At 40.9% G+C, this 72,089-nt stretch overlaps 1 protein-coding gene across 1 annotated transcript; it reads left to right on the forward strand.

Moving 5' to 3' along the window:
• The first annotated feature begins 11,653 nt into the window (after nucleotides 1-11,653).
• Nucleotides 11,654-49,058, forward strand: DERL1 (derlin 1). The gene is made up of 8 exons (XM_007520805.3): nucleotides 11,654-12,037; nucleotides 27,912-28,023; nucleotides 32,738-32,802; nucleotides 34,374-34,400; nucleotides 35,702-35,797; nucleotides 38,507-38,559; nucleotides 42,464-42,574; nucleotides 46,799-49,058. Exons 1-8 carry the CDS (start codon nucleotides 11,885-11,887, stop codon nucleotides 46,935-46,937), a joined length of 756 nt encoding a protein of 251 aa, XP_007520867.1. The 5' UTR covers nucleotides 11,654-11,884; the 3' UTR covers nucleotides 46,938-49,058.
• The last annotated feature ends 23,031 nt before the right edge of the window (nucleotides 49,059-72,089 follow it).

A 72,089-nucleotide genomic window follows, 5' to 3' on the forward strand; every position in this document is an offset into this window, starting at 1 on the left:
ACAAAAAAGGGAGAAGACCCAAATAAATCGGATAGTAAATGAAAGAGGAGATATCACAACAGACACTGCAGAAATTCAACATATCATGCGAGGCTTCTATGAAAAACTATATGCCACCAAGCTAGAGAACTGGGAAGAAATGGACGATTTCCTAGATACCTACCAACTTCCAAAACTAAGTAAAGAGGAAGTGAATAACATGAACAGGCCCATCACAGCTAATGATATTGAAACAGTTATCAAAAATCTCCCCAAAAATAAAAGTCCTGGACCAGATGGTTTTACAAATGAATTCTACAAAACCTTCAAAGAAGAACTAATACCTCTACTTTTAAAAGTTTTCCAGAAGATTGAAGACACTGGAATACTCCCTGGCAGCTTCTATGAAGCCAACATCACCCTGATACCAAAAGCAGACAGGGACACAACCAAAAAAGAAAACTACAGACCAATATCTCTGATGAACATAGATGCAAAAATATTGAACAAAATTCTATCCAACTGGATACAGCAGTATATCAAAAAGATTGTTCATCATGACCAAGTGGGGTTTATCCCAGGCATGCAACTTTGGTTTAATATACGTAAATCAATCAATGTGACCCATCACATCAACAAAAGCAAGACCAAAAACCACATGGTCATATCAATAGATGCAGAGAAAGCCTTTGACAAAATACAACGTCTCTTTATGATCAAAATACTACAAAAAATGGGAATAGATGGAAAATTTCTGAAGATAGTGGAGTCTATATATAGCAAACCTACAGCCAACATCATACTCAATGGTGAAAAACTGGAAGCATTTCCACTCAGATCAGGTACTACACATGGCTGCCCACTGTCACCATTACTATTCAACATAGTGTTGGAAGTTCTTGCCATAGCAATCAGGCAGGAGCAAGGAATTCAAGGGATACAGATTGGAAGAGAAGAAGTCAAACTCTCCTTATTTGCAGATGACATGATAGTATACATGGAAAAACCTAAGGAATCCAGCAAGAAGCTTTTGGAAATCATCAGGCAATACAGTCAGGTGTCAGGCTACAAAATTAACATTCAAAAGTCAGTGGCATTCCTCTATGCAAACACTAAGTTAGGAGAAATTGAAATCCAAAAATCAATTCCTTTTACTATAGCAACAAAAACAATAAAATATCTAGGAGTAAACCTAACCAAAGAAGTGAAAGACTTGTATACTGAAAATTGTGAGTCACTACTCAAAGAAATTGAAAAAGACACAAAGAAGTGGAAAGATATTCCATGTTCATGGGTTGGAAGAATTAACATCATCAAAAGGAATATATTACCCAGAGCCATCTAAAAATTTAATGCTATCCCCATCAAGATCCCAAGCACATTTTTTAGGAGAATAGAACAAATGCTACAAATGTTTATCTGGAACCAGAAAAGACCTAGAATTGCCAAAACAATCTTGAGACAAAAGAACAGAACCGGAGGCATCACACTCCCAGATCTCAAACTGTATTATAGGGCCATTGTCATCAAAACTGCTTGGTACTGGAACATGAATAGACACACTGAACAGTGGAATAGAATTGAGAGCCCAGAAATTAGGCCGCACACCTATGGACATCTAATCTTTGACAAAGGGGCCCAGACTATTACATGGGGAAAGCAGAGTCTCTTCAACAAATGGTGTTGGAAACAATGGGTTGAAACATGCAGAAGAATGAGACTGAATCACTCTATTTCACCAAACACAAAAGTAAATTCCAAGTGGATCAAGGACTTGGATGTTAGACCACGATCAGATACTTAGAGAGGAAAATATTGGCAGAACTCTTTTCTGCATAAATTTTAAAGACATTTTCAATGAAACGAATCCAATTACAAAGAAGACTAAGGCAAGTGTAAACCTATGGGACTATATCAAATTAAAAAGCTTCTTCACAGCAAAAGAAACCACTACCCAAACCAAGAGACCCCTCACAGAATGGGAGAAGATCTTTACATGTCATACATCAGATAAGAGTTTAATAACCAACATATATAAAGAGCTTGCCAGACTCAACAACAAGACAACAAATAACCCCATCCAAAAATGGGGGGAGGACTTGGACAGAATATTCACCACAGAAGAGATCCAAAAGGCCGAGAAACACATGAAAAAATGCTCCAAGTCTCTGATTGTCAGAGAAATGCAAATCAAGACAACAATGAGATATCACTTCATTCCTGTGAGAATGTCATACATCAGAAAAGGTAACAGCAGCAAATGCTGGAGAGGGTGTGGTGTCAAACGAACCCTCCTACACTGCTGGTGGGAATGTCAATTGGTCCATCCTCTGTGGAGAACAGCCTGGAGAACTCTCAGAAGGCTAGAAATGGACCTACCCTATGACCCTGCAATTCCCCTCCTGGGGATATATCCTAAGGAACCCAACACATTCATCCAAAAAGATCTGTGTACACATATGTTCTTGGAAGCACAATTTGTAATAGCCAAAACCTGGACGCAACCCAGGTGTCCAACAACAGATGAGTGGCTGAGCAAGTTGTGGTATATATACACAATGGAATACTACTCAGCTGTAAAAAATGGTGACTTCACCGTTTTCAGCCGATCTTGGATGGACCTTGAAAAAATCATGTTGAATGAAATAAGTCAGAAACAGAAGGATGAATATGGGATGATTTCACTCTCAGGCAGAAGTTGAAAAACACGATCAGAAAAGAAAACACAAGTAGAACCTGAAATGGAATTGGCATATTGCACCCAAGTAAAAGACTCTGGGGTGGGTGGGTGCAGAGAATAGAGGTCCATGAAGGATGATAAATGACATAGTGGGGGTTGTATTGTTAAATGGGAAGCTGTGGAATGTTATGCATTTACAAACTATTATATTTACTGTTGAATGTAAAACATTAATTCCCCAATAAAGAAATAAATTAAAAAAATAAATAAAAAATAAAAAAAAAAGGAATGATTTACATGTGGTCCAGGAGACAGCACCGTAGATAAAGTATGGGACTCTCAAGCCTGAGGTCCTGAGTTCAATCCCTGGTAGCACGTGTACTTGAGTGATGTCTGGTTCTTTCTCCCTCTTCTCCTATCTTTCTCATTAATAATAATAAAAAAGAATGAATTACATATTTGCTGTCGGGCTGAGCTTCACTGACAGGAGACAGACGACCAGGGACTCATGGTTGAGCTGTACACAGTATCTCTTTATTCATGCCGGACGCAAGGAATCTATACCAAGCTAAGCTAAACTAACAACTAACTAAAACGAACAATGTTGTCTTTATATATACTTCCCAAGTAGGGTGTGAACAGGATGTGACGAAGAGAGGGTGGAGAGAAAAGTGACTGGTGAAAATCAGGGTGTGACAAGGATAGGGGGTGGAGCAGGTGAGAATTCTTCCACTAAACCACCAATGCCCTGGAGGGAAGGTGGTTTTTTATGTAAATGTAAAAGTGATTTATGTAAATAGACGGCAGTGGTTATGTATATAGAATGCAGTGTTAAGCAGGGGGGATTTAAACCAAATGAAACAGAAGGGGTTTTTAAAAGCAGAATTAAATCTTGAGAAAAAAGAACAGAACCAGAGGCATCACACTGCCAGATCTCAAACTGTATTATAGGGCCATTGTCATCAAAACTGCTTGGTACTGGAACATGAACAGACACACTGACCAGTGGAATAGAATTGAGAGCCCAGAAATGAGGCCCCACACGTATGGACATCTAATCTTTGACAAAGGGGCCCAGACTATTATATGGGGGAAGCAGAGTCTCTTCAACAAATGGTGTTGGAAACAATGGGTTGAAACATGCAGAAGAATGAAACTGAATCACTGTATTTCACCAAATACAAAAGTAAATTCCAAGTGGATCAAGGTCCTGGATGTTAGACCAGAAACTATCAGATACTTAGAGGAAAATATTGGAAGAACTTTTTTCCGCATAAATTTTAAAGACATTTTCAATGAAATGAATCCAATTACAAGGAAGACTAAGGCAAGTATAAACCTATGGGACTATATCAAATTAAAAAGCTTCTTCACAGCAAAAGAAAACACTACCCAAATCAAGAGACCCCTCACAGAATGGGAGAAGATCTTTACATGCCATACATCAGATAAGAGTTTAATAACCAACATATATAAAGAGCTTGCCAGACTCAACAACAAGACAACAAATAACCCCATCCAAAAATGGGGGGAGGACTTGGACAGAATATTCACCACAGAAGAGATCCAAAAGGCCGAGAAACACATGAAAAAATGCTCCAAGTCTCTGATTGTCAGAGAAATGCAAATCAAGACAACAATCAAGAAATGCAAATCAAGACAACACTTCACTCCTGTGAGAATGTCACACATCAGAAAAGGTAACAGCAGCAAATGCTGGAGAGGGTGTGGGGTCAAAGGAACCCTCCTGCACTGCTGTTGGGAATGTCAATTGGTCCAACCTCTGTGGAGAACAGTCTGGAGAACTCTCAGAAGGCTAGAAATGGACCTACCCTATGACCCTGCAATTCCCCTCCTGGGGATATATCCTAAGGAACCCAACACAACCATCCAAAAAGATCTGTGTACACATATGGTCTTGGCTGCACAATTTGTAATAGCCAAAACCTGGAAGCAACCCAGGTGTCCAACAACAGATGAGTGGCTGAGCAAGTTGTGGTATATATACACAATGGAATACTACTCAGCTGTAAAAAATGGTGACTTCACCGTTTTCAGCCGATCTTGGATGGACCTTGAGAAAATCATGTTGAGTGAAATAAGTCAGAAACAGAAGGATGAATACGGGATGATCTCACTCTCAGGCCGAAGTTGAAAAACAAGATTAGAAAAGAAAACACAAGTCGAACCTGAAATGGAATTGGAGTATTACACCAAAGTAAAAGACTCTGGGGTGGGTGGGGAGAATACAAGTCCAAAAAAAAAAAAAAAAGAAATGCATTAAAAAAAAAAAAAAGCAGAATTAGAAGATACCAACAATTTGCAATATGCTTTGAATTTCTCCAAGAAAGATGCTACTTATGTGGCAAGCATCTCACTAGGATGGTGTTCCTATGTGACTGTTGTGACAGAATGAGATTGAGTCATCAGCTCCCTAGCTGTCACAATCACTCAACAGCTCTGAGCCAAGTTCAGCAATAGGAAATTTGTGCTCTTAACTGTTGGTCTCCATCCAGTTTATTTATTTATTTATTTATTTATTTATTTATTTATTTAATTAGAGCACTGCTAGCCTTTGGCTTATAGTGGTGCAGGGGACTGAACCTAGGACTTTTGAACCTTAGGCAAGAGAATCTCTTTGCATGACCACTATGCTATTTACCCCCACCCCTCCATCTAGTTTTTGAATTCCTTCCTTTCTTCCTTTCTTCTTTTAAAAATATTTTTATTTACTATATTTTAATGAGAAAAAGTAGACACAGAGGGAAAGATACCCAGAGAAAAAGAGACCAGAACACTGTTCAGTTCTGGCTTATGGTGCTGCTAGAGATTGACCTTCGGACCTCCGAACCTTAGGCTTGAAAGGCTTTTGCAGAACTATTATGCTGTCTCTCTCCCCAGCCCATCTTTTTCTTTCTTTCTTTTTTATTTTTGTTGTCCTTTTTTTTTTTTTAATTGTTGTAGTTATTATTGTTGTTGTCGTCGTTGTTAGGTCAAAGAGGAATGGAGAGAGGAGGGGAAGACAGAGATGGGGAGAGAAAGACACCTGCAGACCTGCTTCACCCCTTGTGAAGCGATTCCCCTGCAGCTGGGGAGTCAGGGGCTCGAAAAGGGATCCTTACATGGGTCCTGGTGCTTCGTGCCAAGTGTGCTTAACCCATTGTGCTACTGCCTGACTCCCCTTTTTATTTCTTTAAAGATTTATTCAGAGGCCATGTGGTGGTGTACCTGATAAAAGGCACACATTATCGTGAACAAGGACCCAGGTTTAAGCCCCTGGTTCCCACCTATGGTGTGTGTGTAGCTTTAAGGGCAGTCAAATGTGCTGGGGTTGGTCTCTTTCTCTCTCTCTCTCTCTCTCTCTCTCTCTCTCCCTCACTCCCTCTCCCTCGTTTTCCCCTCCTCTCCCTTTCTCCTTCCCACCCTACCCAACCTGTTTCCCTCTCAATTTCTCTTTCTCTACCTAAAGTAAATAAATTACAAAAAGAAAAGATAAAAAAAACCTTAAAAAGCGGTTATTCATTGAGACACACACACACACACACACACACACACACACACATCAGAGTATCATTCCACTGGCGTATATGCATTCCCAGGGAAAGAACTGGGGGCCTTATATTCACAAGCTTTGCACCTTACATACCATGTCATTTCCCTTTCCTTTTAAAGAAGTAATAGTAAATGCAGTCCAATTATATTAGGACAGACCTGGCAAACGCTAGAAGAAGAAGAAGGACAGACCTAGGGTCATATTTTTAAATTTTCAATCTTCCTGAAGTTTTCCCATTAAACATACCCCTTTCTAAACAAGTATTTCTTTAAAAAATTTTAAATAGTGATTTACAAGAAAGATTGTCAGATAATAAGGGTATATATATGCATACCATACTCCTTCCCACCAAAGTTCTGTGCCTCCTCCCGCTTAGTTCTCCAAAAGTCTTAAAGACAGCTTGGCTACATCCCCCTGCTTCCCCCATTCCAAGTTCACTTTTTGTTGTTTTAACTGCCACTAGGGTTGTCACTGATGCTCAGTTCCTACATGATGAATTCACTGCTTCTAGTGACCATTCCTTTCCTTCCATTCTCTCCCTTCATCCCTCCCCCTCTCCTTTCCTTTCCTCTTTCCTTCTTAACTTTTCATTTGATAGAACAGAGAGAAATTGAGAGGGGAGGGGAAGCTAGAAAAGGAGAAAGAAAGCTTTGCCAGTTGTGAAGCAGTGTTGCAGGTGTCTGTCTCTCTCTCTATCACCACCTTCCCTTTCGATTTCTTGTTGTCTCTATCCAATAAATAAATAAAGATAATAAAATCAAAAAAGAAAAGGAGAAAGACACTTGTAGCACTGCTTCACATTTCAGGAAGCTTACTCCTCCCTATTTCTCATATGGGTGGGGTGGCCAGGGACTTGAATTTAGGTCCTTGAGCACGATAATGTGTGTGCTCTACTGAGTGTACCACCACCTGGTTACTACATGCATATATGTGTGTGTGTGTGTGTGTGTGTGTGTGTTAACAGAGCACTGCACAGCTCTTGTTTATGGTGGTGTGGGGGATTGAACCTGGGACTTTGGAGCCTCAGGCATGAGAGTCTTTTTGCATAACCATTGTCCTATCTCCCCCACCCACTACATGCATATTTTTATTTAAAAATTAAAAAAAATATTTTATTTATTTATTCCCTTTTGTTGCCCTTGTTGTTTTATTGTTGTAGTTATTATTGTTGTTGTCATCGTTGTTGGATAGGACAGAGAGAAATGGAGAGAGGAGGGGAAGACAGAGAGGAGGAGAGAAAGATAGACACCTGCAGACCTGCTTCACCGCCTGTGAAGCGACTCCCCTGCAGGTGGGGAGCCGGGGTTCGAACCGGGATCCTTATGCCGGTCCTTGTACTTTGCTCCACCTGCGCTTAACCCACTGCGCTACAGCCCGACTCCCACATGCATATTTTTAAATGATGGCTTGTATTGACGGCAGCATACAGGGATTTCCTTATCACCCGAGTGACCAGATTCTGGAGCAAGCTATAGGAGGATTGGGAAAATCGTCTGTTTAAGATGGCTAGGTATAAACCACCTTTGTATTTTATGTTCAGAATAGTATATCACAATATGTAGTCATTTTAGAAAGAGAAATAGGAAAATTCTGAAATATGAAATCTGGAGGGGATGGACCAAATTTCCACTGGTGACTCTTATTTCCATTCTCATATAAAATGATTGCACTATCATTAGGCAGGAGACTTTGAGAGCAGATATAGACACTTTTACTAATCAACTTAACTAAAGTAATAAATACACTTTTGTAAAATATTTTAAAATAAGCAAAAATAGTAAGAAACTTACTTCTGTTTCAAATGATAAACATGAATTTACTGTATTAAAATCTTCATGATACTATGGAATCATATCATCCTCTGATTCATTTACAGGTAAAAATACTGAGGCAGAAAGTTCATGTCATTTTTATATTTGTTAATAAGAGGGTAGCCAAGATTTAAACTTTAGTGTTCCTAAAATCTAAAGTTGAATTGCATGCTCTGTATTATAGAGCATAGCCAGAAATACTTCCAAAGAAGCATATTACTTTTGCTTTTGTCTTTTTTCTTGCTTATCTGTACGTAATGATTTCATCAGATAAAATTCCTTTCTTTCTTTTTTTAAATCAATTATTTACTATTAGGTAGAGCCTGCCAGAAATTGAGAGGGAAGGGGGAGATAGAGAGGGAGAGAGACAGACACCTGTAGCCCTGCTTTACCACTTGTGAAGCTTTCCCCCTGCAGGTGGGGACCAGGGACTCAAACCCAGGTCCTTGAGCAATGCAACATATGCGTTCAACCAGGTGTGTGCCACTGCTTGCCCCTGATAACACTTTTTAATATTCAATATAGGCTATATAACTGTTTCCTTTGGTTGTACCTTGGCTACAGTGGGTAGTGGATACAAGAAAATGATGTATTTGTGTGTGGATAAAGAGAAGAAGCTCTAGATGTTATCTTTTATTCAGGCAACATTGTAATTTTAATTTTACATGAAAGCTATCTTCTTGTAAGGTTATATTTATATTTATATCAGCTTTATATGAGTGAGGAATTTCTTCATATACTGCTAGGTTTGTTATTAACTGGTCTTCACATGTTATAAGTTCTTATTATATTTTGGAATATTGGGAGTCAGGTGGTAGCGCAGCCGGTTAAGTACATGTTGCGCAAAGTGCAAGACTTGGCGTAAGGATCTAGGTTCGAGCCCCGGCTCCCCACCTGCAGGGGAGTTGCTTCACAGGCAGTGAAGCAGGTCTGTAGATGTCTTTCTCTCTCCCTCTCTGTCTTCTCCTTCTCTCTCCAATTCTCCCTGTCCTATCCAACAATGACAAAATCAATAACAACTACAACAATAAGCAAGGGCAACAAAAGGGAATAAATAAATGAAAAAATTTTAAGAAGTCAAAAACCTTTATATTTTGGAATATTCAGTGTCTTTTTAGTCTATGAAAACTAGTTTTACTGGGCCAGCAATACAATTCACTTGGATTGTGCACTTACTTTGCCATGCACATGGCTTAGGTTCAAGCAGGCCTTCACCATACTAGAGGAAGTCTCAGTACTGTATTTTTTCTTCTCTCCTTTTGTGTCTATCTAAAAAAAAAGTCAGCTCAGAGTAGTGAGTCCACAAAACAAACACTACTTCTATTATTTAATAGCTTGTGGTGATGAGAGGTCTACTCTAAAATAATAGATTGCTAAAACTTCCTGGTTGGGGGAGTCGGGCTGTAGTGCAGCGGGTTAAGCACAGGTGGCCCAAAGCACAAGGACCAGCATAAGGATCCTGGTTCGAACCCGGCTCCCCACCTGCAGGGGAGTCGCTTCACAGGTGGTGAAGCAGGTCTGCAGGTGTCTATCTTTCTCTCCTCCTGTCTTCCCCTCCTCTCTCCATTTCTCTCTGTCCTATCCAACAACGACAACAACAATAATAACTACAACAATAAAACAACAAGGGCAACAAAAGGGAATAAATAAATAAAATAAATATTAAAAAAAAGAAAAACAAAACAAAACAAAAAAAACTTCCTGGTTGAAATTATATCCATGTGACTTGACCTTCCCATTTTTGCTTTAGCTTTGATGTTTACAGAGAAAAAGGACCTTATTTGCTGCTGCTGTTTCTTTTTTTCATGAGTCTTTAAATTTTTTAATAATAATAATATTATTATTTTTTAAATATTTATTTATTCATTCCCTTTTGTTGCCTTTGTTGTAGTTATTATTGTTGTTGTTACTGATGTCGTTGTTGTTGGATAGGACAGAGAGAAATGGAGAGAGGGGGAGAGAAAGATAAGACACCTGTGTGGAGCCTGGGGCTTGAACCGAGATCATTACGCTGATCCTGGCGCTTTGGGCCAAGTGCACTTAACCTGCTGAGCCACCGCCGGACTTCCTGATTTTTTTTTTTAAAGATTTAAAAAATATTTATTTATTCCCTTTTGTTACCCTTGCTTTTTTTTTTTTTATTGTTGTAGGTATTATTGTTGTTGTTATTGATACCGTCATTGTTGGATAGGACAGACAGAAATGGAGAGGAGGGTAAGACAGAGAGGGGGAGAGAAAGAGAGACATCTGCAGACTTGCTTCACCACCTGTGAAGAGACTCCCCTGCAGGTGGGGAGCTGGAGGCTCCAAACAGGATCCTTATGTCGTCCTTGTGCTTTGCGCCACCTGCGCTTAAGCTGCTGCGCTACCGCCCGATTCCCTAAAAATCTTTTTTATTAGATAGAGACAGCCAGAAATTGAGGTGGGGAGGAAGATAGGGAGAAAGACAGAGACACCTGCAGCCTTGCTTCATCACTGGTGAAGCTTTCCCTTGTAGGTGGGGACTGGAGCCTTGAACCTAGGTCCTTGTGTATTGTAACATGTGTGATCAACCAGGTATGCCATCACCCGCCCACCCCCTTGGTTCTAGGTTTGATGTTAACCCTTTGATTTTTATCACAATACTGCATTCATTTTAATTTTCCTAAAACTCCACCTTTTTAAAAATTGTGTTCAAATGGTGTAGCTTTCTGTGAAGCACAACCTCCTCTGTTGCAAGTAATAAACCTGTGAGCCCACAAGTTTGTTCCTAGTCTTCTTTATCCCACAGTGCAACCAGCCTTAAAACTGTTAGGTCTTTGATGTGTTGATATCACAATAGATGTGAAAACAGGAGGAAACGCTGACTCCATTGAAAAAAAAATTAAAATAGATTAAAAATATTTAATTTTTTAAAATTAAAATTAAATTTAAATATTAAAATTAAAAATATTTAAATTAAAATTTTTATTAAAAATAAAATAGATTAAAAAATTAAGATAGATTCGCACGTACTTGTAAATTAGATCCTATTCAGTAAACTAAATTGATAGCCATGGTCGCTTTTGCTTTATTTTCTCCAACATTTCAAACTAGTTGGGAGTGACTGCATTCTCTGCGTAGAAAATTCCTCAGCGGGCTCAGCTCAAATGGCATCTCCAGGCAAGGTTCATTCTAAGTGGCCACTCTACTCCATTGTCCCATTTTATCTTTTGTAGTTTTTTTTTTTTAATCAGTATCTGAAATTCTTCAATTATGTGTTTATTACCTGCCTATCCTCACTAGAACAGAATACCTAGGAAAGAAGGTAGCAGGGCAGTTCTGTTAGCCGAAGCATCTCGGTGTTTAGAATCCAAACTGGCACTTACTAAGCCCTCAACAAACATTTGTGGAATGAATGAACAAACGGAGAACTATTTTTCCCTTTTAAACACAATCAGGTGTGTGTAACCAGATGGCATCTCAGCGGAGAACTAGGTAGAGGGTGTTCAATCTCGCCATTGGCTACAGACGTTGTTGTTGCCCCTGGCAACCACTATTTCCTACCAGTCATGTCATCGCTCCACCTGATCCCGCCCCCTCATCGCCCAGCCCCCAGGGTCAGGACTCTCCAAGCTGAAGTATAAACGGAACTTGCCCTTTAAGTGGCGGGACTTCTGGTCAACGTCTTGCTGAGCCACCGGAAGAGGAAGTTTCGCCGTCGAACGCTCCCTCGCTGGTCCGAATTCGGTGGCGCCACGTCCGCGGGTCTCCGCCTTCTGCATCGCACCTTGGGACGGTTTCCGCCTCTGTACTTTCCACTTGCGGAGCCGGTGGTGCCGTGAGGGGTCGGGGGCAGGGAGTCGGACAGCTTTGCGCATCCTGGCCACCTAAGAGGCGAAGATGTCGGACATTGGGGACTGGTTTAGAAGCATCCCGGCTATCACGCGCTATTGGTTCGCCGCCACCGTTGCAGTACCTTTGGTCGGCAAACTTGGTCTCATCAGTCCGGCCTACTTCTTCCTCTGGCCCGAAGCCTTTCTCTATCGCTTCCAGGTACTGACCGGCAAGAGAGGGAATGGAGACTACAGGCCCCAGGCGGTCTTGCGGCGGCCTCGCGTAGACCTAAGGGTTGCCCTCGCGCAGTGTCTGCTGGGATTTGTAGTGCCATGACTAGCTATTTGGTTGGGCGGGATCCTGTGTTCTCAGGCTGGGTGGAAGCCAAGGGTTTTGGAGCCTGGGAGTAGATAGTTGTAAAGTGACATGCTTTTGGCCAGGTGGAAAGGGACTGGTTTTACCCTTGTGCTAAGTTTGTACACCCGCTCACTGTACTCAGCACGAGGCAGTGGGCAGATTAGAAAGATTTCCAGTCTACTGGGCGGACACCGGTGATTCGTGGTAGACTAGGTGGAACAGGTGCCCTCTGATACCCACGTGGGTGGAATGTGGATGTCAACTTACCCAACCTCCAGTTGAGTTCTTATGGAGATGTTTGAGGTCAGAGGTGCAAAGAGTGAGTTTATTTATTTGCATTGCTCTCAGGCCCTGCGGGAGTTGAATGTGTGAAGAATGAGGAAAGAGTAAATTGCTCCAGAAATGTTATTTTCTTTTTTTAAAAAATATATTTTTTATTTATTAATGAGGAAGATCGGAGGAGAGAGAGAAAGAACCAGACATCACTTTGGTACATGTGCTGCTGGGGGTCAAACTCAGGACCTCATTCTTGCGAGTCCTATCCACTGCGCCACCTCCCAGAGCACGAAATGCTATTTTCGTAAGAAATGAAGGGAACTTCTTCAGATCGGAGCGTATTAGCTTTTAGGAAGTTACTGTCGTTCATAGGATTTTGTGGTTTAAAACTTTAATCATCAGTGACGGGTTAGATACTAAGATGTGACATAAACATACTATTTGGTCTGTGAATAAACCTTTGTCTTTTTTTTTTTTTTAACTGGCTTATTACACTCCTTTACTGATTTCTCAGTTGTAGAGCTTCTCTGTACTCAACGTTGGTGGTGATTTATTTTAGCTTTATGACTTTATGTACTTTCTAGAAACTGAAGACTCAGATTTTTATATTTTCGGTGGTGATTTCCAAACATGTACATTCAGTCGTCTATTTGAAATTGCTACTTGTAGACATCTCAAATGTAATGTTTCCAAAATAAAATAAACTTAAATACTTTTCCCCCTTTGCCTAGGTGTAAATAATGACCTATTGTGGAATCTCAGTTAGTGGTGTAGTCATCCTTGACTCACATTTCATATTCTGTCAGCAAATTCTGTTTGTTGTATTTGAGAGATCCAGAATACTTATTTTATTTTATCTTTTTAAATCAGAGCACTGCACAGCTCTTGCTTTTCTGGTGGGGTGGGGTGGAGGAGAAATTGATCTGGGACTTTGGAGCCTCAGGCACAAGTCTCTTTGCATAACCATTAAACTATCTCCCCTACTTCAATACAATCCTTTTTCATTCACCATTGCAGCCTAGTCCTTTAAGTCTTTCTTCTGGGAAGCTAGAGTAATCCTTTTAACATGTAAGTCAAGTTTTGCCAGTTCGTTGTCTTTTTTTTTTTTTTTTTTAATTTTTTAATTATCTTTTATTTATTGGATAGAGACAGCCAGAAATTGAGAGGAAGGGGGAGATAGAGAAGAGAGACAGACACTTGCAGTACTACTTTACCACTTGTGAAGCTTCTCCTCTGCAGGTGGGGACTGGGGGCTGAACCTGGGTCCTTGAGCACTGTAATATGTGTGCTCAACTAGGTGTGCCACCACCCAGTCTTTTCAACTCCATGAGTAAAGTGAGGCTGCTGAGTGGTCTGCAAGGCTCCTTGCTTTCTTACTGACCTCATCTATTGCTCTCCACCTTGTGAATTAGGCTCCATGGAGGAATCTTGCTGTTACCAGTTAACCCGATTTCTGTTTAAGGTCTTTAACGTGTGGTTCTCTGTCTGCTTCAGGAAAATAACTGTGATTTTCTTCTTTATCTTGTCCAACTCTCTACCTAGATGCCACTGTATTGATGAAGTCAGATCTGCCCTAGGTAAAGCACCACTCGTTCATTCCCACGTTTTTATCCTTAAAACCACTTTGCTGTTGTTATTATTGTCACTGGGCTTTACTACCCTGGGTCCACTTTTTCAGAGGGTGAGGAGCAAGGGGAGGGGTAGAGGGAGACACTACAACACTGAAGCTTTCTTAGGCACAGAGGAGGCTGGGCTTGAACCTGGGCCCCATGCATGGCAAAGGAGGTCCTCCCAAGCGTGCTGTCTTGGCTGACACATCCTTCATTGTTCTTGCATATACACCTCTCAGCATTTGTTTCTTGCATATATGCCTCTCAATATTTGTCTTTTTAGAAAAAAAAGTTTCTTGAGAACCAGATTTTGTCTTTGTCTCTGTTACTCAGAATAGTGCTTGACACATGGCAGGTGCTTGTATTTTGGTTGATGCATAGAAATAATTGGACCCTTAGTAGTGCTGAGCACAGAGGGTACAGTGGTAAATAGAATAGTAAAAGAAAGTTTCAGCTCCCATGTAGAAGTAAGAAGGGTGTGTGATGGAGAGTAACTTGGGAGGTTGGACATTAGAGTATGCTTTGGGAATGTAACTTGAATGGCATACTGTTTATTTTTTTAAAGAATTTATTTATTCATGAGAAAGATAGGAAAGAGAGAAAGAACCAGACATCACTCTGGTACATGTGCTGCCAGGGATTGAACTCAGGACCTCATGGTTGAGAATCCAGTGCTTTATCCAGTGCGCCGTCTCCCGGACCACCTGTTTATTTACTTGTTAAGTCTGTGTGAGCGTTGTGTACTTTGTGCCTGATGACCTGTTGGGTAATGTGTATGCTTGAGGAGCTGTGGTTATAAATCATTCTGTGAGTCAGGCCTGGACAAAAATGGCTCTTCGGCTCTTTGCAAAATTGTGCTCACTTGCATAGTCAAATGAGAAAGACAATAAAGACTTCTAGTAATCCACTGATGTAGAAGGTTGAATCTGTCAACTGATTAGAAGGAATCATTCCTGTCACGTCTACCAGTATTTTCCCATCTTCCTTGCATTGCATTATTTCGTGTATATGTGGTGCATTCTAAGTCTGGTGTGAAGGAGATAGGGCAGGAGGTAGGGCAGTGCACTGACAGCCCCACTGTGAAAAGACCAGTATCTGTGTCTTACGCTACTCGGACTCCTACCCATTCCCAAAACCAAATTTATCTTTCAGACCCACCTGGAGTCACGTCTCTTGCTCCCTTTATTTATTTTTGCAAATGAAGTAGTTGAAGGAAAAGCTGCATATGTGAAGCTGATGTGTGAGGACAAACAGCATGTGGTGTGCTTTCTGCTTGAGGCTCCTCTTAGATGATGAATCTCTAAGCAGCTTTAAAAAATTGGACATGATAGAGAATTGTGACTTCCTGTTGGAAGTGACGGAAACCAAAAAGTTACTGTTCCTTCTTATGTGTAAATTTCTTTGGAATAAGTCATTGATTTGGAACTCCAAAGTTTAAAACGTTACTGCCTTAGTGTGGAGAGTTAGAGATGCATAAGTGTGTGTTTTAGGGTTCCTTATACTGTTGTCCACAGTTCTACTCTCCCACACTTAACACTAATCAGATAGCCCACAATGATGATGTCTTCACATTAACCATCAATTCATTAGAAGAAAGATGGCAATTTTCCCTGGTTCTCATGGTTTTTGAGATTCTGTCTTGCTTACGTGGCTTGCATGATAATCATATTTCACTTCTTTGGACAAAATAACACCTATCTACATGTACTGTGCTTCTCCAGGTGTTCTTTTTTTCGGTAGACACTCCCCCCTGACATAAGTGTCACCCCAGTCTATAGGCAGCAGCGCTTTCAGTTTCTATTTTGTTTGGTTGAAGCTACTTCTAATCTCTGTGGTTTATCTCTTTTGCATGAATTCTATTCCAAAACACATAGTTCATGTTTAACAAAATATCCTGAGGCCGATTTCTTTCCAAATTTGCCATGGCAAAGTATTTTTCATTTTCTTCTAGTGCATTTAAAGTAGTCGTGTCATAGTCAGACCTGGCTTTGCTAGCCTCCTACTAGTTGTGTTTCCTTGGGCAAGCGTTTCCCCCCCCCCCACCATTTCTGAGCATCTATTTATTTTCCTGATATTGTATACATTAACATTATATTAATATTGTTCTAACTCCATTCTCTATTACTAACCTAGTGCAGGTTTTTTTTTTTTTTTTTTTTATAAAAAGGAAACATTGACAAAACCATAGGATTAGAGGGGTACAACTCCACACAATTCCCATCACCAGAACTCTGTATGCCATCCCCTCCCCTGATAGCTTTCCTATTTTTTTAACCCTCTGGGAGTGTGGACCCAAGGCCGTTGTGGGATGCAGAAGGTGGAAGGTCTGGCTTCTGTAATTGCTTCCCCGCTGAACATTGACAGGTTGATCCATACTCCCAGCCTGTGTCTCTCTTTCCCTAGTAGGGTGGGGCTCTGGGGAAGCAGAGCTCCAGGACACATTGGTGGGGTTGTCTGTCCAGGGAAGTCTGGTCAGCATCATGCTAGCATCTGGAACCTGGTGGCTGAAAAAAGCCAAACAAATTGTTGAACAATCATGAACCTAAAGGCTAGACTAGTGCAGATGAAGAGTTGAGGGATACTCCATTTTGTAGATAGCTAGTAGGCATATTTTAGTTATATTCCAAAGGGCCTGTGGCTATACTAGTTTTTTTTTTTTTTTCCCTGAGCCTGAAATCTGATATGAAGGTGGATCCAAGTTGTTGTCTGGGGAGATGATGTCGTGGCTGGAAAAGGACCAGAAAGCTGGATCAAGGAAGAGAGTAGCCCTCTAATATGGGAAAGGGGTATACATATTGTTGAGTGTAAAAACCCTATCGATTTGATGTGATCTGGGGCCCATATTCAGCTTAAGAGCCTATGTAGATCTGAGCTCACATTCTGTGGTCATGAGTAGGAGCATTCCATACTGCCCCAATATTGACCCATCTTCCTCAGGTGTAACATAGAGTATGTTGTCCAGCCTCCCATTCAGAGGATGGAACATTCTCTACCGTTGTTGATCCAAGTTGAGGGCAAGGTCCTATGGGGGGCCCACAAGGGAGTCTATTTTGTTGTTCCTGATAGAGGTGACTAGTAACAATGGAAAGAGGGATTTATTTGAGGTCTAGGCCCATCATGTCTGTTTGGGAATCTCAGGACTCCCCGACTAGGGCCCCAGGTGAGGGGGTGGCCTGATAGTGACTAAAGAGTCATTAAATTATTCTAGTCTCTTGCCCTTATTCAGCTTTTACCATCCTTGCTTTGGTAAGGTTAGCTTTGGAGTGAGTGAGAGAACTGTAATAGGAAATAGGTGAGGAGAATATCCAAGTCTAATTAGATACTATTTCATTAGGAACTTTATGCTAACTCACTGCAGACTATTGTGTACTTTTGCTTTCAGGTATATATTTTGCCCTAATTTATGGATACATGTGAACATATGCTCTATCTTATGGGACCTGGTCTATATCTAGGTTTGGGACTTTGTCAGGACTTTGAACCTTCTGGAATGGAATCTGAGAATACTATGAAAGGAAAGGTCTCACGCGAGTAATGATGCTGAAGGGTTGTCATTCCATGCCTGACATCTCTGGATACAGTCTGAAGTGAAGCATGCTGAGGTGATACTCGTTGCTTTGATTAGGTTGGGATTGGTGAATGCAATATCATTTGGTATGAATTGAGAGAAGCATACAGGAAAGTGAGCCCCACCCTAGAGATTCCAGGACTGGGAGAAATATAGGCTCTATAGAGGAAGTGGGAGGTTCCTGCTGTCTTAGGGTTAAAAAGACAATAGATAGTTATTGCTGTAATCACATTATTAGGCAATTGGGTTAACTTTGAAATATCCCTTTGTTAGGATTTGCCGTATCATGCACATCATCATCATAATTTATGTCCTTTGACATTATTTGTATATAGCTGTGCCATTGGTTGCTTCTGTCTCCCTGGTCTAGGCTTTTAGGAGAGTCAACATATCGAAGACTCAGCCTATGTGTTAGAAAGACTCAGTCTGTGCTTTAAAAAGTTTGAGACATACAATCAATTTCCCCCCCCTCATATTAATTAAACAGTGATTTATATGACTACAAATTAATAGGAGTGTACATAAACACCATTCCCACCACCAAAAAAGACTGTGCTCCATCCCACTCCTCACCCCCATCCCTGTCCTGGGAAGCGGAACCTCCACCCTCACCCCAGGTGAGGTTTCCACTCCTCACTCCCATCCCTGCTCTGGGAAGCCGAACCTCCACCCTCACCCCAGGGTTTTTACTTTGGTGCCCTACTCTCGATTTAGTTAGATCCTGCTTTTAGTTTCCCTTTCTGTTCTTCTTTCTCAGCTTCTGTTGATGAGTGGGATCATCCCATACTCATCTTTATCTTTCTGACTTAGCTCACTTAACATAATTCCTTCTAGCTCCATCCAAGATGGTTCAGAGAAGGTGGGTTCATTGTTCTTAATGGCTGCGTAGTATTCCATTGTGTATATATACCACAGCTTTCTCAGCCACCTAGTGCAGTTTTAAAGAGGGAGAGAAAAGTAGAAACTAACATTAAATGTTGTAATTGTAAGGCTTGTTTGAATTTCAGAAACACAAAAATGAAACACACACATGAAATAGAAACCTCCAAACTGAGGAAATGTCTTCTTGTAAAAGAAAAATGTTTAAAGTGCTCAGTCCAAAGTCTGATATTGAAAGAATAGCTCCTGGTTTTCCTAATCTCAGCTGTTGGACACTTAATACTCTAATTTTAATTTGTAGTTGGACTTGAACTATCACTGCTGAATCATTATCCTGTTTTTGTTCCCTTGAAAGTGTTTCTGGGGCCCCCCGGATGTGGCAGTAGCTCCAGAGTGTGATTTGGCCTAGTGCTTCAGTTTGCCAAGCTTTTGCTTATGTTATTACATTTAATCCATTGATGGTAACCCTAGTAGATTAATTTAACAGAGTGTGTTGGGACTGGGGAGCTGGCTCAACAGTAGATCCAAATACCTTGCATTCATGAGGCCCTGGGTTTGATTCCTGCCTCTGCATAAAAACAGAAACAAACAAAAAAGATAAAATAAACATAATCTCACAAATGGCAGAAAAATGCTTATTTTCGGGGCTAGGTGGTGGTGCACCTGGTTGAACGCACATGTTATAGTGTGCAAGGACCCGGGTTTGAGCCCCCGGTCCCCACCTGCAGGGAGAAAGCTTCACAAGTGGTGAAGCAGTGCTACAGGTGTCTCTCTGTCTCCTCTGTCTCCCCCTTCCTCTCAATTTCTAGCTGTCTTTATCAAATAAAGATTAAAATTTTCTTTTAAAAAAATATGTATTCTCTTCTTCACTCATAAAAACAAAAGGAATATCTTGGTGAAGAGAGATATGCACACACAGTTAAGGGAAGTGGACTTGGTCTGTGGGTTGAGCAAAGACGTGGCCTCAAGATTTGGGTTTAGAAATGTAGGGGCTATTTTGGATGGAGCTTGAAGAAATCATGTTAAGTGAGAAGTCAGAAACAGAAGGATGAATATGGGATGATATCACTCATAGGCAGAAGTTGAAAAGCAAGATCAGAAGAGAAAACACTAAGCAGAACTTGGACTGGAGTTGGTGTGTTGCACCAAAGTAAAAACTATTTCAGGTCCTGGAACATGATGGCAGAGGACCTAGTGGGGGTTGTATTGTTATGTGGAAAACTTGGAAATGTTATGCATGTACAAACTATTGTATTTACTGTTGACTGTAAAACATTAATCCCCCAATTAAAAAAAATTAATAGGGAGTCGGGTGGTAGCACAGTGGATTAACACATGGTGCAAAGCTCAAGGACAGGCAGTGAAGCAGGTCTACAGATGTCTCTCTGTCTCCCCCTTCTCTCTCAATTTCTCTGTCTCTACCCAATAACAAACAAACAGTAAATAAATATAAAACTGTCACTGCTTCCAAAGATTTCATAGATCAATAATTTTTTCATGGAAATAGGCTCAAATATTTTCTTATTACTTAATGTAAATAAAAGACCTGAAATTTAGAAAAAAAAATGTTAGGGCTGATGTCTTGGTATCTACAACTTTTTTTTTTTTAAAGGTAACTATTTTTATTATTATCTTTATTGGATAGAGACAACCAGAAATCAAGAGGGAAAGGGAAGATAGAGAGGGAGAGAGACAGAGAGACAACTGCAACACTTCTTCACCACTTGCAAGGTTTTTTCCCTTGCAGGTGGGGACCAGGGGTTCGAACCAGGTCCTTGAGCAGTGTAACGTGCAATCAACCAGGTGCACCACCACCAGGCCCCAATATCTCTGGCTTTAAAACCTTAGAATGCAGATGTTGCCCATTTATTCATAACTTAAAAAAATTTTTTTTTATTTATAAAAAAGGAAACATTGACTAAAATAAGAGGGGTACAACTCCATACAATTCCTATCACCAGAACTTTGTATGCCATCCCCTCCTGATAACTTTCCTATTCTTTAACCCTCTGGGAGTGTGGACCCAAGACCATTGTGAGATGCAGAAGGTGGAAGGTCTGGCTTTATAATTGCTTCCCTGCTGAACATTGACAGGTCGATCCATACTCCCAGCCTGCCTCTCTCTTTCCCTAGTGAGGTGGGGCTCTGGGGAAGCAGAGCTCCAGGACAAAATGGTGGGGTTGTCTGTCCAGGGAAGTCTGGTTGGCATTATGCTAGCATCTGGAACCTGGTGGCTGAAAAGAGAGTTAACATACAAGGCCAAACAAATTGTTGATCAGTCATGAACTTAAAAGCTGGAATAGTGCAAATGAAGAGTTGGGGGTTAATCCATTTTGTAGATAGCTAGTAGGCATATTTTAGTTAAATTCCAAAGGGCCTGTTACTAGTGTTTTTTATTTTTTTAAAACATATTTTTAAGGGGGGGAAGAAGAAAGTGAGAGAGACAGAAACACTTGCAACATTCTTTCACTGCTTGTGAAGCTTTCCTCCTGTAGGTGAAGATTTTATCTTTAAAAAATTTTTTTAAATATTTATTTATTTATTCCCTTTTGTTGTCCTTGTTTCATTGTTGTAGTTATTATTGGTATTGTTGTTGGATAGGACAGAAAGAAATGGAGAGAGGAGGGGAATACAGAGGGGGAGAGAAAGACACCTGCAGACCTGCTTCACAGCCTGTGAAACGACTCCCCTGCAGGTGGGGAGCCAGGGGGGCTTGGACTGAGATCCTTAGTCTGGTCCTTGCACTTTGTACCACTTGCGCTTAACCTGCTGCGCTACTGCCCAACTCCCGATTTTATCTATTAACAGGAGACAGAACCAGAGTGTAACTGCCACATGCGATGCTGGGGATCAAACTCAGAAACTCATGCCTATGAGTTCAGTGCTTTACCCACTATGCCATCTTCCAGGCCACAGAAAAATCTTGTTTTTGATTATGGTAACCATAAACCTCACTCTAGACTCCAGAAAAACCTTTGCAATTTTATTAGTGGATTGGGGGATTTTAGATTTTAGTTCAAGGGTGACTGTAAACCACTTTACTTCTGTTGTAGCTAGCAATAGAACTAGCTGAACTAATAACTAAAGACACTGTCAAGTATATATTTTAGAGACAGAAATTGAGAGGGAAGGCGGGTAGAGAGATGTCTGCAGTCTTATTTCACTGTTCATGAAGCTTTTCCCCTGCATATGGGGACCTGGGTCTTAAACCCTGGTCCTTGTGCACTAGAACATGTGCACTCTACTGGGTGTGCCACTGCCCAGCCCCAATGTGTAATGTTAACTTGAAGGCCTTATGTATCAGTGAACCCTTGGGCTTTTTGCCCTTGTTAGGTGGGGTGGGGGTAGAGGGCTCTGTTGATTACCTGAACTCTAATGAAGAGTCCAGCTTTCCTCATAAAAAGGGTGAAAATGATCATGGGGCCAGCCTTGGGGTTGTTATAGGTTAAACAGGATGACTCTTCTTTTGCAGCCTCTTCTGTTCATTGTGCTGCCTCTGGCTGCTTTACCACCCCACTCCCCCCAAAAGCACTGCTCTGTTCTGGTTTATGGTGATACAAGGGATTGAACCTGCCTGGAACTTGGGGGTTTTAAGCATGGACGTCTTTTCATAATCATTATGCTACCTCCCTTACCCACTCTGACTGCCTCTTACGGGATTAATGAAGACTTTCTTCATAGGGTCAAAAACAAAAGAAAAACTCCTCTCTACATTCACAACCCTGACTGTAAAGTTATAATCTTACCTTGTTTACTTGTTTGAGCAAAGAAGGGGATTTAATTGAGTGCCTTCAGTGGCGATTTTAGAAATATATTGTACTGCATTTTTTTGAAGAGATGTGATGTCTCCTTATGTTCTCAGATTATTATGATTTTAAAGCAATACAAAGATAATATTAAGTCTTTTTAATCAATGAGAAGCAAATATACCTCAAGGGTAAGCTTAATGAACGGGAAAAGAAAATTAGGTATTTTGACAGATACTGCTTTCAAAAAAACAGGTGCACACAGTGGCTAAAAATAGTGCAGTGTTGTCAGTGTTGGTGAAAAATAGAGTCAGAAAAAAACAAACCAAGGTTTCTTTTCCAAAGTCAGACCTAGAGTAACTTAGAAAAATATGGGGGTAGTTTAAAATGTGAATTTGTAAAACAAAACAAAAAACAAACCATGTCAGCATGAGTCTCCTAAAAGACTGTAGTAGTCATATAGCCACACATTAAAAACTTTTTTTTTAAATAAAACACCTTTTTAATTCACCATTTTAATTCTAACCTCTCACATAATTCCTGAGCTGAGGAAGACAGGAGTCATAAAATAAAGTCACTGGGTTGATGAAAAAGCACACTGAAAGGTCCAGAGTTTTCCAAGGTCTCTGTGCCACATCAAGACCAAGACCAAGGGTCTGCTTGCTTTTCATAAATAAGGTGAACAACTTTGTAGCTTTCTGCTTAGTGCCGTTTAAGATCATGTAAGTATAGTAGTACTGGGAACTTTTACTAAAAGTCATTACAACTCATAATCATGATGTTACTGGTGAGAGGCATTGTAAAAGTTGGGGTTTGGCATCATCAGCTCCGGAGACAGACTGTCTGACAAAGCTCTGGCCCTACCATTTACTAGTTGTTACTCAAACTCTTTTCATCCTGTTTCCTCATCTATAAAACCTACCTCCTGAGTATATATAAGTGAGTAGGAGAACGCACACTATTTATTAACCATTAACCAAAGTAGGGCAGATATTATATACCATTCACTTTTCACAGATGGAAATTAGGACATAGAAATAACTTGTGAGCTAATACTTAAATCTAGGTTTTATTTTCAGTTCTCTTTCCACTAGACTATACTGTTTCTATGATAAAGTTGTGAATGAACCAAAATGAATTTTAACCTAGGGTTTTTGGAAAGTCATATATATATAAAATACATAGTCATATATATAGTATATAATATATAATATATACTTTATATATTACATAAAGTAAATATATATAATTTTCATATTTACTTTTTATTTATTTATATATATTATTTTTATTTATTTTTTGATATGTATTTTTTCTTCCACAGGTAATTAAACTCTGAGGATTATATTCCCACACTTGGAGAGACTATAACTTGTTAGCTTTGTGTTGACCAGGTGCCACAACTAGTACTCTCCATTTTAGCTACACCATAACCGTTATGTTCAATTATGCTTTTACAGTTTGGAAGAATTTTGTACTCATTTTCTGAGACCAAACTTTCTGTTTCTTGTGCCTACTCTGCTTCTTTGCATCTGCTGTTAACTCCTCGATGGCGGAGTCATGTCTTCTATGCCTGTGTTTTCGACTCTAAGCCAAAAACAAGGCTATCTACCATCAGCATTGCTCTGGAGGTACTAACTAGACAAGAATGGAATGAGACACCAACTTTTTTTCTTTTTTTTTTTTCTTTTTGTTTATAAAATGGAAACACTGACAAGACTATAGGATAAGGGGTACAATTCCATACAATTCTCACCACCAGAACTCCGCATCCCATCCCCTCCCCTGATAGCTTTCCTGTTCTTTAACCCTCTGGGAGTATGGACCCAGGGTCATTATGGGGTGCAGAAGGTGGAAGATCTGGCTTCTCTAATTGCTTCCTCACTGAACATGGGCATTGACAATTGACAGGTTGATCCATACTCCTAGTCTGTCTCTCTTGTTCCCTAGTGGGGCAGAGCTCTGGGGAAGTGGGGCTCCAGGACACATTGGTGAGGTTGTTGGCCCAGGGAAGTCCGGTTGGCTTCATGGTAGCATCTGGAACTTGGTGGCTGAAAAAAGAATTAACATATAAAGCCAAACAAATTGTTGACGAATCATGAACGTAAAGCCAAGAATACTGTAGATGAAGATTTGGGGTCTCCATTTTGGAAATAATTAGTAGGTCTATTTTATGTATATACCGAGGGGCCCATGACTTTACTAGTTTTTGCCTGAGCCTGACTTCTGATATGCAGGTGGACCCAAGTTATTGTCTGGGGAGATGATGTCATGGCTGGAAAAAGGGCTAGAAAGCTGGATCAGGGAAGAGAGTAGCTCCCAAATATGGGAAAAGTGTATAAATATTGTTGACTGTAAACCCCATCCATTTGATCTAGAGCCCATATTCAGCATAGGAGCCTATGTAACCTTTCCATCCCTGTAGGTCTGAGCTCACATTCTGTGGTCATAAGTAGAAACATTCCAAGTTGCACTAGTTTTAGGACCCATCTTCCTCAGGTGGTCGATAAGAGTATTTTATCCAATCTCCCTTTGGAGGATGGAACATTCTCTACCATTGTTGATCCACATTGAGGGCAAGGTCCTATGGGAGCCTATAAAGAGATCCATTATGTAGTTCCTGATGGAGATGACCAGTGACAATGGAGAGAGGGACCTATTTGGGGTCTAGGCTCATTGTGTTTGTGTGGGAATCCCAGGACTTCCTGGCTAGGGCCCCAGCTGATGGGTTGGCCTGATAGTGACTAAAGAGTCTTTGTTTAAGTATGCCAGTCTCTTGCCCTTATTCAGCTTTTGTAGTCCTTACTTTGATGAAGGTTAGCTTTGGAGTGACTGAGGGGAAGTATAATAGGAAGTAGGTAAGGAGGATATCTAGGTCTAAGTAGAAAACTATTTCATTAGGTACTTTAAGGTGTCTTTTTAGGTCTTTTTACTAGCTTGCTGCCTTTATTGACTCCTGCAAATTATTGTGCACTCTTGCGTTAAGGTATGTATTTTGCCCTAATTTATGGATACATGTGTACATCTGCCCTATCTCATGGGACCTGGTCTATATCTAGGTTTTGAGGCTTTATTAGGAAGTAGACCACCCAAAATAGAATTAAGGAGTCCTATGAGAAAGGAAAGGTCTCACCCGAATAATGATGATGAAGGGTTGACTTTCCATGCCTGACGTCTCTGGACACAGTCTGAAGTGAAGCATGCCAAGGTGGTATTGGTTGCATTGATTAGGTTGGGATCAGCAGATGTAGTATCAGTTGGTGTGATCAGTTGGTTCGTTTCTCAAGAAGCAGGAAAGTGAGCCCCACCCTAGGGTTTCCAGGACTGGGGGAAATAATGGGCTTTATAGAGGAAGTGGGAGATTCCTGCTATCTTAGGGTTTAAGAAGGCATTGCTATAATCAAAATATTTGGCAATTGGATTAACTTTGAAAATCCTATTGCTAGGATTTGTTGTATCATACACAGTATCACCATAATTTATGTCCTTTAATGTTATTTATATATAGCTGTATCTTAGAAAGTAATGCCTCAGTTGCTTCTTTTCTCTGGTCTAAGCTTTTAGGAGAGTCAAGATTTCAAAGAACAAGTCATTATTAGAAATGTATGTTCAGCGAGGAAGCAATTACAGAAGCCAGACCTTCTACCTTCTGCAACCCTCAATGACCCTGGGTCCATGCTCCCAGAGGGATAGAGAATGGGAAAGCTATCGGGGGAGGGGGTGGGATATGGAGATTGGGCGGTGGGAATTGTGTGGAGTTGTACCCCTCCTACCCTATGGTTTTGTTAATTAATCCTTTCTTAAATAAAAAAAAAAAAAAAAGAAATGTATTAACAGTTTGAGCCCACTGTTAAAATTCAGTCTGATTACCAATTTGAAGTCTTAAGTGCTTAGATTGAAGAAACATATACTCAGCCTATGGTCTGTGCATTAAAAAGCTTGAGACAATCAATTTTCTTCTTTCATATTAATTAGTGATTTATGAGACTATAAGTTAATAGGAACGTACATCAACACCATTCCCACCACCAAAGGACAGTGTCCCATCAAACCCCGCCCCCCCAGTGAAGCTGAACCATCTACTCTCACCCTCCATCTAGAGATTTTTACTTTGATGCCCTATTCTAACCAACTTTTTTCTTTTCTTTTTTTCCCCCTTTCTTTTTCTTTTTCCTTTTTTTTTTTTTTTTTTACCAGAGCACTGATCAGCTCTGGCTTGTGGTGTAGGGGACTGATCCTGGGACTTTGGAGCCTCAGGCATGAGAGTCTGTTTGCATAACCATTATGCTATCTACCCTACCCCCAATCAACTTTTCTTTATGGAGTGGTATACTTGGAAAGCCCAAGAGGCTCAGTTTTCGAGTATTACAAGTAATAAGGTTTATAAGGTTGTAAGATATGTGTGTAAATGTATGTATAGTTCCACATTGCACCCTTGGTGGCTACGTATTTTTAATGTTAGAAATGAATATCTTTACAGAAAGTTATAAAAGTAAAGTATAAGTATGAAAAGGGATGAATTAATCCTTTTAACAGTTAACCATTAGCCCCCAATAAAAGTGAAACAAAAAGAAAAAAAAGGGAGGGAGACAATGATTATAACACTTATTTCTTGAAAGTAATTCCAGAAACAGATCAATCATTGTTGGAAGGAAACTGGGGAAAAGAGGGTGGAGAGTGAGGCTTAACTTCTTACTGTAAACCTTTCTGTGGTTTTCTTGTCTTTGTGAGGAAAGGATGCTGTTTTAAAGTCTTTCTTTCTTCCTCCCTCCCTCCCTCCCTCCCTCTCACTCTTCCTCTTTCTTTCTTTCTTTCTTTCTTTCTTTCTTTCTTTCTTTCTTTCTTTCTTTCTTTCTTTCTTTCTTTCTTTCTTCTACTATGTAGGACCCAGAAATTGAGAGGGAAGGGGGGATTCAGAGGGAGAGAGAGAGAGACCTACAAACTTGCTTTACTTTTCATGAAGCTTCCCTCCTGCAAGTGGGGAGCTGGGTGCTTAAACCTGGGTCTTTGCACATGGTAACATGTGTACTCAACCCAGTGAAGATTTGTTTTTATGAGAGAGAGACAGAGAGAGAATGAATAAGAGGAATGACATGAGAGCCTTACCAGAGCACCTCTCAGCTTTGGCATGTTGTGGTGTCAGGGGTTCAACTTGGGAAAGAATATTGTTTTAAAGTCATGTATCCATGTCACCTAAATAGGATGGTAGTCTGAATAAAATATTTTTATTTTATTCTACCTTTTGAGTACATTTTTGACAAGATTTGCCAGCCCAGTATATTTATTTCCTAAATAGATTACTGTACTTCTAGATTTTGTGTGGGTGTGTGTGATTCTTTTTTGAAAGGATTAACTATATGCCTGATCCCAGTAAAGACATATCTATTTGTCTATATATTTTATTGGATTTTTCACTTGCTTAGAAATATTTATTGTTTACTTGATATAGCAGTTCTTTATCACTGATTAGTAAGTAAATTGATATGACCCTTAGCTGGCATGAATTTCTCCTCAGTTTTCTTGAACTGTTTTGGCTGTTTTTCTTTGCTAATTCTTTGTCATTGAGAATGTTTGCAGTGGTCAGTTTAATTAAGTTAAAATTAAATCAGTTAATTAGGCTTAGGGAAGCTAATGACTGTATTTTTTGATCTGGACAGATTTGGAGGCCAGTTACTGCCACCTTTTATTTCCCTGTGGGCCCAGGAACTGGATTTCTTTATCTGGTCAATTTATATTTCTTGTATCAATATTCCACAAGACTTGAAACAGGTATGTTATTCATAATTGTTTTAAGTATTGCCTAAGTGACTAGTCCTTATGTTTACTTATTGAAAGGATTTTAAAGACAGTATATATAAAGAAATGCCATAATGATTGTAAATGCTCTTTAAATAGTGCTTGTATCAGGACTCTACTAAGTTCTTCACTTAATTTAATTTTTAATCCTCATTGCCATCATGAAGTATAAGTAGCAGTATCACCACTTAGTAGGTGAAAGAACTATGAGACGGCATCTATGCATCTTGCCTGTGTCCATAGTGACTGAGCTATGTGCTTGTCACTTAGTTTGATATCTCACTTATTTTTGTCACACAGCAATCCTGCCTTTCAATGAGCAATTGAGCTGAAGTATATGTATCTCCTAGATTGGGCTTGAAAAACTGTTCTATACAAGTAAAAACCTGGAATTTCTCTTTGTATATTTTTAGCTTTTTATTTGATAGGACAGAAATCGAGGGGCAAGAGGAAAAGGAAGAGGGAGAGGGAAAAAGACAGAGGGAGAAAGAGGGAGAGAGAGAAGCACGCCTATAACATGCTTCACGGCTCTTAAAACTTTCCCTTTGCAGGTGGGGACTGGGGGCTTGAACTTGGGTCCTTGTGCATGGTAACATGTACACTTAACCAAGTGCTCCACTGTCTGGCCCTAACTTATTCTCTATTATTCAAATACCCAGACATAGCTGGGATTTAAGAACATGGCAATTTATCAAGTATGACTATGTATGTTATGGATAAGGTTCTTTAAAATCTTAAAAGTTTGTTACTGAATTGCTATCTATTTCCTATAACACCCATTATGCTTTTCTGAGTCACTTATACTGAGGATTTTCAAAAGATTGACCTTAATTCTTATATACCTGCCCGCTTTAAACAGAGGCTAGATAATTCCAAACCACTTTTGAATTTCAGTGACTTTGAGAATTGTCAGTCAGTCTTATAACTGCAGGGAAATAGAAGAATGAATATTTGATGTGTCAAATATAATTTCTCCTTAAATGGACATTTGCTACTAGGTGCTTATATATAAGAAAGCAAGAGACTGTCCTAGTGTGGTTGTTGTGTAGTAGATAATAACTACTGGAAGGGTCCTACTCATTCTTATTTTAATTGAAGAGCAAGAGAGTTCAAGAATTTAAAATCACTTGACTGAGATGAAACTGGTAACCAGATCTCTCAGGAATTAGATTCTTAAACTCTCCAAAATAAGTGATTTTCATCCTCCCTTTTTAATGAAAGGTATCAGTTTATTATGAAACTTACTTTCATAATCTTTGTGTCACTCAAGTAACTGAACTAAGGATTAGGGGTTCATTTGTTAGTGTGTGTATATATATATATTTCTGGTATCAGTAGTAAAAGCTAAGTTAAATATGGGTGGTCATGACCAGTTTAAAACTTTTTTTCCCTTTTGTTGCCCATCATTTTTTTGTTATTATTGCTCTCTTTGTTGTTGGATAGGACAGAGAGAAATCGAGAGGGGAGGGGAGGAGAGGAGGGGAAGACAGAGGAGGAGAAAAAGACAGACACCTGCAGACTTGCTTCACCCCTTGTGAAGTGACCCTCCTGCAGGTGGGGAGCCGGGGGCTCGAACTGGGATCCTCATGTCAGTCCTTGTGCTTTGTGCTATGTGCCCTTAACCCACTGTGCCCAGTCTCCTAAAACTTTTTATTATGGCAAAGTTTTATACAAAAGTTAAATGCTTAATGGACTCTTCCCTTTTTTATTGGGTTAAAATTCACATAGCATAAAGTTAACCATTTTAATTTGTTCTCTAAGAGATTTAACACTGGTTTGCAGAATTATAGTATTTCAGGGGTTTAGTTTCAGACTGTACCCAACACCCAAGTTCTGTGCTTCCCCACCCCACAAGCTATAGTTCTCACTTTCTCTTTCATCACTTTACTGGAGGGATCAGTGGTTTACAGTACAGTTGTTGACATGAGTATAGTCTCTCATCTCCATGTGGTAGGTGTCTACAACAAAACACTCTTGTCCCCAACTTAGGTCCTTTTCCATCACCATACACCAAGCCCCTTCCATCCCTTCTTTTCCTCTCCTTTACTAGAGTCCTTTGTTTTGGTGCAGTACATCACAAAAATATGTTCCCCCCTCATATATTTTGTTTACTTACTTATATTTATTGACTAGAAACACAAATCAAGAGGGAAGGGAGAGAAAGACACTTGTAGCCTTTCTTTACCACTCAAGAAACTTTCTCCCTGCAGGTGGAGACTGGGGGCTTGAACCTGGGTCTTTGTGCATCGTAATGTAATGTAATGTAATGTAATGCAATGCAATGCAATGCAATGCAATGCAACTCAACCAGGTGTGCCACTGCTCAGCTCCTTGGTTTCTTTTTTAATTGCAAGTTTGTATGCTTTGATTATAGGTAGTAGATAGTTCTGGAGTTGACCATGCTTAGTAAACCAAGAAGTAAAAGAGAGCTACCAGATGGTTTGGCATTTACAATGTTCAGTTTTTTGGTCTTCATTATACTTACAGTTTAGTAACCATCACTACTAATTCCAGACATTCATCACCTCATATAAACTTCAAACCAGTCATTGTCCTCCCCCCTCCCCGTCAACTCCTAGCTCATCTGTTTTTTGTTCTTATTTAAAAAAAATATTTTATTTTTATTTATTTTGCATAGAGACAGGGAGAAAGGGAGATAGAGGAGAAGGAGGAGAGAGAGAGAGAGAGAGAGAGACAGACAGACTTGCAGCACTGTTTCACTGCTAGTGAAGCTTCCCTCTGCAGGTGGGGACCAGGGGCTTGAACCTGGGTCTTTGTGCACTGTAATGTGTGCACTCACCAGGTGTGCCACTGCCTGGCCCCATGTTTTCTGTGTTTATAGATGTGCTTATTTGTGACATTATATGCATCCTCTTGTGATTGGTCTCTTTCACTTAGCATGTTTTCAAGGTATTTCTGTGTAGCATGTATTAGCACTTCTAACTTATTGCTAGATAAGATTTTATTATATTCATCTACTACATTTTGCTTACCCATTCATTTGGTATGATGGACACTTTTTTCCCCTCACTTTTTGCTGTTATTAATCCTGTTGCTCTGAACATTCATGTTCAGGAATTTTTAAAAAAAAAATTTTTTTTTAAGATTATTTATTTACTTATGAGAAAGATAGGAGGAGAGAGAGAACCAGACATCACTCTGGCACATGTGCTTCCGGGGATCAAACTCAGGACCTCATGCTTGAGAATCCAAAGCTTTATCACTGTGCCACCTCCCAGACCATGTTCAGGAACTTTTTTATTTATTCATTTTTTTAAAAAAATTTTTTAACCAGAGCACTGTTCAGCTCTGGCTTATGGTAGTGCGGGGGATTGAACCTGGGACCTTGGAGCCTCAGGCATGAGAGTCTGTTTGCATAACCATTATGCTATCTACCCTCTGCCCATTCAGGAACTTTTTAAGCTCTCTCTTTAACCCTCTTATGTTAAACAAGAAAACAATGACCTCAAGGTGAAAAGATTCTCCAAAGATCACCAAGGTAGTTAGGATAACCCATCTAGGGCAGAAGCCAGGTGTAATGATTCCCAGCCTTTTCCACCATACAAACTTAGGGTAACATTTGGACCAAGTGCATTCCTTGTCTAGTGAAATATATAGCAGTGTTGATGTAACAGAAGACCCAGTTTAAGATGAGTTAATTTGTAAACTCCCAGCTATAGGCTTGCCATATAGTATAGCACTGCAGTTCATGTGATTTGTTACTTTTTAAGTATTACAGAGGAATCTGTAGAAACTCACAAAGCCAAAAAATAGAACAAACAAACATGAAAAGGAGCAAAAGTTCAGAAATGTTAGAATTTCAACTCCAGTTCATAGTGCCCCCCTACCACAGGCACCCTTAACATTGTAGTCCGTGTTCATTGTGAGGTACTAAGGCAGAAGTAAGGGAAGCGGGTGGGGGTGAGAGGAGGGCTTCTTTTATTATTGGAAACCTACTTTCTTTCAGGTAGATTCTTATTCTACCTTTCTGATAGTTTAATCTGTCAGGATTTAAAAACTGACTTTGTTAGATAATGTGGTGAAAGGGAAGGTAACTATTTGAGTTTGAGTGACTTTACAGTTATTTTTTTCTTTTACCTACATTTGTACTAGTCATCCAACTAAAGATATAAGGAGTCATTCATAGAAGGGACAGCTGGGTCGGTGTTGATTATTTTCTGTCCATTTAGTGGAGAGAGAGGGAGAGGGAGAGGAGAGAGAGGGGGAGAATTCAACAGTAATCACCTTAGTAGTCATAGTGGAGGAAACACAATAGTAGGCAAAACTGATGTGGTTACTTTCTTACAGGCCTGATCTAAGGGAGGGAGGGCGAAGGGATTAACCAGATAATCACACTATGTCATTAGGTCATGTAGAGAGCCATGCAGGGAAGACTGGTAGGCCTTGACAGTCTCTGGACTTTGGGGTTTTATGGTCTATATTAGCTTATGGTAGTCAGAGCATGTTACTGAATTCAGTTCAGAGGACACAGATTATACTTCATGGATTTATTGAAGTCATGATTTTAAATGTTTTTTATTCAAATGCTCTCCTTTTATTTAAGAGGATTGACTTTTAAAGTTATCCTCATTTTTACATTCTCTAATTTCCTTATGTGTTTCTCTGTATAGCAGTTACTTTGTTCTAAAATTCCAAATGGTAACATTTGGCTTGTTTTTGTTTGCAGGAGCTTTTGATGGGAGGCCAGCGGACTATTTATTCATGCTCCTCTTTAACTGGATTTGCATTGTGGTATCCTTCAGTCTGTTATTTTGGGCCAGAAATAAACCAGGGTTTCTTTTTTTTTTTTATGCCCCTACTCCCAGGTCTGGGGAAATAATATTCTGCATAAGATTTCAAATGCTAATGTTGACAGCTTTGTTTACTGTAGTTAATAATTAAGATAATAAAAGTTTTTTTTTAACTACAGTGTAGCAGCCCCTGAGTGATGACAGTGTCTTGCCATTGCCTTTGTGGGACTCATCTACATTTGGTTGAGTTTATAATTGTTCCCAGTTCTCTGTGTTCTTGTGTCTGACAGCTTGTTGACTGTAGCACAGAGAATCTGTGCCATAGATGGCTTTTGAAATCTGTGGTCCTTATTTGAAAATTAATTTTCTTTTTCTTTTCTTTAATTGCCACCAGGGTTGTCGCTGGGGTTTCATGTGGGCATTATGAATCTGCCACTCCTGGCAGCCATTTTTTTCTCCCTCCCTCCCTTCCTTCCCTTTTCTTCCTCTCTCTCTCCTCCTCTGCCCCCATCCTCATCTTTCTATTTTATTTGATAGGACAAAGAGAAACTGAGAAGGGGGGGATGATAGAGAAAGAGACACCTGCAGACCTGCTTCACTGCTTGTGAAGCGTCCCCCCTGCAGGTGGGGAGCTGGGGCTCAAACATGGGGCTTTGCACATGGTAATATATGCACTCAACCTGGTGTACCTCTATCAGCCCCCCAAATTAATTTTTTTTTTCAAAATTAATTTTCTGTCAGCATAATTTTCTGACTTTGTTGCTGTTCTTCTCTTGGGGTTCTAAATAGTGACTTGGACCCTCTACCTGACTGTAGAAGAAGATGCATCCGTGCTGTGTGTTATCTACACTTGTCCTTAAGTCTTCTGCCTCTAGACTTTGGGCAATAGGAGGACTTGATGTCAAGTTCTGTGTCTTTGAGGTTTAACTTGAAACTTTACCAGGAGCCAGAAAATGTGCCCTTTTGGACGCCCTCTCCCCTCCTTTAAAGGAAGAAGTAAAAAAAAAAAGTTTCAACCATTGTGTGGAGCCTCAAGTGTGAGTAGAACCACTGTGTTTTAGAGGATACAGACATCTCCATATTGCATTTACAGGAAGGATACTAACATGGATTGGTGAAACAAGGCAAAGAGGGCACAAGGAGACCAAACTGTCATGTGCTGAAGCAGTGCATTTAAAAAAAAATACTATATTTATTTATTGGATAGAGACAGCCAGAAATTGAGTGAGAGAGAGAGAGAGAGAGAGGCGTATCTCTGCTTCACCACCCACAAAGCTTTCCCCCTGCAGGTGGAGATTGGGGCTTTGAACCTGGGTCCTTGCGTTATAACATGTGCTCAACCAGGTGTACTACCACCCAGCCTCAAACAGTGAATTTTAAAAAAATCATTTCTTTGTCACTGTAGTCTAGTAGGAGGTCTGTCATGAAGATTGCAGATACCTTTGTGTTCTGAGATATTGCAAGCAATCTGTGCTATAGGGAAGTTTTCCTTCAGAACACTGGAATGAAGAGAACATTTTTCTAGGTGTAGAGTGCTTTGTTTGTATCTGGTCTTTAACTTTACAAACCAAGATTACTGGCTTAGCAATGGATATGCAAGTAAGTGGCTTTGTGTGTGTGTGTGTGTGTGTGTGTGTGTGTGTGTGTGTAACTACTCAATATCCCTTTGTCCTTTTTTATATTTTAAATGCTTTTAATTATTTATTTAGTAGAGACAGAGAAATTGAGAGGGGAAGGAAGGAGAGAAAGAGACACATGTAGATTTGCTTCACCACTTGTGAAGTTTTCCCCCTGCAGATGGGGACCAGGGGCTCTTTGTCCTTATTACTGATGACCTCTGATAGAAGTTTATATTAGGGGACTGGGTGGTGGTGCACCTGGTTAAGCGCACATATTACAGTGTGCAAGGACCCAGGTTCAAGCTCCCAGTCTTCACCTGCAGGGAGGAAGCTTTGTGAGTAATGAAGCAATTCTGCATGTGTCTCTGTCTTTCTTCCTCTGTCACTCTTTTCCGTGTTGATATCTGGTTGTCTCTATCAAATAAATACAGATAAAATTTTTTTATATTTTGTATTGCATTAATTGGATAGAAGTTTATATTATTAGCTGTTTGATAATTTGAAATTATAGAACTATAGCTATTTTTTTTATTTTTATTTACTTGCATAAATTAGTACTCCCCTCATTTCTGGTTTCTTAATATTTGAATATTGATGTTTATGTAGTAAGATCTATTCATGATCTACAATATTTAAAAATTGAGATTGTGGGAGTCGGGTGGTAGTAGAGCGGGTTAAGTGCAAGTGGCACAAAGCTCAAGGACCGGTAAGGATCCCGGTTGGAGCCCCCAGCTCCCCACCTGCAGGGGAGTCGCTTCACAGGTGGTGAAGCAGGTCTGCAGGTATCTATCTTTCTCTCCCCCTGTCTATCCTCCCTCCTCTCCATTTCTCTCTGTCCTATCCAACAACGATGACATTAGAAGTTAAGCTTTTCTGTTTTTGTTTTTGGGTAACAGTTTGACCCTGGTATTTATGAATCCATCTATATTAATAATCTTGTTTTAGTATAAGATTTTGTAACATGAATTATATGGTCAGATAGAAGGATTGGGCTAGGGAGACAGCATAATGGTTATGCAAAGGCTCTTGTGCCTGAGATTCTAAGGTTGTAGATTCAATCTCCAGCATCTACAATGAGTCAGAGCTGAGCAATGCTATAGTATCTGTCTCTCTCATAAATAAATAATAAAAAAGATAAAGTTATAATTGAGGAATTGAATTTCTTTTTTCTTTTTGAGTAGCCGCCGTATGAGACTGGAGGAGAAAGTATATTCACAGTAAGCTTCTGCTGTAAGTCCCTCTGAGGCCTCGTTTTCACTTTTTTTTTTTTTTTTTTTGCAGCTGCTGATGATTCCTCTGATCATGTCAGTACTTTATGTGTGGGCCCAGTTGAACAGAGACATGATTGTATCGTTTTGGTTTGGAACACGGTTTAAGGTACTTTCAATCTAGTTGGAAAAGTGTGCCTTTTATTTCTTTTTGATGAAATCCTTTTTTTCCCCTAGCCCAGAGTGTACTTTTTGATGCATCCAGTAGAGGTCACTGCAGAGCATTACACCATAGACAAGCCACTACTCCAGGTCCTAGGATCTCTCTTTTCTCTTCTCTTCTCTTCTCTTCTCTTCTCTTCTCTTCTCTTCTCTTCTCTTCTCTTCTCTTCTCTTCTCTTCTCTTCTCTTCTCTTCTCTTCTCTTCTCTCCTCTCCTCTCCTCTCCTCTCCTCTCCTCTCCTCTCCTCTCCTCTCCTCTCCTCTCCTCTCCTCTCCTCTCCTCTCCTCTCCTCTCCTCTCCTCTCCTCTCCTCTCCTCTCCTCTCCTCTCCTCTTCTCTTTCCTCTTTTATTAATATATTAAGTTTTTTTATGACACACAGGGGTGGGGAGACAGCATGATGGTTATGCAAAAGACTCCTAGGCCCCAGGTTCATAAGCCAGAACTGAGCAGTTCTCTGTGGTCTCTGTGTCTATCTCTCATTAAAATAAAATAAATGAAAAATAAATAAAAAAGCTAAATGCACTAATGACATATTCTCAAAGGCATGCAGCCATTCTTCTCACCCGTGTATTTCTTAGGCCCACCTGGAATCCTTTGAGATTGATACTTCTCACTACAGCTCTTCAGGCCTGTGTCCCTGTGTCATCTCATTTATAGGAGGGAGGAAAGATATTCGTATGGAACTTTGTTTTAAAAAAATCTGTGCTGGGACCAGGCTGTGGTGCACCCAGTTAGGCACATATAGTACTATGCATGAGGACCTGGGTTTGAGCCTTTCTTCCATTGGCATCAGGATGCTTCATAAGTGATCCCTGCTGTCTACCTTTCTCCCCCCCAACTTCTGTCTTTATCTCTGTGTCTCTCTATCTCCCCATTACTCTCAATTTCTCTCTGTCCTATCAAATAAAATAGGAAAAAAGGGGTGAGGGACTGAGTGGTGGCGCAGTTGGTTGAGCGCACATGTTATGTTGTGCAAGGACCCAGGTTTGAGTCCCTGGTCCCCACCTGCAAGGGAAAAGCTTCACTAGTGGTGAAGCAGTGCTGCAGGTGTCTCTCTGTCTCTCATCCTCTCTATCCCCCTATCCCTCTTGATTTTTGGCTATCTCTGTCCAATAAATAAATAAAGATGATGATGATAATAATAATCTAATAATAGTAAGCCAGCATGGCAATAAAATAGTCTTTAAAAAAAAAAAAGGAAAAATTCAAAATGGCTGCTAGGAGCTGTGGGTTCGTAGTGTAGGCACTGAGCCCCAGTGATGACCCTAAAGGGAACAATCTGATCTTGTCATCACCCTGATACAACTTTATGCACTAGAGCAACAGTTTATTGTTTGCCATCTGCCAACATGTCTCTTAATGACTTCTCTCAAGTAAATCTACCTTTCTTAATTTAATTTGGGACTAAATTTATTTCCTTAGTTATATACTTGATGTCAGTTCCTGCTTTTGAACTTCTGCAGCGCTTTGTATTTCTCATAGTACATTCTATCCTCAAGGTTTTTTTTTTTTTTTTTTTTTTAAATGTATAACCCTTTCTTTACTACTTCGTGACATTCTGTTCATCTCCCTTAGCACTTGGCATGAGATTTTGAATCTGATAACTCAAATGCTCAAATATTTACTTCATCAGAACTTTCTTATTTGGAGGAGCTTTACTTGTTCAAGACTACAGTGTATAGTGAAATAAAAATTCAAGTAATAATGTGTATATAAAATAAAACCCTGGAAGGTGAGAGTATTTTTAGCTCATTGGTCACAATTTGCTAGTTGAATTCTTTTTAAAAAAATATCCCCTTTTGTTGCCCTTATTTTATTGTTGTACTCATTATTATTATTGTTGTTGTTGTTGGATAGGACAGAGAGAAATGGAGAGATGAGGGGGAGACAAGAGAGAGGGAGAGAAATATAGACACCTAGGGAGTCGGGCTGTAGCGCAGCGGGTTAAGCGCAGGTGGTGCAAAGGACCGGCATAAGGATCCCGGTTCGAACCCTGGCTCCCCACCTGCAGGGGAGTCGCTTCACAGGCGGTGAAGCAGGTCTGCAGGTGTCTATCTTTCTCTCCCCCTCTCTGTCTTCCCCTCTTCTCTCTGTTTCTCTCTGTCCTATCCAACAACGACAACAACAATAATAACTACAACAATAAAACAACAAGGGCAACAAAAGGGAATAAATAAATAAAATAAAATATTAAAAAAAAAAAAGACACCTGCAGACCTGCTTCACCCCTTGTGAAGCGATTCCCCTGCAGGTGGAGAGCTGGGGGCTCAAATGGGGATCCTTATGTGGGTCTTTGCACTTTGTGCCACCTGCACCTAACCTACTGCACTACCACCCGACTCCCGCTAGTTGAATTCTTAATGTCATTACATTATGAGCCATGTTTTTATATGACACCCACATACTTCCTGAAGCTGTTCATGTTAATTTTCCAGATGTGTGATACATCTGTACCAGGGGCAAAAGGGGCAAAGAGTTTGTATCTCTAGTTCCTAACATATGAAAAAGTATAATTTAAATGTTTTAAGTACAAGAGGAATCATGCTAGATTGAACTGAAGAATTTGTAGTCATGTTGCAAATAAAGCTTTTGCCAGTACACTTTACTTATTCCAGTTCTAGCTGGTTATTCATGTTTGTGCTTATTTTTTCCTAGGCCTGTTACTTGCCTTGGGTTATCCTTGGATTCAACTATATCATTGGAGGCTCGTAAGTTAGATTTTTTTAACAGCCTTGTTATTATCTCCCTTAAAAAATCTTTATAAAACGTAGAATCTCAGCATTAATGAATTGGGGCCTTATACTGCTGAAATCATTTAATTTAGATGTAGCTGAGTAAATGACACGCCTACTTTAAGTACCTTTAGCAATGAATGGTTGCCTTTCTTTTGTTAGCTCATCATTAATACTCCATATGGATTCCTGAATTCAGTGTCAAGATTGAGCAAACTTAATTTATACCTAAGCAGACTTCTTTAAAACTGTAAAAAAAAATCACTATGCTTTCTGTTTATTTATTTATTTTTCTTTTCTTTTTTTTAAAATTTATTTATTGGGGAATTAATGTTTTACATTCAACAGTAAATACAATAGTTTGTACATGCATAACATTCCCCAGTTTCCCATATAACAATACAACCCCCACTAGGTCCTCTGTCATTCTTCATGGACCTGTATTCTCCCCACCCACCCACCCCAGTCTTTTACTTTGGTGCAATACGCCAATTCCATTTCAGGTTCTACTTGTTTTTTTTTGTTTTTTTTTCTGATCTTGTTTTTCAACTTCTGCCTGAGAGTGAGATCATCCCATATTCATCCTTCTGCTTCTGACTTATTTCACTTAACATGAATTTTTCAAGGTCCATCCAAGATTGACTGAAAACGGTGAAGTCACCATTTTTTTTACAGCTGAGTAGTATTCCATTGTGTATATATATCACAACTTACTCAGCCACTCATCTGTTGTTGGACACCTGGGCTGCTTCCAGGTTTTGGCTATTACAAATTGTGCTGCCAAGAACATATGTGTACACAGATCTTTTTGGATGGATGTGTTGGGTTCCTTAGGATATATCCCCAGGAGAAGAATTACAGGATCATAGGGTAGGTCCATTTCTAGCCTTCTGAGAGTTTTCCAGACTGTTCTCCACAGAGGTTGGACCAATTGACATTCCCACCAGCAGTGTAGGAGGGTTTCTTTGACCCCACACCCCCTCCAGCATTTGCTGCTGTTACCTTTTCTGATGTATGACATTCTCACAGGAGTGAAGTGGTATCTCATTGTTGTCTTTATTTGCATTTCTCTGACAATCAGAGACTTGGAGCATTTTTTCATGTGTTTCTCGGCCTTTTGGATCTCTTCTGTGGCGAATATTCTGTCCAAGTCCTCCCCCCATTTTTGGATGGGAGTATTTGTTGTCTTGTTGTTGAGTCTGGCAAGCTCTTTATATAAGTTGGTTATTAAACTCTTGTGTGATGTATGGCATGTAAAGATCTTCTCCCATTCTGTGAGGGGTCTCTTGGTTTGGGTAGTGGTTTATTTTGCTGTGCAGAAGCTTTTTAGTTTGATGTAGTCCCATAGGTTTATACTTGCCTTAGTCTTCTTTGTAATTGGATTCGTTTCATTGAAGATGTCTTTAAAATTTATGCGGAAAAGAGTTCTGCCAATATTTTCCTCTCTAAGTATCTGATCGTGGTCTAACATCCAAGTCCTTGATCCACTTGGAATTTACTTTTGTATTTGGTGAAATACAGTGATTCAGTTTCATTCTTCTGCATGTTTCAACCCATTGTTTCCAACACCATTTGTTGAAGAGACTCTGGTTTCCCCATTTAATAGTCTGAGCCCCTTTGTCAAAGATTAGGTGTCCATAGGTGTGGGGGCTCACTTCTGGGCTCTCAATTCTATTCCACTGGTCAGTGTGTCTGTTCATGTTCCAGTACCAAGCAGTTTTGATGACAATGGCCCTATAATACAGTTTGAGATCTGGGAGTGTGATGCCTCCGGTTCTGTTCTTTTTTCTCAAGATTGTTTTGGCAATTCTAGGTCTTTTCTGGTTCCAGATAAACATTTGTAGCATTTGTTCTATTCTCCTAAAAAAATGTGCTTGGGATCTTGATGGGGAAAGCATTAAATTTGTATATGGCTCTGGGTAGTATATTCATTTTGATGATGTTAATTCTTCCAACCCATGAACATGGAATATCTTTCCATTTTCTTTTCTTTTTTTAAATATTTATTTATTCCCTTTCATTGCCCTTGTTTTATTTTTATAGTTATTATTGATGTTGTTGTTGTTGAATAGGACAGAGAGAAATGAAGAGAGGAGGGGAAGACAGAGAGGGAGAAAGATAGACACCTGCAGACCTGCTTCACCGCTTGTGAAGTGACTTCCCTGCAGGTGAGGAGCCAGGGGCTTGAACCTGGAACCGGGATCCTTATGTACCAGGGTTAGGGGAGATGGTATAGTGGTTATACAGAAAGACTTTAGTACTTGAGGCTCCACAGTCTTAGGTTTAGTACCCTGCACCACTGCAAGGCAAAGCTGAACAATGCTCTGGTAAAAAAAAAAAAGGTGTCCGGAATCAAACTTAGGGTCTCACATATTTGAGTTGATGTTATGGCACTGACATTCTTCTGCATCCCGTCACCCATTTTGTCTTTCTGTTTATTTATTTATTGTTGGATAGAGACAGAGAAAAATTGAGAGGGGAGTGGGAGATAGAGAGGAAGAGAGACAGAGACACACCTGCAGCCTGCTTCACTACTTGTGAAGCTTTCCCCTGCAGGTGAGGATGAGGGGCTAGAACCTGGGCCCTTGTGCACTGTAGTGTGTGTGTGTGCTCAACTAGGTGCACCACCACCTGGCCTCCTTGCTTTCTGTTCTTACTTACAGAATGCCTTAAAAACTGCTCACCCCTCACAGAAGTGCAGATTGTCAAATGGGAAATAACTTTGTAGGTAGTTTGGTAGCATAGACAATTTTGGCTACATTCAAATTGCTAGTCTGGAATTAGAACTAAGACCTTGGAAAATCACCAGTGTATCCAGTCAACCTGAACTACCATTTACTATTATACCATTTACTTATTATACTAAAGATATGCTTTTAAAAAGATACTTATTAATGACAGGAGGAGAGACAGAGAGAGCAAGCAAGCACCAGACATCACTCTGGTACTGCTCTGTCTGCTGGGCATTGAACTTAGGATCTCATACTTGAGAGTCCAGTTGTTTATCCACTGTGTCACCTCCCAGACCACCTGAAAATATCTTAATAGGTTTTTGTACTGTTAAAATACATGTGATGTATTTGCTGTCTGTAGTCCTGACTGGTGCTGCAAGTCAATATGGAGAAATTAATGAATCACACGGACAGACTCTATTTAGAGCATAGCAAGTTTTGGATTTGGTAAAACAAACAAACAAATAAACAAAACAAAACTGCCCCAACACCCAGAAGTCTGGAGTAGCTACAGATGTTGATTTGTCCCTGAAAGAATCATGTTGCAGGCGGAGAGGGGAGGATAATAATAAGAAGGGATCTGTGAGACCTTGAAGTGACCTGCATGTAAGCCGTGGGGAGACTGAAGGACATGGGTGTTGTTTTAGGGTCACAAAGTGAAGGCCAGTCTTTCTAAGCCATCTCTGTGAGTGCAAAGGGTGAGGGAGAAGTGCTCAGCGTCTCCAGAAGTGGTAATGCAGGCCTTTATTATCACCTTCCCCCTAACCCTCATGCTGCTTTTCTCACTAACATTCCTATTTGTCCATGTTTTTCAAGTGTAGCGTTCATGACTGAAAATATTAAAAAATTTGCTTTGCCAACAAGGGCAACAAAAAGGAAATAAAAATAAATAAATAAATATTTTTTAAAAATTTGCTTTGCAACTTCCCTAACTTTTGAGGCAGGTAATAGAAAAAAAAAAAACCAATATTTTGAAGATGGGCTAGTGCTTGGAAAGAGAGGTCCAGTGTGCTGTGGCCCTTGAAGAGCACAGACCTCATTGGCTCAGTAGGACTAATTTCTCTCCTAGGGTGCATTGGCCACTGAGATTACAGACTCATGGTAGAGTTTACTGATCAAATGTCTTAAGTTTGACTCTCTGTTTGCAGGGTGATCAATGAGCTGATTGGAAATCTTGTTGGACATCTTTACTTCTTCCTAATGTTCAGATACCCGATGGACTTGGGAGGAAGAAATTTTCTGTCCACACCTCAGTTTTTGTAAGTGTCCCCCACCCCCACAGACACATATTCCTTCTAGCAGTTATTTTATGACCATGTTCTTATGTATCTTTCTGAAAATTTGTGAGGGGTAGATAGGATTTAACCTTTCTCTTTGAATTGTGGTCTGGCAAATGATTGGCCCTGGTCACTCAGAAGCCAGGGATGTAGATTCAGGTGTCACAGGCAGGCTTTTTGTGTCAGCTCTGCTGGGTCACTGTCACCTGTGTGCAGCTCCAGCTTGCATGAGTCAGGATGACAGGCTATGTTCTCAGAGCACAAGTTTTAGTCAACGCCTGGCGGGAGGGTTCTGTGTGTGATAAATTGGCTCATTGATCAGCAATTTTGAACATTTAAATCTTTATTTATCTAGGTGTTACCTAGTGTATATGGTTCATTAAGTTCATCAGTGAAAATCCAATTCTACCCTTCACCATACATACTTCTCCCTTCCCTTTTGATAACTGCTAACTCATCTTAAAGACTAAAGCTTGGTTTTGAAATTTAAACATCTTTTTTTTTTTTTTAAAGATTTTATTTATTAGCGATAAAGATAGGAAGAGAGAGAGAAAGAACCAGACATCACTCTGGTACATGTGCTGCCGGGGACTGAACTTGGGACCTCATGCTTGAGAGTCAGTGCTTTATCTACTGCGCCACCTCCCAGACCACTTTTAGCATTTTTTAGATTAAATTTTTTAGGACTTTTCAGAGTTAATGAGACACTTGAGTTAGTTTAGTCCCAGTACCCTGGGAGTTTGTGCTTGCTCTTTCTGTTTTTAAGGGTTTATTTTAATTTTATTTTTTTAATATATATTTTAAAGATTTTATTTATTAATGAGAAACATAGGAGGAGAGAGAAAGAGCCAGACATCATTCTGGTACATGTGCTGCCGGGGACTGAACTCAGGACCTCATGCTTGAGAATCCACTGCTTTATCCACTGCGCCACCTCCTACTGTTTTTAAGGGTTTATTACAGTGAGAACATCAAGAGCACAGTTCTGATTTGGGAAATGTTTACTTGAGTCTGGCGCCTTAGACCACTCAGCCATCCTGACACACTGCACAGTTTCGATTTGGAAGATGGAATAAGGTGGGGGTCTCAGTACCCTCATTTATTACTCTTAATACATGGAAAGTTATTAAGCAAGTCTCTGGGCTTTGCTTTGCACCATTCGAGTTGTGGGAAGCTCTGTGTCACAGGACTGCAGTAGGCTGTGTATATACTTGGGAACTCTATGCACAGTATTTGAAAGGAAGTCCTAAACCTTGCTTCTAAAGCTGGGACTAGGGCAGGCTTTTATAAGCGTATAGAGATACTGACTTGTTTAGGCCCATTCTGTCAGAAAAGCAAAATGGCATTGAAGAAGGGCCCAGTGAAATCACCCATCTGAGTGTCCCAGCCTACCTGACCGTCACACCTAATTTCCAGTCAGGATACACAACAGTTACTTGCATTTAAAAGTTTAAAAATAAACAACCAAAAAAACAAAATAAAACAAACAAAACCTTTCAGATTTTGCTCACTTTAATGTTTTGTGGATTGTTGTTTTCCTTTATATTTATTTATTAAATAGAGATTGAGAGAAATTGAGATGAAAGGGGGAGACAGAGGGAGGCTGACCGAGAGATCATTGCTTAACTGCTTCACCACTCCTGAAGTTTCCCCTTGCAGTTGTGCAGCAGGGGCTTTTACGTGCATCCTTGTGCATTGTAACATGTCTGATCTACCTGCTCACCTGATTGTCATTTTTCAAATGGGTCGGTGTAGGCAGTAAAACTTATAGTTCCCCTTCCCCAGTAGTTTGGAGCTTACTTAACTCTTGTTAAAAGATTTTGTGTGGGGTCAGGAGGTGGCGCACCTGGTTGAGTGCACATGTTATAGTGCGCAAGGACCCAGGTTCAAGCCCCTGGTCTCCATCTGCAGGGGGAAAGCTTCACAAGTGGTGAAGAAGGGCTGCAGGTGTCTCTCTGTCTCTCTCCTGCTCTATCTTTCCCTCCTCTCCCAATTTCTCTCTGTCTCTATCCAATAATAAATAAGATGAAATAAATAAAGATTTCGTGTAATTTTACTTTTATTAAAACTTTAAAAAATTGAAGTAAATTCTTTTATAACATCATTATTAATCACCATCTGTATGTATTTTATTAAATGCACCACTAATGGGGGTAGATTTTTAAAAAACTACTGTTGTAAAATATAGAAACAGAAGTGCACGATTTTCTTTTTGCCCTTTTAAGAGCATATAAAGAAAATTGTTTCACAGGCTGGGGGTATGGATTGACCTACCAATGCCCATGTCCAGCAGAGAAGCAATTACAGAAGCCAGAACTCCTATCTTCTGCATCCCATAAAGAATTTTGGTCCATGTGCAAAGGATCCTGGTTCGAGCTCCCAGCTTCCCATCTGCAGGGGGGTCGATTTACAAATGGTGGAGCAGCTCTGCAGGTGTCTGTTTTCTCTCTTACTCATCCCTCTCAATTTCTCTCAGTTCTATCAAAAAAAAAAAAAAAAAAAGAGCCCCAGGAGATCCTTAGTGCAGGCATTGAGCCCTGGAGGCAAAAATAAAATTAAAAAATAAAAAGAATTTGTCCATACCCCCTAGAGAGAGAGAAATAGTTGGGGAAGATGATCAGAGGGCTCTGAACTCCAGTTCCATCAGGGCCTGGAGAGAGAAGAGGAAAGAAGGAAGGACATTCGGAAGTAAAAATAGGTATAGGCTGACTTGGAAAGGAAGAGAAGGCAAGACTATAGAAAAAAAAAGGGGGGGGAATATATATAAATATAGACAGTTAAAGAAACAATAATTAATCCATATCTGTGACCTTGGGTGAACTGCAGTTTCCAATGGGGAGAATGGGGACAGAGAACTCTGGTGGTGGGAAAGGTATGGAATTAGACTCTTGTTATCTCATAATTGTATAAATCAATATTAAATCACTAAGAGAAAAGAAAAGAAAAAAAATAAAAGAAAATGTTCCAGAGTATGGGAGATAGCATACTAATTTTGCAAAAAGACTCGAGCTTACGCTCCAAAGTCCCAGATTCAGTTGCTCTGGTGTGTGTTTCTGTCTCTGTCTCTCTCAATAAAAAAAGTGCTTTAAAAAGAAGAAAATGTTTCTCTTCTGAGCCTCCAGTTGCTTTCAGGCTAAAATAAAGTAGCCTTTCTAGTTTCTAATTACTGCAGGACATAGTAGCAGCAGGTTGGGGATTTTACTTTAGGTTTATCAAGTTAAGTGGCAGATACCTCAATTCAGAAAGCAAAACATCAAACAAAACTTGATGCTTTGGAGGGGAGCCAATAGTTATTTTACTTTTTAAATGGTTACATTTTGAGTTAATGACTTGGAGATATTTCTCAGTTGTGGGTAATACAGCATACACAATTCTAGCATCAACAGCACACTGCAGCCTGCCTTCCTTTCAAGTTTCCTATGTTAGTGGAAGCCCTTCTGTTACAATTTTGTATAAAGATCAGATGACAAAATGTAGCTCCTTGTGAGAGCAGTTAACTGCTTTGAAATTACCATAAATTTTTGTTGATTATGTATAATTGGGTGTCTTTTCATACTAATTACTTGCATTTAATTTTACTCTCCACTTAAACAGTGGAGATGGCTTTCATATTGTCTTACTGTAAAAAACAAACCAGGATAGCCCTAGTATTGCATTTTTTAAGTGTTTTGTTTGCTATATTGGGGTGTTAGAAAAGTCATGATGTATTTTTTATTTTTCCACAGAAAAACAGAAAAATATCATAACTTTTCCAACAACCCAATATATTTAGATGTTGAGAAACTAGTGCTTGGAAATGCATTTCAGTTTATTTATTAAAATATTTTTAATAAAAAATTTTATTATTTATGTATCTATTTTGATAGGAGATAAATTGAGAAGGGAGAGGAGGAGGGAGGGAGGGAGGGAGGGAGGGAGGGAGAGAGTGAGAGAGAGAGAGAGAGAGAGATCTTTAGTACTGCTTCATCACTTGTGAAGCTGCCTCCTGCAGATGGGGACTTAAACCTGGGTTTAAAATTTAAAAATCATGATAAAAAGAGTGCTAAATAGGCCGAGCTGGAGAAGACATTAGTCCTAGCATTCCATTGGCCACAGGCTAGTACAGAGTATTGTGACAGAAGAAAGAGGTGTACCCCATGTTTAGGTAACTGAGTGAAAGTGACTTTGCTGTTTTCTCTCCTTTGATTATGCTCCCCTGTGTTCTAGGTACCGGTGGCTGCCCAGCAGGAGAGGAGGGGTGTCAGGATTTGGTGTGCCCCCTGCAAGCATGAGGCGAGCTGCTGATCAGAATGGCGGTGGAGGGAGACACAACTGGGGACAGGGCTTTCGACTTGGGGACCAGTAAAGGAGTGGCTTCTGACCTGCCCACCTGCCGCTCTGCTCAGATGAAGTTCCCTCCCAGTGCTGGGTGCGCTTAACATCCAAATTCTAGCTAATGCTGCTGGACCCGACCCACACTGAATGTAGTTTTTCAGTACAAGACACACTTTAAAAAAAAAAAAATCCTGAAGAAAAATATAAGTGTTCCTCAAGTTTCATGATTCTCATTCAAGTCCTTACTACTATGAAGAACAAATAGCAACTGTGCAAATTCAGAAATGACTCTATCTCTCGGTGTCTTCTCTTTTCCATCTTGAATAATGGGTGTTCTCAGAGCACCAAGTTGGGCATCTGGGGTGGAGTCACAATACTGTTTTTAAAGGGACTCTTACCTCTTACACTCTTTCTTTCTCTCCTGCATACTCACACACCCTCCTACTTTTCCCAGTCCCCAAGTTCGCATCTAGGGGAGGTTGACCATGAAATGAATTTGCCCTTGACAAGGGCTCTTATTTATTGACTTTTGCCAAGGCTTGATCACAAAGAACTTGTTCACACCATTTCCCCTCCTGCCCCCCCCCTTTGGTGACAGAACTCTAGTTATAGAGGAGAAGACTAGAGCAGTGAGTGAAGAACTTTCTCAGCTTTAGAAATTGGCTGTGATCTGACATCCACTGCAACCTTTTGCCACCTCTTCAGATATTTTTTATTTAAAAAAAACACCACTGAATCAGTGAGACTACAGATAGGAATAAACCTGACATGAGGTCTGTTCTGGGTAGTTTTTTTTGTTTTATTTTTTTCTCTCTAAGTGATCAAAACCATAGTGGAGTTGCATCTTATCCAAGAGTTAGGTTTGTATCTTTCAGGAAGGTTCTACTGGCTGTGTATATACCCAGAGGGGTTGAGTTGTGTGGTTCCAGAGACTTGCAAATCTCACTTGCCACAGACTGGTGTTCTCTTTCAGAGACACTTGGCATTGATTTCATTCCATCTTCTTCCTGGGTTTTTGTTGTGCAGAGCAGGGGTGGGGAAGTTGAAATCGTCAGGTTTTTTTTTCCCTTCCTTTCCTCCCTTATTTGAATGGCCATATGCTTCAATAGATGATGAGGGAAGTGCAGCTCCTCTGCATGTAGATCATTTTTAATGACTGAGGCCAGTCTTGAGGCCAGTCACTTAATTTTGAGTTGTAGCAGCTTTAGAATAACTTAGGTGTGAGGGTCTTGATTATTTTGAGCCATGAATGTACACCAGACCAGCCTAAATGCTCACATTTTACTATGTGGGCTTTTTCCTTTAGAGGACGACTTGCCACCAAATAGAGATTTTTGGAGGCTATGGTATTATACACAGTTTTTCTTTTTTTTTTTCTTTTTAATTCTCAATGTAGACTGGGTAGGAGCAGTGTTGAGTTGCTGTCACACTTTGAGTTAGATAAAAGGACTTTGAGCATTTTGATCAGTTTGTTTTCAGGAAATAATATGCTTTAATATATGACACTTTTTTGCCCTGCCCTTAAAGTGTGATGGGTGCCATCTTAGGAAGGGGTGACTTGGAACTAGCTCACTTTAAATAAAGTTTTGTGTACCATATTTGATTTATACAACAAAATAGGAAGTGGAAGAATCTGAACCTTTTCTGTCATATGTTCCGCTGTTGACCTGTGGCGACAATAAAAACGGACTTGTAAAATTTTAGAAGCCATCATACTGTTATGTTGTATGTGTACTTGTCTAGGAGTGGAAACTTGTGTAAGAGGCTTCTTGTGGTAAGTGAGGGAGAGTCTCTTACATCCACTTAGTAACTCAGTTACCAATTGCAGTTATTTTTCTAAAGATTGCAAATATTCAAAAGTCTTCAGTTCAAGGTAAAATGGTGATTAGGTTTATTTTTATTTTTTTTATTTTTATTTTTTTAAAGAAACTGAAAATGTTGTTAATCATGTCTGTATATTACTTCACTTTATGGAATGACTTTAGCCCACTAGACTATTCGATATTTGACTTGATCAGTAAGACACGACAGTGGGTTCTCTTTATGAATAAAAACTATTTTGCGTAGAGAAATTCCTTTTTTGTAACCAGTTCTTTTTATTGGTAAAAAATATAAATTAAAATGTGTAACTCTTGTTACACATCTGTGCTAAGTTTCTGTATCCCTGCTGTGCTGCCTTTTTAAATATGAAAGTGACATAACTGGTCATCTCTTGGACACTTAGGAGAGTCCATTATTGCTGTTATATGACATAAAAAGTATTGTGCCTATTTCTGTTCTTCTGTCTGAGACTGTTATCTCAGAATTTCTGGGCTTTAATTTTAATAAAGCAGGATGTTTTCAAACATTGGGCTAGGGCATTTACAAAATATATAAAATTGGCTGAAATTAATTTTTTTGTAAGGAGTTCAGAGGAACAGTCTGATTAGTGTGCCTTAGGGCATACTGTATCTGTCACCTATTGTACCTTTCACCTAATAGTAGGGAAATAGTGAAGAAAAAAAAAAAGCAGCTGTTTTATTTCAGAGGACATCTCTTTGCTAATATTGTATTCTTAGATGCCTTGAGCAATGCTAACCTAGTAGGTGATGGCTATAGTTGCAACCATCTCTTCACATTATTGGAGCTATTTCTAAGGATCCCTGCTTTTTAACATTCTCAGTATAACAACAGAATCTTTGTTCTAGTGTCAACTTTTGGAAAAATTTACTCTCCTTTAGACTTTTCACATCTTGAAAGCCTGGAGTGGAAAAACACATGCTTCCTGGCAATTGTTTGTCTTTTTTGGAATTGGTATATCATGCTATGTAATTCTTTACATGTATGGTTTAAGTCCAGAATCAGGATAGATACATTTGTAGTCACTGGGGTCTCTTCTCTCTTTCTCTTCCTTATTTGTCATTGTTGTCTTCTTCTCCTTTTCTTTTTGTGTAGTCATTGGGGCTTCCTTGCTCCTAGTTGCCTTTTTTTTTTTTTTTAATAGAGACAGAGATAGAGTGAAAGAGACCACAGCACTGGAGTTTCCTTCAATGCAATAGTGGCCAGACTTGAATCAGTGTTGCATGCACGACAAAACAGCACACTACCCAGATAGCTCACAAAATAGTGAGATATTTTGCTGGTCCCCCAGAATGCTTTTCTACATGTTCCCCTAATTGTCATTACTCTGTAGGGTGGAGTCCCCTTTTCACCAGCACACCCAAGTATTGAATGTTAATGTGACAGGTATTTTGTCAATCATTTAATTTATTACTTCCAACCTATGGTTTCTTTCTCTCTTTTTTTTTTTTTTTTTCAACCTATGGTTTCTCAATCTTTTTTAGCATGAGAGTTGGGTCGTTTGGGAAAGTTTCTCATGTTTTCTTTATCTCTGTAAAACTCCCTTTGAGTCCACTATTTAGCTAACTGACAACCAGTGTTTGAAATTGTGAAATTGGTAGTTACTATCCCCCTCCTCCAGATACAGAAATTTTAGACTCACAGAGGTGAGTTCCAACAACTAGACATGAATGATAAGCCCAGCCCTGAGTTAATACCTCTGCTACTGCTCCGTAGTTAAGGAGACCAAAGCTCAGTCTACACAGTATGTCTTGGATCCTAAGATCCTATTCTTGCCAGGCTGAAGGCATGTCAGAAGGTTTGGGAATTTTAATTGAGAGTAATATAAATGAGTTTTCTGTCATCCCTAGGGGGAATTGCCTTCTTGTGGCCTCAAAATGAAGAAAAATGCGTTCCCAGAGTGGGTGCTGTGATCTGTTCACTGGGACCTGAGCAGATGCCCAGTAGGACCTGGTCTTTTTTTCAGGCTATCTTCTCTCTCTAAGAAGGACAGCCTGCCCACTGTAAGCACTTGCATAGTTGTGGGATATATACTATGTTTTTTTTTTTAGAAAAATTTTTATTTATAAAATGAAAATATTGACAAGACCATAGGGTAAAAGGGGTACAATTCCACACAATTCCCACCGTCAGAACTCCATATCCCATCCTCTCCTTTGAAAGGTTTCCTATTCTTTATCCTGGACACAGGATTATTATGGGATGCTGAAGGTGGAAGGTCTGGCTTCTGTAATTGCTTCCCTGCTGAACATAGGTGTTGACAGGTTGATCCATACTCCCAGCCTGTCTCTCTCTGTCCCTAGTGGGGCAGGGCTCTGGGGAGCGGGGCTGCAGGACACAGTGTCCTCTGCTCAGAGAAGTCCGTTGGCATCATGGTAGCATCTGGAACCTGGTGGCTGAAAAAGAGTTAAGATATAAAGCAGAACAAGTTGTTGACTAATCATGAACTTAAAGGCAAGACTATTACAGATGAAGATTTGGGAGTCTCCATTTTGGAAAAAGTTAGTAACTCTATTTTAGGTATATTCCAAGGGGCCCATGACTATACTAGTTTTTGTCTGAGTCTGACATGCAGGTGGACCCTATATATCAGTTTTCTAAATTGATATAAGTTAAAATGGACAGTGGGATTAGATATTGTAAGATTGATGGGGATGGGGCCGGGCGGTGGTGCACGCGTAACTGGTGGGTTAAGCACGCTTAGTATGAAGCGTAGGGACTGGCACAAGGATCCTGGTTTGAGCCCTCGCTCCCCACCTACGGGGGAGGGGGTTGTCGTTTCACAAGTGGTAAAGCAGGTCTGCAGGTGTCTCTCTCCCCCTCTCTTCCCTCCTCTCAATTTCTCTCTGTACTATCAAAAAATAACAAAAAATGGAAAAAAGTGGCCACCAGTTGCAGAGGATTTGTAGTGCTGGGGCCGGTGGCGGGGGGGGAGGGTTGATTGGGGCTTCTAGGTTTCATATTTATCCTTTTAAAAAATATCTGGGACTGGGAGATGGCTCACCTGGTAGAATACATACTTTGCCATGCAAGGGGACTCAGGTTCAAGCCTCTGGCCAATAAATGTGAGTACCTGCATGGGGTGGGGTAGGGAACTTTTTGAGTGGTGGATTCCTTAGGATATATCCCCAGGAGAGGAATTGCAGGATCAGAGGGTAGGTCCATTTCTAGCCTTCTGAGAGTTCTCCAGACTGTTCTCCACAGAGGTTAGACATTCATTCCCATCAGCAGTGCAGAAGGGTTCTTAGACTCTACAACCTGTCTAGCATTTGTTGCTACTATCTTTTCTGATGTATGACATTCTCACAGGAGTGAAGTGGTATTTCATTGTTGTCTTTACTTGCATTTATCTGACAGTCAGTGACTTGGAGCATTTTTTCATGTGTCTCTCAGCCTTTTGGATCTCTTTTATGGCGAATATTCTGTCCATGTCCTCTCCCCATTTTTGGATGGGGTCATTTGTTTTCTTGTTTTTTTTTATTATTGTTTACTTATTTTTAACATTCAACAGTAAATACAATAGTTTGTACATGTATCACATGTCCCAGTTTTCCATATAACAATACAACCCCCACTAGGTCCTCTGTCATCGTTTCTTGGATCTGTATTCTCCGCCCCCCCCCCCCCCCCACCCAGAGTCTTTTGCTTTGGTGCAACATGCCAACTCCAGTTCAGGTTCTGTTTTTGTTTTCTCTTCTGATCTTGTTTTTCAAATTCTGCCTGAGAGGAAGACCATCCCATATTTACCCTCCTATTTCTGACTTATTTCACTTAACATGATTTTTTTCAAGCTCCATCCATGATCAGCTCAAAATGGTTAAGTCACCATTTTTAATAGCTGAGTAGTATTCTATTGTGTATATATACCACAACTTACTCAGCCACTCATCTGTTGTTGGACACCTGGGTTGCTTCCAGGTTTTGGCTATTAGAAATGGTGCTGCTTAGAACATATGTGTACACAGATCTTTTTGGATGGATGTGTTGGGTTCCTTAGGTTATATCCCCAGGAGAGGAATTGCAGGATCATAGGGTAGGTCCATTTCTAACCTTCTGAGAGTTCTCCAGACAGCTTTCCACAGAGATTGGACCAATTTACATTCCCACCAGCAGTGCAGGAGGGTTCCTTTGACCCCACACCCTCTCAAGCATTTGCTGCTGTTAAGTTTTCTGATGTATGACATTCTCACAGGAGTGAAGTGGTATCTTATTGTTGTATCTAATTGTTGTTAAATAAAGATGGGCAACAAAACAAAACAAAAAATTAGTATAGCCACAGGCCTTTTGGAATTTGGACTTGGAGCATTTTGTCATGTGTTTCTCTGCCTTTTGGATCTCTTCTGTCGTGAATATTCTGTCCATGATCTCTCCCCATTTTTGGATGGGGTTATTTGTTTTCTTGTTGCTGAGTTTGGCAAGTTCTTTGTATATTTTGGTTATTAAACTCTTGTCTGATGTTTGGCATGTAAAGATCTCCCATTTTGTGGGGGATCTCTTTGTTTGGGTATTGGTAACTTTTGCTGTGCAGAAGCTTTTTAGTTTGATGTACTCCGATAGGTTTATTCTTGCCTTAGTCTTTTTTTGTAATTGGAATCGTTTCATTGAAGATGTCTTTAAAATTTATTCGGAAAAGAGTTCTGCCAATATTTTCCTCTAAGTATCTGATAGCTTCTGGTCTAACATCCAAGTCCTTTATCCACTTGGAATTTACTTTTGTGTTTGGTGAAATATAGTGGTTTAGTTTCATTCTTCTGCATGTTTCAACCCATTTTTTTCTAACACCATTTGTTGAAGAGACTCACCTCTCCCCACTTAATAGTCTGGGCACCTTTGTCATAGATTAGATGTCCATAGGTGTGGGGGCTTACTTCTGGTCTCTCAATTCCTTTTTTTTCTTTCTTTTTAATTTTTTTATTTATAAAAAGGAAACATTGACAAAACCATAGGATAAGAGGGGTACAACTTTGCACAATTCCCACCACCAGAACTCTGTATCCCATCCCCTCCCCGATAGCTTTCCTATTTTTTAAAAAATATTTTGTAATCTTTATTTATTTATTGGATAGAGACAGCCAGAAATTGAGAGGTGAGGGGTTTATAGAGAGGTAGGGAGATAGACACCTGCAACACTACCTCACCACTCAGGAAGCTTTCCCCTGCAGGTGGGGACAGGGGGCTTGAACCTGAGTCCTTGCCCATTGTAACATGTGCAACCAGGTGCGTCACCACCTAGCCCCCAGCTTTCCTATTCTTTAACCCTCTGGGAGTATGGACCCAAGGTCATTGTGGGTTGCAGAAGGCTGAAGGTCTGGCTTCTGTAATTGCTTCTCCACTGAATATGGGCGTTGACAAGTTGATCCATACTCCCAGCCTGTCTCTCTCTTTCTCCAGTGGGGAAGGGCTCAGGGGAAGCGGAGCTCCAGGACCCGTTGGTGGGGTTGTCCAGGGAAGTCTGGTTGGCATCTGGAACCTGGTGGTTAACAAGAGAGTTAACATACAAAGCCAAACAAATTGTTGACCAATCATAGACCTAAGGGCTGGAATAGTGCAGATGAAGAGTTGGGGGGTGTCCTCCATTTTGTAGATAGCTAGTAAGCATATTTTAGTTAAATTCCAAAGGGCCTGTGGCTATATATATATATATATATATATATATATATATATATATATATATTTTTTTTTTGCCCCTTAGCCTGAAATCTGATATGCCAGTGGATCCTATTTATTGTCTGGGGAGATGATGTCATGGCTGGATAAAGGACCAGAAAGCTGGATCAGGGAAGAGAGTAGCTTCCTAATATGGGAAAGGGGTATAAATATTGTTGACTGTAAACCCCATCAATTTGATGTGCTCTGGGGCCCATAATTAGCTTAGGAGCCCATGTAACCTCTGCATCCCTGTAGATCTGAGCTCACATTCTGTGGTCATGAGTAGGAACATTGCAGCGAGCCACTTCTTTGCCGCGGGACCCAGGTTAAGAATGAGTTCTGGGGTGATGTTATCATAGCCAGCAGCTGTTCCCGGTTTAACCCTCTTCAAAGCGTCTTCCAGTTCAGACAGTGTAAAGGGAGAGAGTTTTGGAGATGGACAAGATAACCTGAAGTGGGATGACCACTCATGGGAAATTTCTCTTTTCCAGACTGGGTCGATCTTAGCACGTCCAACTTGAGTTAGGTGACTGGCCACTGAGTTTGGAGATACGGGAGGATGGGAGACGGGAGGGGGTTGGCTACCGGCACCCAGTCTGTGAAGAAGCTTCCAGGCCTTCCTACTTGAGTGGGTGAAGTTCAGACTTTCCGTGAGTTGTTGCCAGCGGGCTTGGCGTGCTGCATCCAGGGAGGCAATGAGATGGTCGGCCACATCTGGGTCGCCCGACTCATCATACTGCTTTAGTAGTTGCTCGCATTCAGCATCAAGACAAGGCGTATAGTTAGCATGTCTCCCACGAGGAATGGCTTGGGAAGCTGCTTTGAAGATGGCTTGGCGGAAGCGCCTGTAGGAATCTTCAGAGGGGATAGAGTTAATTGGAATTGCAGGAATAGATTTGTTGGTAAGATCACTGAACAGACGCCAGTTTGCTTTCCGAAAGTTCCATCTTAGTTTCTCCGAGCATAGAATCAGTGGGAGCTGGAGCCCAATGTGGATGATAGCTGGGCGGTGATGACTGTGCGGGAAGATCTTGAGAACTTGTCTCGTAGCGGGAAAGGCTTGGCCGTTGACTGTGCTAATCCAGCACAGGTCGGGTGATGAGTCTTTATTCCATCTAGCACTGTGAAAAGAGCCTGGCTGTTTGGGAGCATATAATAGGGAGAGGTCATTCGCTGAAGCCCAGTCGGCTAAGATAGAGCCGTCAGCACGAGTGGAGGAATATTCCCAGTCTTGGTGATGACTATTAAAGTCTCCAACGTAAACGGCTGGGTGATTTGGGCTAGGCAGGACCTCCTTATCCCATGAGGCATTGGGAGGCTTATATATGTTGACAAGTTGAATAGTTCCAATAGTAATGGAGTCGTAGAAGGTCGAAGAGGCCGTGTGGTAAACGTCCGCAAGACACGATTTGGCGTAGATGGCTCGGCCATGTTTAGGATGGAGATTATAGCATATTAAATCAAATCCACTGATGGTGAATCGAGCAGCTTCATTGACTGCTATATGTGTTTCTTGTAGGCAGATAACATCTGCCTGATGCTGTATTGCCAGTTGACCAATAAGAACGCGTTTGGCAAAGGACAGCCCCTCAACATTAAGTTGGAGGACTCGAAGAGCAGAACCAACAGCTTGAAAGCTGGCAGGAACTGCTTGTTGCTGGCTTTGAAAGTGACTGGGATCCATGTGGATTCAGTCGGCTAGGAAGGATCCTCAGTTTCCCCTATGAATGGGTACTCACGGGATGCACCACGGGAAGGTCGATCCAATGCAACCTTGTCCCACATCTTGGAATCTGAGTCTATGCCCAAAGTTTGGCGTTGTGCGAAGATCATAGCGGTTTTGAAACCAAAGAAAGACCCAACACTGGCCGCCAGCTATAGACCAATTTCTCTCCTCTCCGTGTGTTACAAACTCCTTGAGAGGCTGCTTCTGTCACGTATTTCTCCTCTTACAGAGAAATTCCTATCACCTGCCCAAGCTGGTTTCCGCCCAGGAAGATCTACCTGCGAACAAGCCCTGGCCCTCTCAACTTACATTGAAAATGGATTCCAGAAGAATTTAAAGACGGGTGCTGTCTTTGTTGATCTCACAGCAGCCTATGACACGGTCTGGCACCGTGGTCTCCTAGTCAAGATCTCAAGATGCCTGCCTCCATGGGTGACCAACACTTTATTGTTTCTTCTCCAAAACAGAAGACTCCGGGTGCATCTGGGTGACAAGTCTAGCAGATGGAGACTTGTTTCAAGTGGCCTCCCCCAGGGCTCTGTTCTGATTCCTACGCTATTTAATATTTACATCAATGACCTTCCAGAAACTTCTTCAAGGAAGTTCATCTACGCCGATGACATCTGCTCTGCAACTCAGGCATCCAAGTTCGACATCCTCGAGGAAACACTCACGAAAGACATGTCTCTGATATCTGATTACTGTAAAAAATGGCGACTAATCCCTAGCACTGCAAAAACGGTATCATCTCTTTTCCATCTACACCATGCCTCGGCCTCGTGTGAGCTTAATGTGCAGCTTGGCGGTACGAGAATCCGGCATGAAGCCCAGCCAGTCTATCTTGGCGTTACTCTCGATCGCACTCTGTCATTTCACAAACATCTCATAAAAACTGCAGCAAAGGTGGGCGCGAGGAATAACATCATTGCAAGACTGGCCAGCTCCTCATGGGGCGCGAGCGCTTCCACACTACGATCATCATCTCTGGCATTATGCTATTCCACTGCAGAATACTGTGCCCCAGTATGGTTCCGTAGCCCCCATGTCCACTTGGTCGATTCCAGGTTGTATTCCTCCATGAGGATAATTTCTGGAACCATCCGTTCCACCCCGGTTCCATGGCTGCCAGTTCTTAGCAACATCGCCCTGCCAGATATTCGTCGGGATGTGGCATCATCTAAGTTCATTTCCCACGTCTACGCTCGACCAGACCTGCCAATATACGCGGATATCTTTGCCCACCCTGTCCAACGCTTGACGTCTCGTCACCCAATCTGGTCCCCTATGTCTACACTGAACTTCTCTGTTCCAGTCTCTTGGAAACAGAGTTGGCAGTCAGCTGAGGTAAAGAACAAACACCTCATCACAGACCCCTGCAAGCGTCAACCCAGCTTTGACCTAGCACGTTATGATTGGGCCCTCCTCAATCGCTATCGAACAGGCCGTGGCCGGTGTGCCGCTATGTTCCATCGCTGGGGAGCCAGAGATGACCCAAACTGCCCCTGCGGCTACAGATAGACTATGACCCACATAGTCAATGACTGCCACCTCTCCAGATTCAAAGGAGGTCTCGAAACTTTACATCAGGCTCAACCTGATGCTGTTGACTGGCTACAGAAGAAGGGCAAACGCTTGAAGAAGAAGAAGAAGAAGTAGGAACATTCCAAGCTGCCTCAATATCAACCCATCTTCCTCAGGTGTAGCATAGAGTATGTTGTCCATACTCCCTTTGGGGGGTGGTGGGCTCTCATTTCTATTCCATTGGTCAGTGTGTCTATTTATGTTCCAGTACCAAGCAGTTTTGATGACAATGACCCTATAATACAATTTGAGATCTGGGAGTGTGATGCCTCTAGTTCTGTTCTTTCTTCTTAAGATTCTTTTGATAATTCTAGGTCTTTTCTGGTTCCAGATAAACATTTGTAGCATTTGTGCTATTCTCCTAAAAAATGGGGTTGGAATCTTGATGGGGATAGCATTAAATCTGTATATGGCTCTGGGTAGTATATTCATTTTAATGATGTTAATTCTTCCAACCTATGAACACTTCTTTGTGTCTTTTTCAATTCCCTTGAGTAGTGACTTTTCAGTATATAAGTCTTTCACTTCTTTGGTTAGGTTTATTCCTAGGTACTTTATTGTTTTTGTTGCTACAGTAAAAGAAACATTTCTGGATTTCATCTTTTTTTAATATTTTATTTATTTCTTGAATTCTGTTGCCCTTATAGTTATTTTTGTTGTTGATAACGATGTTGTTGTTGTTGGATAGGACAGAGAGAAATGGAGAGAGGAGGGGAAGACAGAGAGGGGGAGAGGCAGACAGACACCTGCAGACCTGCTTCACCGCCTGTGAAGCGACTCCCCTGCAGGTGGGGAGCCGGAGGCTCAAACCGGGATCCTTAGGCGGGTCTTTACACTTTGCGCCACCTGCACTTATCCTACTGCGCTACCGCCTGACTCCCCCTGATTTCATCTTCTTCTAACTTAGTGTTTGCATAGAGGAATGCCACTGACTTTTGAATGTTAATTTAAAAAAAAATTTTTTTTTAATATTTATTTTATTTATTCCCTTTTGTTGCCCTTGTTGTTTTATTGTTGTAGTTATTATTGTTGTTGTCGTTGTTGGATAGGACAGAGAGAAATGGAGAGAGGAGGGGAAGACAGAGAGGAGGAGAGAAAGATAGACACCTGCAGACCTGCTTCACCGCTTGTGAAGTGACTCCCCTGCAGGTGGGGAGTCGGGGTTCGAACTGGGATCCTTATGCCGGTCCTTGTGCTTTGCGCCACCTGCGCTTAACCCGCTGCGCTACAGCCCAACTCCCTGAATGTTAATTTTGTAGCCTGACACCTTACTATATTGCCTGATGATTTCCAACCAAGGCCTTTCCAACTTATCTGTAGGTGTGCAGACCTTTTCTGGAGTGGCTTGGACTGTTTCCTGATCAATCCATTAGTTTCATTCAGTTGAGGTACTGTCTGTTTAACTTCAGCAAGTGGAATTGGTTAGAAGAATGTAGACTACCTCACAGATTTGCAGGGTTTGCTGAGGAGCCTGATGTGAAGGCAGCACCACAGGATACAGGAGGCATGGACTGATCTGCCACATCTGTTGGACAGTATCAACTTGACATTTTATTGTATGTTTCTATAAAATGTTTCCAGCTTTAGCTGTCAACCAGCTCTCTGCCTCTACATTTCTCTCCATCTTTCTCCCTCTAAATGTCTTGGCTAAATTTACTCTGGTTCTGAAATGTTATCCTCAGCAAATAAAATTCTTGCTGTTAATCAGGCCTGTTCCCCTTTAAGAGGCTTATTAAAGTTATTCAGGTACAGAGCATTACTTTAGGTCAGGGGAACAGAGACATTCTGCTGTTAAAAAATTAAGATGGTTACATTATGCTCATTCTCCCTAAGATTCCAATATGTCCCTTGTGAGTTGAAGGTGACCACCAAATGATTGATGTACTAGTGCTCAGAACCTCTACATACAGCCTTAGGGTCTTTTTCACTGTGTTTAAGGATCTTGAAATAAGTTCATCCTGGATTATCTAGGTGTATTCTGGATCCGATGACAAGTATCCTAAAGGAGCCACATGGGAATCTTTAACTCCGACTGACAGGGATGCAGAGGTTACACAGCCTCCTGTGCTAAATATGAATAGACATAGGCCCTAGGTCAGATGGGGTTTACAGTTAATGGTATTTAAATAGTTTCCTCGTATTTGGGAGCTGCTTTCTGCCCTGATTCAGCTTTCTAGGCCTTTTCTCAACTCTGACACCATCTTCCCAGACAATATTGTTAGCTATCAAGCTCAGGCAAAAATTACTAAAATCATGGGCCTCTTGGAACATAGCTAAAACTGACTTCCTAGCTTCTTCCCACATGAAGACCCCTAGTTTCATCTGCTCTATTCTTACCTTTAAGTTCGTGTTTGTTAAACAGTTTGTCCTGCTTTTATATAGTCTGACCTTTCTGGACAGACAATCTCACCAATGTGTCATGGAACCCCATCTCCCTAGACCCCTGCCCTACTAGGGAAAGACAGAAACAGGATGGGGATATGGATTGACCCACTAACACCCATATTCAGTGAAGAAGCAATTACAGAAGCTAGATCTTCTGCACCCCATAAAGATTTTGGCCCATACCCTGAGAGGGATAAAGAATTGGAAATCTTCCAACAGAGGGGATGGGACACAAAACTCTGGTGGTGGGAACTGTGTGGAATTGTATCCTGTGATCTTATAATCTTGTTAAAAAAAAATGGGAAAGACACACACAGAGGAGAAGCTGCTATTAAAATAGGCAAAGATGGGAAGGAAGCTACTGTAAGCCTTGGAAAGCTTGAAGCTACAAGAAGCTAGAAGAAACGAGGTGGCCTCTCCCCTTGAATCTTTAAAGGGGGAGGGGGAAATGAGGTCTTGTTGACACCTTGTTTTTGGCCTCCTGGCCTCCAGAATGTTGAGTTGGTTTGTTTCTGTTGTTTGACATCAGCAAATTTGTAATGATTTGTTATAGCACCCCTAGGAAACCAGTACAGCCACTAGGGTATGTAATAAACTCTCTACCTTCTTTCAGTTCTTTAAATACAATGGGCTCCTTTCTGCCTCTCACATCTGGAGTGTTCTCAGCTCCACCCCTGGCCTAGTAAGGGGTATTGCTATTCACATTTCATTTCTTCAAAGAAGAATGAATCCACTGCCCAAGGAGATTTTTTTAAATTTATTTTTATTCCATTTTATTTTATTTTATTTAATTTTTAGGATAAGAGGTATAATTCCACACCATTCCCACTACCAGAGTTCCATATTCTAGCCCCTCCTATTCTTTATCCCTCTGGGAGCATGGACCCAGGATCATTATGGGGTACAGAAAGTGGAAGGTCTGGCTTCTATAATTGCTTCTCCACTGGACATGGGTGTTGGCAGGTTAATCCATACCCAGCCCTTTTCTGTCTTTCCCTAATGGAGCAGGGCTCTGGGGAGGCGAGGTTCTAGGACACATTGGTGAGGTCGTCTGCCCAGGGAAGTCAGCTTGGCATCTGCAACTTGGTAGCTGAAAAAGCATTAAGATATAAAGCAGAAAAAATTGATCAATAATCAGGAACTTAAAGGCAAGAATATAGCAGATAAGATTAAGGGTCTCCATTTTGGGAAAAGCTAGTAGGTCTATTTTAGGTGCTCCATCAGCACCCCAAGAGAGGAGGAAAAGGAGAGGGACTTATGGAGGTAGTTATGTTGTCATAAGTGGCTTGGAGGGGAAGAGAGGATTGAATCAGGAGAAAAAGGGGCAATTATGTATAAAGGTGGTCAGATGTTTGTAGAGATGATGGTTGGCCCATGTCTACAACCTTAGGGGAACTGTGGTGGATTGCAGTGGGAAGAGGGGAGAGTGAAGATTTAGAAGTCTGGTAGTGGGAATGGTGTGGATTCAAACCCCTGCTGACATGTAATTCTGTGATATATAAAAAAAGCAAATTAATAAAGATTCCTCCAGAAACAGTTGTCTTGTGCAGGCATGATAACCCAATGAGTCCCTGGTGGCAAAATAGAGCAGTTTCCACATGAAAACCTCAGGACCCAGGTTAGGCGAGTAAGCTGTAACAAATGCCACATCTCTACTGCTTATCACAGCAGAGATACCTTGTTCAAATCACAGTTCCATAAAGGGTGGTGGGGGGTGAGAGGGGTGTAGTAAGAGAAGGGGCTCTGCTCCACACAGCGTTTCACTTCCTTTAATCTAGTGAGAGTTTAAATTCTGTGTCTATGTGCATGCTTGTGTGCATGGCATCTGTGCTAATAACTATCAGTAGGTTCATGAGCTCTTAGGACTTCAGAGTCTGACACGGACTTCTTTGCAGATGGAGAAGACAGAGCAAGTAATTTAAGGACCAAGTTTGTAGTGGCATGCACTGTTCCTACCCTTATTTATTGTCCAGAGCTCAGTCATGTGGTCCCAAGTAGCCACACAGGAAGCTCAGGAGTTCAGGGGTTCTTGTGCCATAAAAGGGATATTAAATGAAGTGTAGAGATACAAATGAACTTGCAAAAAAAAAAATACAACAAAAACATACAACAAAAGAATAGCAACTAAACTGTCTTCTGGACTTTTTGAGAACTGTTGGTTATGGGGTTGTGTGTGTATATAGAGGGGGACCAGACTTTGGTGGAGGGTGTAGTAGCTTACACTGACCAGATATGGGTGGGGAATTATGCTTCTGAAATACTTTTATTTTATAAAACTCTGTTAAATCATGAATAAAAAAGTGGAAAAAACTTGATGGAGAAAAAAATAAAAGTTTAGCGAACACAAATTATTGTCTCCGCATAGTATCACATTCACATTCACATTCACTACCCAGCCAACCAAAGCAATAATTTAGCAATTTCGTAGTCATTCTGATCTCTATTTTGAGAAGTCCAAAACACAGATCTACCACAATGCTGCTGCTTTCAAATATACATTTTCTTGTTTACTGTATGTTTGGAGGATCACATACAGCCTAAGCATGCAGTTTGATGAGTTTTTGCAAAATGAGCAGACTGTATAACTAGCTCCTGATCAGAATATGACATCAGCAGTCCGCAACCTGAAATGCTCTTACATTCCCTCTCAGGAACCAAGTGAGCTACTCTCACGTGTGACCTGTAGCCTTACAGATTTGTCTGTTTTGCAGAGCCAGAGCCTCACACCTATGTGACAAGAGAGAGAGAGAGAGAGAGACTTAGAGCCAGGGAGAAATGCTATAGCAAGCACCAGAGGTATCCCATGTGCCATAGCACCTCCCATGTGGTGCTGGGGCTTAAACCTGGGCTGTATGCATGACAAGGCATGCACTCTACCCAGGGAAATAACCTCTTCAACTCCCTTGGCTTGTTTTTTGCCTGATTTACATGTCCTATAAGTGTAGCCACACTGTATGTATGCATTGTTTTATGTCTGGTTTCTTTTATTTAACATTGCACTCGTGAGTCATTCTTGTTGCTATGTATAAATAAATGCCCATGCTTTCATTCTGCTTGCCATAGAATGTTCCACTGTGTGAACACACCATGATATATTTAGCCATTCTGCTGTTGATGGGCATCTGGCTAGTTTCAGGATACAATGTGAACTGCTGTCTAGAGCACACCATTTAGTGAACATATGGATACATGTCTGTTGGGGAGGCATCTAACTATACTAATTCTTAAAAGTGAGAATTGTTAAACCACAGAGTATATGTGTATTCAATTGTTGTAACTGACAATTTCCCAGAGTGATTGTATCAGTTTATCAGCCCCTGGTGGTGCTATCAATGAGGGGTCATCAGTTGGTTGTCATTCTTTCCCTCAAGCTTCCATTTTGTTCTTTAAATCTGGGTTGTACAGGAATCTGTGACTCTCCTACCCCTTCCAAGGACACTGTTCCTCAAACCCAAAGTTTATTTTACTTTTTATAAGATTTATTTTTATTCAATTTTTAAATATTTATTTATTCCTTTTGTTGCCCTTGTTTTTTTAAATTATTGTAGTTATTATTGTTGTTGTCATTGTTGGATAGGACATAGAGAAATGGAGAAAGGAGGGGGAGAGAAAGATAGACATCTGCAGACCTGCTTTACCACCTGTGAAACAACCCCCTTGCCGGTGAGGAGCCAGGGCTTGAACCGGGATCCTTACGCTGGTCCTTGTGCTTTGCGTCACCTGCACTTAACCTGCTGCGCTACAGCCCGACTCCCTATTTTTATTCAATTTTTAAAAATTGTGATTAATGACAGATTACAAGGTTTTAAGATTAAAGTGTGTAGTTCCATACCACATCCACCACCAAAGTTCTGTATCCCCATTATAAGATTTATTTTCGGGAGTCGGGCTGTAGCGCAGCGGGTTAAGTGCAGGTGGCGCAAAGCATAAAGACTGGCATAAGGATCCCGGTTCGAACCCCGACTCCCCACCTGCAGGGGAGTCGCTTCACAAGCGGTGAAGCAGGTCTGCAGGTGTCTATCTTTCTCTCCTCCTCTCTGTCTTCCCCTCCTCTCTCCATTTCTCTCTGTCCTATCCAACAATGGCAACAACAATAATAACTACAACAATAAAACAACAAGGGCAACAAAAGGGAATAAAAACATAAATATTAAAAAAAAAGATTTATTTTCATAAGAGAGAGAAAAACAGAACAGAGATCATTGCTCAGGTCTGGCATATGGTGGTGCCAGGGACTGAACCTATGGCCTTTGGGACCTCAAGTATGAAAGTCTAATGTGCTACATTTGAGTTACCTCTCTAGCCCCCAAATTAAAAAGATTATTTGTTTATTCATTATCAGAGATAGCCATTATCTTATTGAGGGAGAGGACTAGGCACTGCTCAACTCTGGCATATGATGGTACCAGGATTAATATCTTCTCTCTCAGATAAGTGAAACACTCTTACTTTTGCAAGTGTTCTCCAGACTCTCTTCCCTATCAGTGATGGTGCAACAACAAAGGTTCCATGTTACCAAGGTCCCAGGTCCAGTGGAACTGGGGTTCAGCGCCTTTTGGCCATCTTCCCCTAATGTGTACCCCTCTGGGAGTATGGACCAAAATTACTTTTGGGGTATAGAAGGAAGGAGTTCTGACTTTCTAATTACTTCTCTACGCGACATGGATGTTGGCTGGTTGACTTATACCCCCAGCCTGTTTCTATCTTTCCCTAGTGGGGCGGGGGTCTGGAGAGGTGAGGTTCCAGGATACATTGATGAAGTCATCTGCCCAGGGAAGTCAGGATGGAATTGTAGTAACATCTGGAACTTGGTGGCTGAAAGGCAGTAAGACCAAATGTTTAATAAACAGGAACCAAATGACAGAGGACCTAGTGGGGGTTGTATTGTTATGTGGAAAACTGAGAAATGTTAAGCATGTACAAACTATTTTATTTATTTGTCAAATGTAAAACATTAATCCCCCAATAAAGGAAAAATTATATTAATTTGATGACATGCTATAAATAAAAATAAACAGGGACCAACGAGTAGAAAAAGAGCCAATGAAAGAAGAGACCCTAGAGTGAAAAGAGGCTGGAATATCTATTTTGGGTATGTTCCTAGGAGCCCAGGACTTTAGTAATTTTTGCTTGAGCCTGATAGTCAACATGAAGGTGGACTAGAAGTACTATCTGGGAGAATGGTGTCAGAGTGGAGAATAGAACTTGAAAGCTGGGTTGGGGTAGAGAGTGGCTTCCAAAGCCGAAAGAATATAAATACATTTAACTGCTTATAACATCGAACAGTCCTGGGGCCCATGTATATTCATATTTATTACAAGAGCTTGTATAATCTTCAGGTCCTCATCAGTCTGATATCATAGTCCATGGTCACACCTGGGAACATTCTAGGCTGTACTCCTCACAGGATCAGTCTTACTTGAATGGCAGAGTAGGCTCACCCAGCCTCCCTTCAGAGAGTAGGGCAGTCCTTATTATTGCTAGTTTGAACTGAGAGTAAGATATTAAAAGAGGCCCACAAAAGGGCTAATGAGAGCATTTCTGATGGGGTGACCAATGATGGTAAAAAGAGGAATCTGTGCCAGGGTAGATAGCATAATGGTTATGCAAAGGGACTTTCATACCTGAGGCTCCAAAGTCCCAGGTTCAATTCCCTGTGTCACCATAAGCCAGAGCGGAGCAGTGCTCTGGTAAAAAAAAAAAAATCTATGTGCGAATCCAAATTAGGACCTCAGGTGATGAAGTTGGCCTGATTCTGGCAAAATAGCCATCATTAAGTGATACAGTTTCTTTGGGGTTGGGGGGAGAGAAGAAATTAATATGCAAAGATAAAAATTTCTTCAGATATGGGTGGGAGGTTTAGAACATTCACATGTTAAAATATAGTTTTCAATCTGTCAAAGGAGAAAGGGAATTAAAACCCTTAGAAATCAGTAAGATGAATTATCTGGAAGAATGTGGGGTCATATTAACAACCACATCCACATGGGAGGAGAGTCAGGCCATGAAGGGAGGAATTCAGCCCAGTTTGAGTGGCTGTCTTGATAGAAGCTAAATTTCAAAAATATGATGTCAAGTGAAAGAAGCCAGATGTAGGAGAATATGGAATGTGTCTACTTATATAAAGTTCTAGAACAGGTCAAACATATCTATGGCACTAGTAGTCAGGTTAATGATTAGGGAGAAGGCCAGTTACTGAGAAAGGTCTTTGAGGACTAGCCCATGGTGGGGGTGATCACACCCTGCTGATTGGATGGGTGATGGTTCACATTATAACAATTTATTCACACACAACTTTGATGGTAGTTGTGTGACTATACACTACGACCTTACAATCCTGTAACCCACTATTAATCACAAATACAACATGAAAAAAAGCTATCCAGCTCAATTTATTGATCTGTGTACTCACAAACTATGTTTTTTGGAAGGACATGATACACTTGTTTCAAAGCTTGTCTAAGACCAGGGAGGCGCATCAGTGGATAGGGCACATACCTTGTACTTTGGTCTAATTCTCCCATAAAAATTAATTAGCATAGTCACCTCTAGTTCCTTTCATTTTGTCCTAAATGATATAGTCTCATCTTTTCTGATTACAGAAGAGTGTCTCATTGAACATATATCCCATGTCTTCTTTATCCAGCTGTTTGTCCTTGGGTATTTAGGGGCTTTCTGTATTTTAGCTGATGTAAATACAGCAGCTATTTGATAAATGAAATAAATAAAGAAGTGAAGAACAGCTACTGGTGGTTTTACTCATATGTGGAATATAGATAACAAAAGAAATTACTTGTTTAAAAAAAAAAAAGGTAACCAAGCATTTTCTCAGGCTCTGAGAACTATGACAGTTTATCAGGGCACTGGGCACAGGACTCTGGTGGAGGGTTCAGTGACTTACACATATGGGTGTGAAAATATAGCTCATGAAATTTTAAAAATCATGTTGAGTGAAATAAGTCAGAAACAGAAGGATGAATATGGGATGATTTCACTCTCAGGCCGAAGTTGAAAAACAAGATCAGAAAAGAAAACACAAGTAGAACCTGAAATGGAATTGGCTTATCGCACCAAAGTAAAAGACTCTGGGGTGGGTGGGTGGGGAGAATACAGGCCCATGAAGGATGATAAGTGACATAGTGGGGGATGTATTGTTATATAGGAAACTGGGGAATGTTATGCATGAACAAACTATTGTATTTACTGTTGAATGAAAAACATTAATTCCCCAATAAAAAAAAAATCAGAAAAAAAAATACTTTGGGGTAAGTCAGGTGGTAGCACAATGGGTTAAGCACACATGACGTGAAGTCCAAGGACCAGTGTAAGGTCCGAGCCCCCGGTTCCCCACCTGCAGGTAGTGAAGCAGGTCTGCAGTGTCAATCTTTCTCTCCTCCTCTCTGTCTTCCCCTCCTCTCTCCACTTCTCTCTGTCCTATCTAACAACGACATCAATAACAATAACAATAAAAAAACAAGGGCAACAAAAGGGAAAATAAATAAATAAATATAAAAATATTACTTTGGGGTAGAGAGTAAACAGCATAATGGTTATGCAAACAGACTGTCACGCCTGAGGCTCCAGAGTCCCAGATTTAATTCCCCACACCAACAAAAGCCAGAGCTGAACAGTGCTCTGGTTAAAAAAAATGTAAAAAATATTATTTTACTATTTTTTTATTTTATCTATCTGCTTTGCATAGTGACAAAGATAACTTGAGAGGGAAGGGGGAGATAGAGAGAGAATGAGAAGCACCTATAGCCCTGCTTCACCACTTGTAAAGCCTTCCCTTTGCAGCTGGAGACTGGAGCCTTAAACCTGGGTCCTTATGTATTCTAACATGTGCCCTCAATTGGGTGAGCTACCACCTGGCCTTTGGAGTCATATCTTTTTTTTTTTAAAGGTTAATCTATTTTTGTTACTATTATTATTTTTAACCAGTGTTGAGATAGCCTGAGGGTGCTTCTTCCCGAGCAAGTGCTCTCTGGGTTGGAGAGAACTCAACTGGAGCCAACCTAGGCTACTGCATGGGAGAGGGATCAGGAACTCAAGCTGAGCTAGCGTGGCAGGAGATACACTCAGGAACTCTCGGAGCTGAAAAGCAATTCCAAGTGTTTTAAAACAGAAGAGCAGTTGTTATATATACTTGCCAAGTAGGGTGGAAACAGGATGTGAGGTAGAGAGGATGGGGTGAAAAAAGACTGGTGGAAATCAGGGTGTACTAGGAGAGGGGGCAGAGCAAAAAGACATCGTGAACCAGTGGGGATTAAACCAATGCCCCGGAGGCAGGGTGGTGCTTAGTGAACAGTGGTTTATGTAAATAGACCGCAGCTTTAAGTGGGATCAAACCAATGCCCAGCAGGCATGGCGGTGCTTAGTTAAGCAGGATTACAGACAGAAGCTTTAAGCCAGGGGGCGCTGGCATACTACCCAACAAACCAGAGCACTGCTCAGCTCTGGTTTATGGTAGTGCTGGGGATTGAGATGGGATCTTGGAGCCTCAGAAGTGAAAGTCTTGTGCATAACCATTATTCTGTTTCCCTAGCCCTACCTCATGGAATCCTGTAGTTTTGTAAAGCATTGTTAAATTACTGATACGATAAAAAAGAGGGGGTTATAAATTAATTTAAAAAATTACGGAGACAAAAATATGGATATTATCAGGTGATTTAAGTGAATGAATGATGGGCAAGGCTGGAGAAGCAGGCTTGGCACTAAGCCTGGCACTAGTCCTCATAACTTTGCTGCAGAATTGGGGGGGCACCACACAGTGTTGGACATAGCAGCTGAACCCAGCAACATGGCCTACCTGCAAGGGGAATGTAGCTTCAGGACTGATTCTCCTGCTCTAGTAAAGCTGACATGGTGACCACAGTTGCCTCCGAGAACATGGATGCAGCTTAGCATGTCCCTCGCAGGCCTGCTTCTGTTTTAGTAGCTCCATCTGGAATTCTGGGTCTGTGGCGTGGGTGAATTCACATCCCTGGCTGACAACATGAGACCAGAACTTCTATTTTGAGGTAGAAAGCAGGAACTCCTCAAACATACAAACACTGCCCCATAGTAGGACAGCAGATGACATAGCAAATACCCACTGTGCTTATGACCCTAACAAGGGCTGCTGGCCATGTCCTCCTATTTTCTTGTGGCCCTACTAGTGTGCAGTTGTTGCTAGCTCATGCCCATCCTTTTGTTCTTTATCCTGTATTGTGGAAACTGACAGAGAAACTACCTTTTTTTCAGACCCCTTTGCCAGCTGGGTGTCAGTTAGCTTTTGCAAATAAAAGGCATCTGTATGTGAGATGAGATGAAAGCCCATTTGAGGAGCGGGGACAGATTCCAGGCTCATGGGCTCTCCAAGCAAGAAAGCTATGTGGTCACCACCACCCTTGTTTTTATGATGTACATGGATTTATATCCATAAGCACTCTGAGAGTCAGGGGCAAGAGCTTAGATGTGTGTGTGTGAAAGGATGTATGTATGTGTGTGTGACAGATCCACCCCTCACACATTAGGAAGAAGGACCAGGGTTTCTCCTGAGTGACAAAACAAATCACTGGAAGGGTCTGTGCAGTGAGAGCTGACTGGAATCACAGAATGGCAGGATTCACCTGGGTGAAGTTAGGCCCAGGGCATGTGACTAAAGGAACTGATGAACAGAGGTGACTTGGAGTGAGGTGGCCGTGGGCTGGTTCTCTACTACTAGCCAGTGTGCACCTGCATCTTAGGCAGCTCATCCAGCCTCTCTGGGCTTTAGGGTAGCTTAGTGTGAACCCTAACTGGAAAGGTGCACACAAAGGTGTCCGGGGAGACAGCACAATGGTTATATAAATATACTTGCATGCTTGAGGCTTTAAAGTCCCAGGTTCAATCCCCTGCAACACCATAAACCAGAACTGAGCAGTGCTTGGGTAAATCCCAACAACAGTAATAGTAGTAGTATGGTAATAGTAATATTTCCCCTAATAAATAAGAATGATGGTGATGAGTAATATGCCAATATGAGTAATATACATAGGCTTGCCCTTTGGAACAAAAGCCCTTTGGAAATACTAGGGAGTGGCATGTCCAAGGGACATTCTTGGTCCCCCAAGGAGGACAATTTTGCTGAGGAGCAAGCTTGATTTTCACATGCACCTGTTTCAAGTCAGTCCCCTGTCACAAGAGGACACATGCTTAAGTATTCATTTGATCCGGCATGTTCATCGAGGTCTGGTGCTATGCTAGGTGCTGAGGCAATATATAAGAAAGAGATTTTGAAGGAGCCCTGGGTGGGGGGGCAGAGTATCTAGTCAGGTGTGATAGGTGCATTTGGAAGGAGGAGTTGAGGAAGGCAGACTAGCCCTTGGACCTTGGCATTGAGTCATGGGAAACCTCTAGAAGCAGGGATTTCTTTGAGACCTGGAAAGTGGAGCCAGGGTTTAACCAGATAAAGGAGCAATGTGAATGTGAGGGTCTCAGCTAGGGGTCTAGAGACAAGGAGATCCTGGTAGTGGGAATATAAATTGACACAGCCACTATGGGAAGCAGTAGTTAAGCCTAAAAAACAAAACAAAACAAAACAAAACAAACCTAGAAATTGCATACAACACAGTTATCCTGCTTTTGAGTATTTCTCCTAAAAATAAAAGAGCAAAAATCGAGGGGGTCTATACACTCTTCATATTTATTGTAGAATTATTTATGCTGGAAACAACTGGAACTGGAAACAACCTTCAAGTCCACTGGTAACAACCTTCAAGTTCACTGGTAACATGTGAATTGAGGAAATGCTATGTATACACAATGGCATACCACTCAACTATAAAAATAAATGGGATTGTAATAACATGGATGGACCTAGAGATATCAAGCCAGATGGAGAGAGAGACAAACACCATATGATTTCACTCATCTGTGGCATGTAGCAAAACAAACAAACAGATGAACTAAGTAAAATAAAAATGAACGGCTGTGACTATAAGATCAGTTGGGGGTCGTGGGTGAATAAAGGGGACAAATGTATGCTGAAGGACAGAGTGGACTTCCAAGTGACATAGGCCCACGTACACGTGTGAATTTCAATGATAAACACCCAAAACTTAAAAAATGAACTCGAAAGCTATGTATTTATTTTCATTTCTATTAATTACTTAATCATGATTTTCAAGAATACAAGGTTATAGTGTTATAGTTCCAATGTTACCCACCACTAAAGTTCTGTGGCCAACCCCTGTCACTCACAATAAACACACAATGCAAACTATTACTATTTTTTTTCCCAAACATGGTCTCAGCAACTTCCAAAAACCTCTCATATATGGAACATAGAGGGCTAAACAAAATAAGCTTGAAAAAAAAAGTAACCCAACTGTTCCCTGGACTTCGTGAGAACTGTAGTGGTATGGGAGGCAAAATGAAAAATGAAAAAAAAGGGACTGGGTTAAATGCACATAGTATAAAGCATAAGGACCTGTGCAAGGATCCCGTTTGAGCCTCTGGCTCCTCTATGTTCCCCTCCTTTCTCAATTTCTCTCAGTCCTATCCAAAAAGTTGAAAAAATGGCCACAGGAACTGTGGATTCATAGTGCAAGCAATGAGCCCCAGTGATAACCCTGGAGAAGAGGGAGAGAGAGAGAGAGAGAGAGAGAGAGAGAGAGAGAGAGAGAGGTGAAGAGATAGAGAATGCAGAGGCCTGGAGGCCAGGTCAAGAGTGTTGGGGAGCAATAGAAGAGTATAGGCAAAGTGTGAGAATGGGGAGATGGGTCTGCAGGGCATGTGAGGCCCACAATACCCCAATACAAGGTTTGGATTTAACTTGAGCAGCACCAGGGCCCTGCTGGCCTTAGGCCCAGCTCCAGGTTGGTGAATAAACTGAGGTGCCAAGAGTGTCTGTTACCTCTTAGGAAATCTGAAGCACCTGAAACTCTGGGCAAGTACTCTTTGTGCCTCTGTTCATTGTTAGCCTGATCACAAGGAGTAGCTACTTGAAGGACCCTGGACAGCCTAGCTCCATCTTGGTGT

This window comes from Erinaceus europaeus, chromosome 1 (assembly GCF_950295315.1).
Source record: "Erinaceus europaeus chromosome 1, mEriEur2.1, whole genome shotgun sequence".
Taxonomy (NCBI): Eukaryota; Metazoa; Chordata; class Mammalia; order Eulipotyphla; family Erinaceidae; genus Erinaceus; species Erinaceus europaeus.

Bases quoted from the DNA above. Each gene is read 5' to 3' on its own strand.
- DERL1 (XM_007520805.3), top strand. From the start codon at position 11,885: ATGTCGGACATTGGGGACTGGTTTAGAAGCATCCCGGCTATCACGCGC. The intron at 32,803-34,373 runs GTATCCTTCAGT...TTACAAACCAAG, and splicing joins TTAACTGGATTTGCATTGTG to ATTACTGGCTTAGCAATGGA. The intron at 38,560-42,463 runs GTAAGTTAGATT...CTCTGTTTGCAG, and splicing joins AACTATATCATTGGAGGCTC to GGTGATCAATGAGCTGATTG.